Source organism: Pseudopodoces humilis, chromosome 3 (assembly GCF_049639895.1).
Source record: "Pseudopodoces humilis isolate 2021_Gansu_Grassland_sample_001 chromosome 3, ASM4963989v1, whole genome shotgun sequence".
Classification (NCBI taxonomy): domain Eukaryota; kingdom Metazoa; phylum Chordata; class Aves; order Passeriformes; family Paridae; genus Pseudopodoces; species Pseudopodoces humilis.
In genome coordinates, this window is record NC_142202.1 from 63607090 (window position 1) to 63679178 (window position 72089).

The following is a 72089-nucleotide window of genomic DNA, read 5'->3' on the forward strand; positions in this document are numbered from 1 at the left end:
GTAGAGTATTTTTCTGTTAACATCGTTGAGATAAAAAACACATCTTCTCATAGCCGGTTTCCATTTAACACCGCCCGGGTGAGGTTTCAATTCTTTAAGTTGCACTGCCCTCTAGGGGAAAGGATCTTCAGCTGTAGCTCTATGGCCACGCCGCGAGAACAAAAGCCGTCCTGGCAAAATATTCTCCTTCGGTTTTGAAGGCTGAACACTTTGCTTCCTCCAAATGTTACGCTGATACTTGGTATGAGTTCGGCGTGAGTAGCACAAAGACGAGCGAGGCCCCAGTACAGTCACGTTTTATCTGCATTTTTATTCCCTTACATGTTCTATTTATCTGTGTGATGCCTTGCCTAAAGCATAAGCCTGTTTAGTAGTGAATCTTGTCCTGTCTAGCTCACCCTTCCTCTCAGGATCGGGGGTCAGGGACTCAAGAGACAAAATGGTTACCTCAGCTTTTCTGCTGGAGGTTAAAGCTTGTGTGGCCAGTTTTGGGATCCTCCATAAGGCAGCTCTGGGCTCTCTGCAGATCAGCTGCTCACTGAAGGAGCTGATCACAGTTGCTTGTGCAGACCATGAAACTGACAGGTGGTCTCTAGTTTGGAAAAATTACCATTTTCCAATAAAGAGCTGACAAAAAGGCAGGTTTTAATAAGAAGCTCCCTAATACAAACAAGAAAAAAAAGAAAAAGTTATTTCTGTTATTTGACTCCTGTTATTTTCTAAAAAGAAATAATCAGAAAGCTAGTCAAATAATGGACAACTATAATTATCATATTCATACAATCTCAAAAGGGTCAGAGGGAAGCAAGATATCACACTGGAGAAGCCATCTGGGGTATATATCTGGGTATGATTAATTCCACCTCCCTTCAGATGAAGTAAAACTGGTAATTTACAATATAATTTAATGCTGTCAGGTAACTGTATGACTTGAAAACGGAATAAAATTCCAGAACAGAAATTCCTATAGCAGATCTTTTATCCTTTAGAATTTCTTAGAAAAGATGTGTAGCGGAGGAGGAGCAGGACTTGGTTCAGTGAAGTGTATGTAATGCTTCAGTATCTTTCCACAGTTGATGCTGCAAATAGGATAGCAGGAATCAGACTGAATCAGAGAACAATGATGGGATTTTTTATTTGGAAAAAAAAGAGATCAGGTTGGTATGGAGAGAAATAGGTGGCTATGGCTATCAGAAACTCTCGTAAGGAAAAATAGCCCACTGTGAAAATTGTGGGAATACTGAAGAGGAAGAAAATAGCTAATGCAAAGTCACCTTTGAAGAAGATTCAGGGTTTCACAAAGGAGAGGGAATGGAGATTATGCATTCATCTCAAGAAGCAAGCTGCAATGTTAGCTGTGAGCTGATGCTGCGCCTCCAGAAACTTCTGGCTACTGTGGTGGAGTTATGTGGAAGATGAACACAGCACACTTCACTGGCTCTAATTAGCACACAAACAAAAGTGAATATTAAGAATTACTGTTGTGGATCTACTGGCTAAACTAAAGGTACTCCAAAATTTTTCAATGTCCACTAATTCTGTTTACTTACCTTTCAAACAAATAGCTATAACCATTTTATTAATTATTCACATTTTTTTTATCACCAGACAATTGCAGCCTTAAACTTTCAGCCGGGAAAAAAAAACCTTCTTAGCCATTTCTTTTCATGTTTGATTTTGAAAATATGATTGCCTTTAAAATCAATTACAAAGGACAGATTTACCAACATCCACAGATAAATCCGAGCCCAGCGTGTAGTAGTGTAATGACTGCATGTTAGTAAGAACGGAAAATTGCAAGAGACAAAAATGTTCTTAACTTGTAAAATGATGTATACTGCTAAGTATTTTATTTAAAAATCCAATTTCTTTACATATCCTTCTTAAGTGTTTAGTTTTGTATCTTAAGACATTTTACAAATGAAGGGGTTGTATTTTTCAGCTGAGATGGTATCCTTGGTATTATAATACTATTAAATATTTTTAATAAATATATGTATAAATATGTATTCTAATGTCTGTATCATTAAATGTATTACCTAAATTTTCTGGTCCTTGATTGATTTTTTAAAAAGATTTTTAGGCGCTACTTTTTCTTTTCAGACTTTAGGATTTTGGGTTTGTGTGCCTTTTTCCTTTTTTGGGGCTTCGTTCATCTGCTCTGATTAGTTAGGAATTTCTATACAAACTACATAACCCCAGCTAACATCTATGCACGCAGAGGGGAAGGGTCTGCACCTGCCCAGGGGTCTTTGTGACCCGTGACTTTTAGTGCTATAATGGACCTAGTTCAGCTACAAGACACATGGACATCAAATATTTTGCCAAGTTAATAACGTATCCATTGACGTGCATCAACACCTTGATTTACTACACCCTTAAAGTTTGTTAGTTCCCAGATGTGCTTGACTATCTGTTTTACTGACATACGACATTTTGATTTACTACATGCACAGCTTACAAGGAGCAAGCTTTAAGCTTTAGCTGCCGGATGCGCTTGGCTGCGGCTGCTGCCCGTTCCCCTGCCCAGCTCTCCTTTGCTGTCCCTCAGGCTGGCAGGGCCCGGCCCGGCCCCGCACAGCCCCGCCACATTCCTTCCCGGCAGGAGGCCGGAAGTGACGTGCTCGTGCCGTCAGAGCGGCCGGAAGCGCCGCTGGGAGCAGTAAACAAGCGCGTCGGGAGTCGCGGTCGCCGCTTCCATCTTGGAGGAGCCCGCGCCCACCGGGGACCATGGGCAGCGTCCTGGGCCTCTGCTCCATGGCGAGCTGGGTAAGGTGGATGCTGGTGGCTCGGGGGTCCCTCGCTGCCCGTCGCAAGCTCGGAGCCGGCGGCCGGTGCTTCCCCTCCTTCCCTCCCCACCGGGGCCTCGCCCGTCGCCTCCCGGCGCCTGTGTCACCCACCCGGGTGGGGCGGCTGTGGCGCTGCCTTCGCTCCTCCGCCTGCGGCACGGGGAGGCTGCGGGCCCCTGCTCGGGCCTAGCCGGGCTCTGTCTGCCCCGAGCGGCCGCAGCTCCCGCTCCGCCGGGCAGGGCTCTCTCCGCGCCGCGCTGGAGGGGGCAGGCCCCGCCGTGGTCCCCCCTCTCTCGGGCTGCTCCCGGGATCCCCAGGGATCCGTCGGAGCCGTTTTGCCGGCGCTATGGGGAGCTTTGTCCTTAACCCAGACAGGCCGGCCTGTCGAGCTGCTGGGCGCAGCTTAATCCTCCTTCATGTGCGGGAGGTGTTACGGTGTGCGGTGAAATCACCTCTCCTCGAACGTGTAAAGGGTCTGATGAAATGATTTGAACTCCAGCGTTTCTTTCGGGAAAATCAAAAACTGGCAGGTTTCCCCGATCCTAATATTTGTATTTAGTTCCTCTTCCTTACAAGGAAGAGGCTCAAGGCTTTGTCTTGAGCTGCTCCACCCTTTGTAGCATCTTTGTCTCGCCGAGCCATCCTTTCCTCGCGGTACAGTAATCCGTGGTGTGTGTCACCACCCTGCTGAGGGAGCACCGTCAGGTGATTTTTGGTCATGGGAAACAGTAAATTGAGATGGCATTTAAACTGTAGGCATTATGCAGGAAAGAAATGAAGTTGGTAAAGAGTCTTCAACTGAGGCATGGCTTTTTTATTTGTAAATGATATTTCTTTGCAAGTCTAGTCCCTGTCTATATTGACACGATAAAGTGGTTTGTGAGTTTTTGGATGTTTTAGATGTTTAGAATGTCAGTCGGATTGTGAAAATCTGAATTTTTCATACCAAAAATATTGTCCAATACCTGAATTAAATTAAATTACTTATTGTTAAAGATACACACACTTCTGGTGATAGAGCAAAACCTCATGTTTATCTAAACTCCTGTTTTTTGTGATACCTGAATGTATGGGCTTTGGCTCCTCTAATACATAGTGATTTTTAATTAAGATAGATGATCCATAATCCCCTCATCTCATGTACAAATTATATTAAATTATCATAGAATTGGAAAATCTGCATAAATTAACTTCCAGGCTGATTTGCCTGTAAATAATCAACTAGAACGCTGATAATATTCTTGTAACTAATTACTGTCAGGGTTTATTTTGGTCTCATTAACACTTTAAATACTACTTAATGGTTTAGCCAGCTAGGCTTTAATTACTAACTGAATATAGTTAACATTATTATTTTTAATTATTGTCAAATACTTCATGACATTATGACTATATAATTCAAGTACGAGAGTTAATATATATTGCATTTTCCAGTTCATAAACAGCCTTTCTGACACCTGGTTGGTGTTTGTAGTGTATGAAGAACCCCTTGGTCTTAATTGTTTGTTTCTCTACAGAGAAAATCAACTAATGGTCTGTTAGATAAAATGATTTGCATGAGATTGTAATCTTAATTCAGTCAGATTTACTGTGAGTAGTTAACCCCTGTCCCTTCCTTTAAAGTGCCCAAACAAATCGGGGTGGGTAGTTTTTGTTGATATTATTTTTCTCTTTCCCCTGATGTCTTTAAAGCATTAATTTTCTTTCCATATTTAAAACCACTGCTGATCAGCACTTAGAACCTATACAGCAGTTCTGAGCAGGAGGAATCTGTCCACGCTGGTGTCTAAGGATACGTCAGTACCAAGTGTGTTTGTGGCTCTGAGAAGGAAGCACGCAGTGAGGGTGAGGGAGCAGCTGAAGCAGGTGCGGTGGGGTTGGTGTGGTGCGGGCTGCGCCACGGCCAGCAAAGCTCCCATACCTGTGAGGACGCTGCTGTCAGTGTAGCTCCTCCGCAGGGCCACGTGTTGTGCAGTGCAGTGCGGTGCCGCTCTGCTTGAGGCTCCCGCATCGGGCCTCATGTGTGCTCGAGTCTCCTGGGCTTTTGTGGTGCCTTACTGCTCTGCCCTCCTGTGTGCTGATCAGGCAGTGCTTCAGGTTAGCATTTTTAAGAGCAAGAGGAGTCTGTCAGAGATGAAGATGGAGGTGAGGCCAAGGCTGTAAGAGCAGAGCCGTCTCACCCAGTCTTCTTCTCCTGACAGCCTAGATTGATAAGGCAGCGCCGTTTTCCCTCTGCTGTGTCTTGCCTCTATTGTTCTCATCTCTGTAACAGCTGAGCTGCTGTTTTGCTCCTTTAATATTCTCTGTCAAGGCAAAGATACTGATTAACTCAGTATCTTTACTCTTAAGAGTAGGGATGAGATAGCTAAACCCTGACTAGGCCCATCAGGGGCTTTTGCAAATAAGTAATTCAATATATAATAATTTAGTCATTACTCCAGTAGGAAGATTATGTTTGATATTAGAAACTTAGTCTGTGTGGATCAGAGGCAGTAACATTTGCTCTTGCATGATTTTTTGGGGTTTTCTGTCTCCTTCTCCTTCAATATACATCTTGTTACGTGTTCCTCATGCAATTTACACTGCCCTGGGGAATGAAGTGACTAGTTTAGCAGGCATGAATGAACCTGTCCTACCCAGCTGGCTGCTCCCAGAATAGGTGTGTGGGTTGTCTTTTCTTATTTTGCCTTAGTAAACACCATTGAGCTTACTAAACAACATTGACTTACTTTTCTTCAAAAATGTAAAGGGATATGAATTGGTAGGTAAGTAAAAACATTTCTGGAAGGTAATCGATTTTATTCAGTTGTGTCTGAGTAACTCAACTTCCTTATGGAAGGAAGTGAAAAAGTAATTGTAGAGTAACTTTTTGTCTGCATCTGTGACTAAGCTGAGTCACACCTGGGGAGTTAAGCTTTGATCTTCATGGTAGTATCTTGGTGTTTGTACTACTGAAATTTTTGTGGGAGGCGTGCTTTAAATTTAGGAAGAAAGTAGCACAAACTCACCCTGTCTCCTCTGCTGATGAGCTGAATTCCATGCGCTGAATGTTCTTTGGATTCTGTTCTTTTTGAAGTCTGTAACAAGTAGTTTTGCCGATAGTGTAATACTATTTTGTTGGAATTGTATGTATTTTATTCATTTTTGCCAGAGAAAGAGAGAATTGGACTGTGACATGATTCCTTGTGTAAGTAGTCAGCTTGTATAAATAGTGTCATTTATCAGTAAGTGTCTTTTGTTCAAGGATGTATGTGAATGAGCTGTTTAGGGGCAAAACATTTTAAAAGCTGGTGTTGGAGCTCAGACATTCCAGTGAGGTGTATGGACTCTCTTGAAGGACATTGTTTCCTGGTGAGGTGGAGACAGTCATCTTCATTTCAGCTACTGCAAGTCTCTCCTGTCTGTAGAAGCATTCGTGTTTCTGCTTCCCCTGAGGCAAGGAGCAAGTTGTTTGAATTATTTAGGTTTTTAATAAACAGTGTAACACTGGGATGCCTTACAGTAGTGTTTTTGTGACAGGTGCTCCTGTCCCCACATTTTCTGCAGCAGATGAGCCTAGTCATATATTCTGTTCTGCCAAACTCAACCTTTTACTCAACAGTATGTGTAAAAATATTAATGCAGACAGAATTTGTTCAAGAAAGTAATTTTTTGAACAGAGAACAGAGATGTTTTTCACTGGAAAGGTTATTTGTGTGTAGGAAATAGTGCAAGACAGTAGTACTATAAAATTCTGATACATTCAGAGACAATATTTGCCATACATTTCTTGCTTACGAATCGTAGATGGCCCAGATGGCCCAGGTGTAGTTGCTTGCAGTCGTAGAGCAGCCTCAAAGGTCCACCTGCTCCATCTTTTATGAAAAAGAGGACCTGGGTGAGGTGATCTGGTGCCCTGTCCAGTTGCATCTTGGAAATGTCTGGTGATGGAGACTCTACCATATCCTCAGGGTGGTTGTTGCAGGGACCGGTTGCTCTCAGTCTAAATAATTTTTTTATTATATTGAGGTGAAACCTCCTATAATCAACACTTTTGTATTATTTGTGCTATAATAATACTGAGAGGAGGAGAAGGTAAAAAGAAGCAATATAGTAACTTTTGCATCCTGAAATACTTATAATGAGAAACTGCCTAGTTTCACTGGTTTTGCAAGACAAATGTAATGGTGGAGTTTGCTAATTTAAAGATAATTCTGTATCATAGTGGAGTGAAAATTCTTGGCTTCTTGGGAAGGAACACCCCTGCCAAAAAGAACACAGGGAAGTTATTTAAAAGACGAAGTTTGTGGGTCCAAGTTGAAACTGTAAGAATGATAATCAGCCTCTTCTCGAGGGCTTCTCAGGAGGCTGCCAGGAGCGTTGTGACAATGTCTGCTTTTCCCAGCAACCCCTGGGGCTTTTCCGGTAACAGTGGACTGCTGGCATTTTTTTTTTGTCATATGACTAAACTGCTGAGAACTCTTTCTGACACGTACCAGTCATAATGTGTGATTGGCATGTTCTGGCCATGTGGCCTTGTTACTACTGTCCTTACATGACTTAGTGCCTCTTACGTAGTGATGAACATCTGTGGCTTTTGTCCCATGTGGGAGCTGTCCCTGGATGTGTGCTGGGGGAGAAGCTGGGTTTTAACCCTGTTCTGTATCTTTCTGTGTCAGGGGTAGCATGATTTGTTGTAGCTTAGAGAAGGGCAGTGATCACACATTTCGATTGTACCTTTCCTCCTTTGGCTAATGTTTACTTGTGGGACCTTGCCTTTCTTTTGCTTCACAGCTTGTCACCCAGCAAGTGGCAGAGAATTGTTCCCTGCTTCCCAGCCCTTCCCTGGTGAAATAGCTCCCTTTTTCTCTTCCCACAATTTTCAGTGTGAGAATTAAATACAGGTAAATTTTGTCCTGGTTTTTTTTTTTTTCCCTTGTAGTACAGCATTCCCATCCACTTTTGCTGTTGATATTTGGTATCAGTAACACATGTGCTGCATATTTGCTCTGTTCTTACTGTTTGTAACTTTTACATTGCATAAGTTAATTTTGCAGACTAGCATAATTTTGTGATATGTGAGTAGCTACTAATATAAAATAGTTTGCAACCTAAGATGGAGGCTCTGTCACCTTTCTTTTGTGTTTTGGAAATATTTATGGCCCCCGTAAGGATTGTATCCCATCTGTGCCAGGTGCTGAGAGTGTACCTACATGATGGTTGTGCCCATATCTTTTTCCTGTGGTGTGTTTAATCTCTGCAGCTGTGAACGAGAGGATGTAATTGCTAAAAGAAGCAACCCTTGCATGTCATTTAGCTGAAATGAAATAAAATTAAAGAGAACAAATGAGCCTGAATCCAGTCTTTATTTCTTCTGAATAGCTAAGTGATTACTTCTGGCATAGCACTAATTTCACTGTGCAGCGGCACATCGGGAAGTGCTGTTGTTTGGTGACTCCAACGTATGTATTGCAGTGACTTACTCTGCACCGGTGGTGGGATGCACAGGATGAGTCATTTTCCATCATAATATCTGATGATCTGTACAGCTCGATTAAATATTGAAATCTAGTAATCCAAAGCTTTTTAAATAACTCATGTTCTGTCTTTCTGTCAGATACCATGCTTGTGTGGAAGTGCCCCGTGCCTGCTTTGTCGATGCTGCCCCAGTGGAAACAACTCCACCATAACTCGGCTGATTTACGCCTTCTTTTTACTTCTTGGCGTGAGCGTTGCCTGTGTGATGCTAATACCAGGCATGGAAGAGCAGCTGAAGAAGGTCAGGTTATTTATTGCTAACGTTTTGGGAAGACCAGATGTCACAGATAATAGTAATTGACATCTTGAAAAGCATGGATTTTATTTGGAGATATGTCATTTTGCTACTAGCTGTGCTTCACAGTCACCGTTAATTCATTTGTAAGTCAAATAAAGAAATTGTGGGAAGATCCCTGTATAGATGAAAAGCACTATTTTGAGGTAAAGCCTCTTTAAATGCTTGGAGCAGAAAAAATAAAATTATGCATCAAACAAAAAAAATTATGCATGTGTAGTTTCAAATTAAGTGTTATTGAGATGTTTGCATTTATGGCACTTAATTGATTTGTATTGTAGTTGTGATTAAAAAAAATAACCACACTCTAAGATGTCTTCTAGTTAAGTTGTGCTGTATTAGTTAAAATTCTATTTTAAAGTCTGCAGTGCACAACAAAAATATTTTTCATTAATGTAGCATGTTTTCCTCCCAGGGAGTTAGGAAGGGTTTGTAGGATCTTACAGCTTATTAGCTATATGAAGATGGGATATAAAATTGGAGAGTGGTAATGTGAGTTACAGTAGAGCTTACAGGTTCATCGAACTTGGGTTGCATGTATTTCCGTTCTGTTTTACAGTCTTCAGTTTTTTTTCAGTAGATAGTAGTTTTGGTTAGACATGATTTTCATGTTTTTTTCCCCCCAAATGATTCATCTGCAAATTTGTATTGTAGGTTAGTACAGTTACCCCATTAGAGCTTCAGTGAGAGCCATGTTAGTCACCTAGGAAAGAAAATTACAGCCTTCTGGAGTACGATTTGACTTCTAAAAGATGTGCCTCATGTCCTGGTGGTGACTGGATAGAATATTCTCAGCTGTTCCATATGGAAGTTACGGATGCACCTAATTGATGGTGATGGTACTTTTTTGGGAAAGGCTGTGTCTGTTTTAAAGCAGGCTGCCACCTCTAGCTGTATTGTAAGCCCAGTAGTAATTGACAAGCCAAATTTCCCAGCTCTCAGATCTTTGATTATCTCTTGATTCACATCAACAAGGCAAAGCTGCATTTCTTTGAGACGTTCTGAAATTGCTAATTACATAAAAAACCTGTTAATAAAATCCCTGTCCCGTTCCTGGAAACAGTCAAGGTCAGGTGGGGTGGGGCCTTGAGCAGCTTGATGTAGTTGAAGACGCCCTTGCCCATGGCAGGGGGCAAGTCTAGGTAAGCTTTAAAGGTCTCCTGCAACCAAAACTATTCTATGAAAATATTTATTTTATTTTGCCTATGCAGGGTTTTTTTTCCTTGCATGGGTTTGATATTCTAGTTGGACTGTAGCTAATGATGCAGTCCTTCAATATCATTCTAACACTGTGAATAGTTATATAATGTTACAATATTAATGAATTGAGTATTGGAAATTTATTAATATACATTTACTGACAGGAGGACTTTTAGAGATGTCTGACGTGTCCTGTATTTATCACAGATTCCTGGATTTTGTGATGGAGGGTTGGGAACAAGTATTCCTGGTGTGCAGGGCCATGTGAACTGTGATGTCCTGGTTGGCTACAAGGCCGTGTACCGTGTGTGCTTTGGCATGGCCATGTTCTTCCTTCTCTTCTCCTTGCTGATGATCAAAGTGAAGAGTAGCAACGATCCCAGAGCAGCGGTGCACAATGGGTAAGGTGCAGAAATGAGTGCTGAGATGAGTTAGTGATTCATTTTTGTCTCATTCCACAGAGATTTTTTCAAGAAATAAAAAGATTTAAGAGCCTCATCTGTTCTCTGAGAATTATATTCCTCTTAACTTCGAAGTTTTTAAGACCTTTTGTTCTCTTCTGAGCAGTTTCTTTTAAAGGTTATAGCAGTTACACATATATGTCTATGTAGATGGATAAAATATCTTTTCTCTTTCTGCTACCTTTCATTTGCCCCTCTGCAAAAAGAAATTAGTTATGTATCTAGTTTCTGAGCTCTCCAGTAGATTTTCTTTAGTATTTTATTTTAGTTGGGATTATCAGATGGAAGAATATAGTGGAATTATTGTGTGTTGACACAAGCAGTAGTTTTCATCCAGGCTCTGCCTATGTGTAATGTAGCTCCTTGAACCAAGGCGATGTAAATATCTGTAAGAGGGAATGATGCTAAAAAGCCTAAAACTATTTATGGTGCCTAATCTTGGTGGTCACAGTGATTGCTTAGACTACTGCTTTTTCAAGGTGACTATTTAATAGAAGCTATGGACAGCTAAGCTATAAAGTTTTATTTTATATTCAGTATAGTAGGATTAAACATGTCTATCATAAAATGAGAAAAAGCTTAAAATTCTTTCTATAGGGGAAAATAAAATAATTAAGACTGAGCAGAATATTGCTTTGTTTACTTTTGGGTTTTTTTGGTCTAAAGAAAAAGAGAGTACTGTACTAAGATCAGTTAGCAACAGTAACTCAGTTCAGCCTTTCCCTCCACCCTGCTTTGTTCAGGCGAGCATGCATATTGCAAGCAAGGAAAAAGTGGTTCAACCACATTCTGTATCAGAGCTCTTCGTTTTTTGGTTTTTTTCAGAAAAAGGCACATGGTGATTTTACATGATGTGTGATGTTTTTCACCTAAAATTGTTCTTCAGTGTTTGGGATCTTCTTGATAACCTTATTTGGAGTTGCGCTCTCCAATACAATTTGGTGTATAATACAAATTTAGGTACTGATTATGCAACCCAAAGCAGTTTGCTCTTCTTAGCCAATCTAACATCAGCACTAGGATAAAAGGAAAAAATTGCGTTATTTAACTGTTCCTGGTAAAATATTTAATAACATTACTTTCAATGCTTCTGTAATAACTCCTTCCTTTAATAATACACGTTACAGTGAGCTTTATGAAAGGCTTTATGGCTTTTTATTTTTGAAATTGTGTTCAGTAATACTTTGAGATAGTCTTTTTGTCAGTGATCTGAAATATTCAAAATACTAGGTTTTTGCATATATGTATACTAACTTTTTCATGCTTGTATGCAAGTTAAGCCCAGTAATATGATCTAGTGCCAATATCTACCTTCTCTGCTTTTTTAATGGCAGTCAGAAGGGTTTCTTGCTTTGGGTTTATGAAAACGATAGAAAAAAAAACCAGTAATATCTGTGAGATTGTTGCTGGCTTGTACAGAATGCACAGCAGCTTTAGGTGTTATTTCAGATGACTTGTTTTCAGTTGTCGTATGGGGTAGAGAGTTAAGATCCCTTAAAAAAGTCTAGAATTAGAGATTAACTATATACAAACTTGAACCTATTCTTATTTCTTTAATTGAGAATGACATTGATTAAAAAAAAAGTGGATTCTAAAACTAGTTTTAGTGAGGTTTGTATTGCACTGTAAATGTTACAATCAGACTATATTTAGTCACTTCTCTGTATCCCAGGGAATTAGTTCATTTTGTTCTGTATTCTACACTTGTCATCTCACATAGTTCATTTCCATGCAACTGGCACTTGTTCTGCTGGTCTCCATCACCTGATTGTAACAGCCAGCAGGAAAGATTGAATTTTCTTCAAAGTATGGGAAGAAATGGGAAGGGAGAGAAAACTTGAAAAATTGGCAAGTGTTTGACATTGTGGGCGTGTGGTACATATCTTTATGCTGTTACATTCAGTTTTGAAGTGCATGTAGATGGCATCATGCCTGTTTTTGGAGCTGCCTGTCACTGGGATCAGAAAAAATAGTCTTCACCTTCTTAAAGTTTTGTTGGCATAACAGTTTGAAGTTCCCTATGCAGGGTATATTTATACAGTTAATATTTGGGATGACTTTGGTGTATTTTTGGTCAAGGATGCTCTCTTGTGTGCTTTCTGGAAACATCTGACCTATTTTGAAGGTCTGTGAATGCATATCTTTTACTGGAAGAAAAATTCCAATGACACTGCACTGAAACAGGGACTTAGAACTTGATTGTGTCTTTTCTGTGCAGGATAAATAATTTGCTTTTTTTTTTTGGTGCTTGTCTCAGTTTGAAAGACAGGTGCCTGCTAGGGAATGCAGGAGCCTCCCTCTCTCCTGAGTTTGGCCACTCTTTTGTTTTTTCTTAAGTACCCAATAGTTAGTTTCCTAGCAACTTATGGGAAAAAATTCCGTAAGTACAAAAGAAAGAAACCCAACCCCCAACAGTGATAAAGCCTCATCAGCTGTAGGCCTAAAGAATCTGAAGCTGGGTGGGAAGAACCCAGACTTTTGTATATCGAACTCATGTAGGAAGTGAACCAAGACTGGTGTGGAGCTCCAGCATATTTTACTGTCATTGTAAGCACCAATCAGATCTTTGATATTAAAAGCAGGAAAGGATTTTTTAACCCATTTTTCTGATACGCAGACAATTCAGTAATCTCATTGCTCTGGTTTAAAACATTCTTAAGAAGAAAAAAAATAGCTCCCATTTGGCCTAATCTATAATTCATGAGTAAGATACCTCTGGGAAACGTGTCAAACTGTCAGTCTAGCACAGTTCAAGCATAATTTTGGAAAACAAAAATCTTGGGCAGATAAAACTTTTATCCTGCTTCAAATGAGGCAAATTAAGAATGAGCAAATAAATAAAAACAACTCTTAAAGATATGTATTTTATGTGTGAATTATACCAGACTTAGCAGTTGCCTTGTGTTTTTTTATTTCCTTTTAGATTCTGGTTCTTTAAATTTGCGACGGCACTTGCAATTAGTGTTGGGGCTTTCTTCATACCTGAGGGACCATTTACAACTGGTGAGGGAATATTGTCTTCCTCTGTATCATGGTGTAATCATACTTAGTTTTAAAAGAAGTAAGTGCATGCTGGTGTCATACAGTTTTAATTGTACCTGTGTAACTGTAGTGCTTCTCTGTGTTTAGGAACACAGAGTAAGATGGGGGTTAAATCACCTATGGTTCTTAACTGGTTTTGTATTACTTCTCTTCTAGTGTGGTTTTATGTAGGTATGGCTGGTGCATTCTGCTTCATTCTTATTCAGCTGGTCTTGCTTATTGACTTTGCCCATTCCTGGAATGAATCTTGGGTTGAAAAAATGGAGGAAGGAAACTCAAGATGCTGGTATGCAGGTAAGGAGGGACTGTACTACAGTCAAGTTTCAAATTTCATTTAATGACAATCAAGTTTCAAATTTCATTTAATGTGCATTGTGTTAAATAAGTTACTCACTGAATAGTTCATTTTACCAGTGCTGAAAGGGCTGCTTCATGCATAAGTATCATTTTCTCAGATGTGTAGTTCAGCTCCATTTATGTCCTTCTGTTGTCAAGTTAAGTAAGAGGAAGCAGGGAGAGATGCAGCAGCCTCTGAGTAACAAGATCTATTCCCTGGGAGCAGGGCATGAGTTTCACACAGTCACAGAATGGGTGAGGTTGGAAGGGACCACAGCAGCTTATCTGATCCAGCCTCTCAGCTCAAGCAGGGTCATCCCAGAGCATGTGGCACAGGATTGTGTCCAGATGGTTCTTGAGTATCTCCAGTGAGGGAGACTCTACAACCTCTCTGGGCAATCTATTCCAGGATGCAGTCATACACAAAGTAAAGCTCTTCCTCATGTTCAGGTGCAGCTTTCTGTGCATCATGTTATCAGAGAAGTGGCAACTGCAGCTTTTTTTTAGTGTGTGTTGGTTTGGTTTGTTTTTTTTGTTTGTTTTGATTTTTTTGCAGGCACAGGTTTTGTTATCCCTTTTGTGCTGATTAAAAACAAATTAATGTCTCAGTACTTCATGTTGAGTAGAATGATGTCAAACAATTGTTTTTCTGCTTGGCAGTCAGTCATTCTTCAAAGGTATATGCTGAGTGAAAGGCGAGAGTAGTGGAGGAGAGTACAAGTCATCTCACTGGAGAAACGATATTTTGATGAAGTGTTTCAGATGTGATAATTTAGGTGTTTCAAAAGACAGCATGGCCTGTCTTCATTCAATGGCCACTTCTTTATTTAGTGTTTTTACTAAGATGTAATTTGGAAATGAGATTTTGTTTTAGTCTCTGTTGGAGAAGTATTTCTTCAGTTTCTTTTTTAAGCTCTTAGCCAAAGTGTGTGCAGTACAAATGTGTTCGTTTTTCCTCCTTGCTCTCCTTGGTTGCTGTTAGAGCAGTGGAGAATCAAGCATGGTTTCAGGTTTCCCATGTTTCTTTGTAATACTTCACAGGCTATTTGAGAACTTCTTTTACGTTTTAGTGCCCAGAACTCTCATTGTATATTGTATACCACACTTGATAATTATGCAGTATTATTCCAGTCTTAATTGTCTCTTACTAATCAGTTTAACTATCATTTTGTTTCTTCACAGCTCTGCTCTCAGCTACAGCTGTCAACTATCTGCTGTCTCTAGTAGCTATTGTCTTGTTTTATGTTTATTACACTCATCCAGAAGGTTGTTCTGAAAACAAGACGTTCATCAGTGTTAATATGCTCCTGTGCATTGGTGCTTCTGTAATGTCAATTCTGCCAAGGATTCAGGTACCGTTTTAATTCTGTTGCCTCCTGTGTTACCACAATATAATTGTGCCTGCAACTTCTGATTGCCTAACTTCCCTGTTTTGTGACTCCTTTGTGTAGGAATCTCAGCCAAGATCTGGTTTGCTGCAGTCTTCGGTGATCACAATTTACACAATGTATTTGACTTGGTCTGCTATGACCAATGAGCCAGGTAAGTGTAGTAGCAATGCAGAGCTTTTTGGGTAACTGGTTCAGCAATAAATTGTACTTCTGCCTCTTTTTCAAGGCAGCACTAGAACTGGGAAATAGACTGTTACTTACATGTGTTAGGGCTCAGCTACCTGCCAGGAGCCCACTCTCCTAAGGGATAGGAAGGGATGGGCAGCAGTGAGAGAGGGCAGGGTCTGCGTGGCTGGTCCAGGCATACTCTCTTGAGGGGGAGAGGGAAGCAGAGTGGCACTTCTTCCAGGGTGTGCTCACCTTTTCTTCCCCCTCCCCCCAAGCCATGCTCCCAGCAATGATGTGGGAGGTATAAAATAGCAGCCTGGCCTTGCCCACACATCTCTGAGTTCCACCCCATCTGCAACCACAATACTAAGGTAATGTCTTTTCCCCCTGCTTATATGGCATGTAAGAATTTCTGCTCTTTACTGGCAGAACTGCAGTATTCCAAAACTTATATTTTGCAGATAACTGCAACTCCTCTGAGGGGTCTAGGAGTTTCATCTCTCTACCAGTTTTCATGTTTCTTGGGTGACCAAGATGCTACTGATTATATTTTTCCAAACTGAAGGTTTATAACAAGTATTATTAAATGTTGTCAGTTTATTGTGTTTGGAAACAGTTGAATATCTCTAAAAATAAGTGCAGAAATTCTGTGATTAAAATAAATCACTGGATGTTATTTTAGTGGTTTTAATTGAGTCTCTGATGCTTTTATCTTAGTTATGGACAATCTTCTGTGCTTCTGTGTCATGGAATACAAGAGTCATCTAATTCAAGCAGTGATTATGGGAAAATAAGATTGTCTACTATTTTCAGCTGTTTCATCAGTGTTACCTGTGGATGCTGTGGGTTGGGAACCACTCATAATAAAAAACTGAATTACTGGCATTGTTTTCCAATTCTGGGATGACTTGGGTACCCCATCTATAGAATGTTTGTCAAAGTTGTTTTCTAGCAGTAGAATTTCTGAAGTTTATTTTGCAGAAATTTTGTTTTGTTGCATCTAATTATATGAGATGGAATAGTAAAGCAGTTGATGCATCATCTTACAGAAGTTCAGAATCCTTTTATCTGCTTGAAGAGACAGATTTTTATGCCATATATACTGTCATTTCCCTGCTCTGGAGAGGTTCAGTAGGCTAAAATTAGATTCAGATTTTATTTCAAGACTACCACAGTCATGAAGATCCTTTCCATTTCTGTGCATTCAGCATGGAAATGTGCTATTAAATATTTGTCCTGTTCTTGTTTCATGTGAGTTCTAATGCAATTTCCCTCACAGACAGGCGCTGTAATCCCAGTCTGCTGAGCATCATTGGTTACAACAGCACCACCATTCCAACCCAAGGTCAGGTAGTTCAGTGGTGGGATGCACAAGGAATTGTAGGACTTGTTTTGTTCTTGCTGTGCGTTCTCTATTCAAGGTAAGATTCCTTTAAAAAAAAAAAAATGTATCACTTCTTATTGTTAGATATTACATTTATTTGGGTAACTGTACCATGTCCTTTCCTGTCAAATCCAGCATCCGGACATCCAACAACAGCCAAGTTAACAAGCTGATGCTGACCAGTGATGAATCAACACTGATAGAGGATGGAATGCCCAGGAGTGATGGCTCCCTTGATGATGGAGATGATGTTCACCGAGCTATAGATAATGAGAGGGATGGAGTTACTTACAGTTACTCTTTCTTCCACTTCATGCTTTTCCTGGCATCACTCTATATCATGATGACACTTACCAACTGGTACAGGTATTTACATTTGATTAGATGTTTTGCTGATAATGAGCATACAAGATGCCGTCTCTTGCTGTACAAGGAGGCACAAGTTGTGTGTTCTGGAATGTAGGTCTTGAGTGGGCCTTCTCAAGGGAAGTTACTGTTTGAGTTAACATTTAGGGAACTGTATTTGAAAACTGTAGCTAACCTTGTTCACAAGCGCCTATCATATTTTCTAGGATGATTTCTGTCGAGTCGTTCACTGAACTGCTGAAATACATCCTGCTGAAGTGAACAGGATAAAGTCTTAAATTATAAAACAATTAGAATTTAGTAAACACTATGCCCCATGTCTGGTATGGAGAGCTAGAAAAAGGACGTTATATCAATAGGTCACGGGGGAGGTGTTTCTTCCCATCTCATCAGCGCTAGTATTTCCTCCAGTTCTGGGGCTTCCCAGTATGAGAGAGACATGGATGTACTGGAGAGACTCCAGCAAAGGGCCACGAAGATGATGAAGGGCATGTGTGATATATGGGGAAGCTGAGAGAGCTGGGACTGTTCTTCTTGGAGAAGGCCTAAGAGGTATCTCACTGATGTATAGAAACACCTGAAGCAGATGTGCAAAGAGGATGGAGCCAGGACTTCTCAGTGGTGGCCAGTGACGTGCCCAGTGACATGGCCAGAGGCAAAGGGCACAAACTGAGACACAAGTGATTCCCTCAGAACATCAAGAAACACTTTAATTGCTAGGGTGACTGAGCACTGGCCCAGGTTGCCAGGGGAAGTTGTGGAGTTTCCATTCTTGGAGGTACTCCAGAGCCATCTTGGGGCAGCTGGATTTAGGTGTCCCCACTGGAACAGTGGAGCTGGACTAGAGAACCTTCAGTGGTCTCTTCCAACTATAGCCATTCTGAGACAGGGCTTGGTGGAAGGAAATTATCCTCACAAATAAAATAGTTCTGTGTGTGAACTGTTGCTAACAGCTTGATCAGATGTTCTTCAGAATTAAAAAATACTAATTAAGGTCTCTAGTTACTTGGCAGAGAACAGTTTGTATCAAGAAAGCAACACCAAAAGGTACTTCCTTCAGAAATAACTCTTAATAAATAGTCCTGCAGTGGATTTGATTTGTGGCCCTACTTGGGTCAGTATGACATCAATATGATCAGTTTGTCTAGATGGTGTCCTTTAGCAAAGCAAAATACATTCTTTGTATCTCTTAAGTGCTGTCTGTTTACTGCTTTTCTGCAGATTTGCTAGAAATTCCTTGTAATTATTTCTTCTTCTTGGCAGCTTCTCATATTGAGTATTTTTTGTGCTGCTGCTCTTTTTCCACCTTCTGTGACACCAACTTACAAGTGGTGTTTTTGTGCAGACTGGTGTGAACTGCCTGGAAGGAGGGTCCTTTGAGGTGTGAATTGAAAATGATCTCCTGTGAAAACAGTGGTGAAGGGTGGCTTAGAACACAAGTATGTTGTTGTATTGAAAAAAAATTGGAAATGATCCTTTTCCTTGGTTCACAGTCCGGATTCTTCTTACGAGACAATGACCAGCAAGTGGCCGTCCGTGTGGGTGAAGATCTCTTCCAGCTGGATTGGCATCGTGCTGTACGTGTGGACTCTGGTGGCTCCCCTGGTTCTTACCAACCGCGACTTTGACTGAGCTGTGCTGCTCTGGAGGGAGGTTGTGTTAGCACCACGTCCCTGAAACAAACAGTATTCTGGGTAATAGTGCGGGTGTAAATACGTGTGTGTGTGTGTGTGTGTGCGCGTGTGCTGTCCAGGTAGTATTCCCTGCTTTATCCTGCATGATTACCTTGAATCATGTCTTGTCATTTCATTAAATGACTTTTTCTAGCTGAGCTCAATGGTAATTGCGGTAACGATGGTTTTCATAGGATTACTCCTAGTTTAAGTGCTTTGGGAGCACGAGATGCAAGATCAAGAACTTTTGGAAGTATGGTTTTTCTCCTCAATTGTATTAAACGGTTGTAGGAAAAAAGTGCGAGTGTTAATTAGGGTAACCAAACAGTGCTAGGTCAGGCTTTGAAAGTAAAAGGGAGGGGCTGCCTTTGATGATCCCTGTTGCCTTGATTCCGAAGTAAGCCTTGAGTAAGTGCTGTAAGACTCAAAGTGGAGCACGTTGGGGTTCACTGGACATCTTGCATCACTTTTGCACTAAGAGCCAAAGTGATCTATGACCTTTCCCATGCTGAGGGCAGCAGTACCTTCAGCACAGATGTGAGAGGGGGAAACTTGCACCTGGAGCTGCAGAGGAGCCAGTCCAGTGTGTCCCACTGTACATAGGGGGACAGGCATCCTGGGGAGAAATATCCTGGTATCAGATGCTCAGAAGCATGTTTTTAAGGCACCTGTTTACAATGTGCATCTACATATTGTTATTGTTTTTTTAAGTAGTTTAAATGGCATAGCTGTGCTGTAATTTATTGCTGTTTTGTGTGCCACTTTCTTCTTGGCTAAGCTACAATCATGGAGTTTGCAAGGAGCCGAGTGGTGAAAGCTGTGTAAGCCCTTTGGAAGAATTGAGTATTGTGATTGAAAAAAAACAGTGGAGAGAAAGGAACACTGAAATTACAGTAACTGAAGGAGGGAGGTTTACATTTACTGAGGCTTCGACTGAAGCGTTTCTTAAAATATTTGGGGCTCTGAATCTTGAAATCTTTTACTGTATTAGGTATTTTGCTTGTTGTTCATTACCAGAGATGGAAGTTGAAATCTAGGCATAGTTCCTGTGCAGTTATGAAATCTTAAAATGCTTTTGTGCTTGCTGCTTTGTAACTGAAGTACATAAACTGCATAATTTCTGTTACTTGCTACAACTTGAGCCTAGAGCAGCCTGACTGGGAGTGACCCTGGAGCTTGCAGCAGATGTCATGCTCATCTCTTTCCATGGTGTTTGTAACTGTGACTTCCTGTTGCTATTCTCTAAGCTTTTATTTTAACTTCTGCACCTGAACACTGACATTTAAAGTCTGTCAAGTCCAACTTGAGACAGTAATAGAAAGATTAGTAAAGGCTTGTAATAATTTGGAATATGTTGTTACCTTATTAATAAATAAATTTGAATGAAGACGTCCCATGACTTTTGATGTCTCATGCTGCTGCCAGATCTGGCTATTGAAAGGGTTTGTGTAACCTTATCATCCCCTCTTCTGGGGATGCTTTGTAGCACGGTCAGGTTCTGAGAAAAGCTGACAGTGCTGCAGAGCACACCTGTGAGTCCCCAGCTCTTTCAGGTCACGGGTAGCCCCCCTGGCTGAAGTCCTCTGACAGTTCTGTCTTGTTGTGTCCCAGCAAACACAAACATGCCTTGCACCTGTAACTGCATTCCTGCTTCATCAACTGCTGCCACCTCATGGAATCGCACCTGTTTAAATTTGGGTAAAACACCTGAACACTTCTACTACAGCAATTCCTGAGTCCTGTAACAAAGAACAAGTTGCTGAATTCAGAAGATAAGCAGACTGCTCTGTCTATGGATTCAGCTCCTTGTACAAGTGGCCAGATTACTCTTTTGAGAAGAAATTTTGGATCTACTGCCCGAGTTGGGAATGTGGTTTTTGTGTTGCATGTATGAAGTTACAGAAACCCAGTTTCTGTCCTTGCTGAGCCTTTGTGCTAATTCTCAGCTGCAGTTTGGCTTACTGTTTATGTTGAAATCAGGAGCTCAGGGTGAGATGATTTGGTTTCATGCCCCCAGTGGGGCAGGAGCGGCTCTGGCTCTGTAGCACAAGTACACAAACTCACTGCAGCACCTGGGGCTTCCATGAGTGCAGCAGTGGACAAACACCTCAGGAGGAGGGGTAGGGCTCCTCCACTGGAAGGAAAGTGATGGGGCTCTGCCACAGCTCTCAGTAACAGCTCCAAGAGAGAACAACACCCTTTTGTGTGCTACTACTGGAAAACAGTTTGCTGCATTAGACACTTGTTTTGGAGGCTTATCAATAAACCCTTCAGGCTGGAGATAATGGAACTATTTTCCAGGTGCACAGCAGACCTTGCACAGCTACTATGATAGGAAAATGAGGCTATTAACTCCATATCCACCTGGCACACAGAATAAGAGAGAAACTCTTGACAGATACCACACTTAAGTAACATTTATTTTGTCAGCATAGATGGTCCAAGTTAAAAGTACTCATGCAGTCATGGGGCCTGGCAGCTGTCAAGAACTTTTCCCCAGTTTGTGCTATGTGTAAGCACTTCCACTGAAGTGAAAGTAAGGCAGAACCAAGATTCAGCAAGGTACAGGCACTTTGTTCCCAGTTGAAGCAGGGAAAAATAAGCCTACATTAGGTCCTGGTCCCCCCACCCCAAAAAAGCCTCATGTGTGTTAAAACAAAATGTAAAAAATAAAAACCCCAAAATACAGAAAGTCAGTGTTCCCTAACCATACACTACTAGTTTATGTCATCATAGGTAAGACAAGAAGTATAAGAAACCATAAACCAAAGCTCACTATTGACAAGTGTTGGTTACCTGCAGTACAAGCAATGTGTGCAACACCAAGTGTTCACAGCAGTGTAGCAGCAGCCTGGCTCAGCAGTGCCAGCTGTGCCTGGTGGTTTGTCTAACTCCATAGCTAAACAACTGCTTGTATAAGATAGGAAAGGTACTTCAGATTCCACATACCTGGTTACATAAAACAGTGATTTACAAAAAACTCTCAAACAATATTCTAAATAAATAGTTCATCTTCATGGCTATATACAGAGCCTCCCTCACATCAGTTATCCAAGAAAGACATGTCTGTGTCCATGGGTGCTGGGGCAAGTTCACACAGGTAGAACAGCGTGGCTTCGCTCGCCTCTGCCTCTGTCAGTGGCTCCAGACGCACCAGTTTGCTCTGGGTGGGCTGGGGATCCAGGCTGCTCTCCAGGAGCTCGTCCCCTTCAGCAGTGGAAGGAGTTTCAGCTGTGAAGCTCCCACTCTCAACAGCAGAGCCTGGGTTCCCATCGAGGAATGCAAGGAGTGGAAATGCAGTGTAGTGTATCAGCTGCTTATCTATGGAGGAAAAAATGCCCAGAATATCAATTCATGTACCTTTCCACATGCAGAAGGAAGAAACAAAATCCATCCTACAGTACTTATTTAAAGAGTAATTAATAAAAAAAGATAGGTGTTTGTGTTTTTAAAGAATTATGTTCATGTATAACATTATTTGTGCAGATTCACCTGCAAAATATCAGTTTCTCTGCCTCTATTGCAGAGACAAAAATCTAAAAAGCAAATATACTAAGTATTGTGTTTTGGTTATTTATCAGCATAACATAAAACCAGATAAAGAGCAAATAACTGAAATGGCTTTTAGAGTAATGTTCAACTGTTGAAGTGTTTCAAGTAGATCACTACAACTAAGCTGATCTGGGCTTAGTACCTTGCATTTCCTGGGAAGCTGCTGGACCGGCATTATTCTTGTTAGTTTCTTTTCCCTTTGTCTCCGTCTGGGAACAAAAGCAAACTCTTAAAATACATGTTTAAAGCCTGTTCCAATGCCACTGGAAAACAGCTGAACAACTACTATAAAAAGTATTTTTTTTTTTGTGATAAGATGCAGTGGAATAGTTAGTATTACCCACACTAACACACCTTGGCTAAGAAAACATGAAATGGAAACACAGGCTAGAAATAGAAAGCAAGAACCAAAACTAATGCTTTAAATGAACTGGACAAATTCGAAGTGCTACATCTTTGCTCCACTGCTTATTGCTGTATTTCTTTTCCCATCAGACAATACAGATGAAAGCATTCTGATAGAAGTGCATACAATGTTTGCTAGTAAAAAAATCAGGGGACACAAAAGTCAAGAGACTGGTATAATGTGGAGGTAATACAAGTTTTAAAGGACACTACTAATTAATTGGGGTACTTTTTCCTTTGCTCTTTAAAGCCCAAGAGGATGAACTCAGCTGCAGTATTCCTATTCCCATGCAAGTCTTAAAAGCCAGAGCATGAAGTGTCATGATTCCAGTAAAGAAAACAGCAAAAGATGAGTGAATTTTGCATCTCTCACTACTGCGTATATTGAGCAATGGATTTAAGACTTACTTTGGTATTAGTGATATGATCATGATCTGTGGGATTCATCTGCACAGAACTTGTAAAAAGCTGAGTAAGACAAAAGACATCAAGTTTTAGGTATCTCAGTGTTGCTATTAAGAGTACAAGACCATTGCTTCTGCATGTGTGAGAACAACCCCTGAACTTATTCTACCCTCTATGAGGACTGGAGTCTATTTACAGGTAATCACTGCTTTTACAAAGAAAATCTAGCTTTGGTTTTGAAAAAAAAACAATGGTTTTGAATTCCATGAACCCTGATCACAAAAGAACTGTATGACATCTAACACGGTTAGCTTCAGTCTTAAATTACCAATTGCTTCTGACACTGCTGCATGGATAATCCTGCCTACAAAATGGATGAACTTATGTTGCAAGTGACACCAAGCCGGAAGGAGTCATCAGTAAGTGGAGAGCAGAGCTGCTTTTAAGAAGGATTTCAGTGAAATGGAAGAGGGGACAACAGGCACTCCAGCAGGTTCAACATGTTACCAGGACCCAGTAACATGCACTGGTCCAGGTTAGGATTAAGGAACAAATGAACAGGGAGAAGCACCTCAGAGAGGTGATATGTGAGTCATGGCAGCCAACACCCTGCCACCAGCCAGCAACATGGCCTTGCTACATGGAGGTAGATTCTTTTTAACCCCAGTTCATTGAGAAGACCACAGATGATGTGCCATGTTATTTCAAAGCAAGAGTATTAATCGACATCTAAATTCACATCACAACAAATATAAGCATTATTTCATTAAGAAAGCCACTGTTCAAAAACAAACTTAAGCATTCACTTGAGCAGTGGTGTAGCATTAAGACTTCCACCAGTGCTCCAGAATCTCATAAATATTTGTACTTTGCTTTGTAAAGGGAAGGAAAAAAAGATCATTTGTGACTTAAATCAGTATTAAACAGCAACAACACACACAAATGTTTTCTATAGCCTATTATGAAAATACTTAAAATTAAATCAAAATTACATCAACCAGGAGATCTGGATCTATGCTGAACTGTCGTCCTGACAACATAGCCTGGAAGTCCTCTAAACTGCAGTCGATACTGTCCAGATAATCCAGAAGTTCAACTCTAGAAGGCAAACAGTATTTTATTGCCGTATCCCTTAATAAAGAGAAATCCTTAAGTAAACTTTACACAGATGTGCTACGTGCATCTAAAAATCTTCACCAGAACTAGAATCAACTAAGTCTTTCACAAGAAATGACCTCTGGAAAAAACTGAAGACCTTTTAGCCTCTTTAGAGGAGAGCCCAGGTCAGCAGACAGGTGCTCTAGAATAGGTATCACAGGAATCACATCAACATAACAGTATTACGTGACATTAGCAGAAATGCAGTTCTTGCATCCACATAGCCCTAACAGGTCTAAACCACCTGCAGGAGTGATAAAAATAAATCCTGACAGTTTACACCACCTCCACAACATTACACTGCCAAATTAAACACCTCAACTCACTCACCTAACAGTGAAAATCACAGGTTGCATCATACAATACTTAAAAGAGAAGGATCTTGAGAAACTGGCTGGAATAACAGTGGCCTGCAAGTTTAAAGTTCTAAGTAGAAACTGCTATTCAATTCTTTTTACTTCAATCAAATAATCAGTTCTAATACTTGAAAAAACAAAAGGCCAGACTACTCACTTTCCAAGAAGATTTATATTCTGTGAAATTACTCCATTTTCATTGAGTATGGAATCCATCACAGAGACTGGGTCTTCTGCAGTTAAAGTTGACTGGTTATTCAGCTGTACAGCACTTGACATGAGTGGGTTTGTGCTGTCACCGGCAGGGCTGACTGGATCATTACCTGGGACAGCAACTGATTCAGTGCTTTTATCCCCTTGAATTACAGGGGCATATTCATCTTCATTATCATCTTCCACAATTACAATATCGGGAGAGTGGTAGCTACAGCTACAGCTGTAATGTGAGATAAATAAATTACAACATTTCATACACATTTAAATTGGTATTCTTCCACAGGTTTAGTTATCTCTCACTTTAGTCAAGCTACTAGCAGGAATTAAACTTTTCTACTTTTTAATACTAAATACAGCACGATAATCAAAATACCTATTTTCCATTGATACAGTTCTGTAACGATCAATACAATTAATGCAGCTCAGTTAGCAGACGGTGTTGTGCCAGACCACAATAACCAACTACTAGTTAAAGAGCTATAGGAACACCATCACTTTTGTCATTAGAACAACTATAAGCTTGCATAGAAATGTGAAGTATGTACAAGGTCATCAAACCAGACGGACAGCATATATTTGGTGTATTTCCTGTTAAACAGTATCAATTCTGGAGCACCCATAATGAAGCATCCCAGTCTACAGGTTTGTATTTAACCTTATTATACATACCAGGAACAAAACCTGAAAACCAAGAGCAAGCCTCAACTGATTTGCTTTCATCTCTGTTGTGGTTCTTAACCCTTATGAAGCTGTTAGTTATCTTGTCTCTCTACCACAGCCTTTTTCTCATGAAGCTTTTCTATCAGAGACTGGCAAGCATCAGCTGAGTGCCAGTTAAATACAGTTAAATAATGGTGCCATTTAAAGTGCAAGCTACAAATACTAAGTTTTTTCCCTTGAGGCAGAGTACAGGCCCTATGAATCCAATGCAACTCAAGAGAGTTGCATCTAAATCCCTGGACCAAGTTTCAACTTGCTTGTAGCTGAAAGATGAACAACTTCTGTAGTACTGGAATACAGACAGAAAGGAAAATAATCACAAAAAGTAACTGGGACTGTAAAAAATCCAGAACCCTGAAATTAATTGGCTTAAAGCAAAGACCATACTAAAACCTGACAACCATTCTCCACAAAAACCTGCAAAAACAAGGGAAATAATTCCTGTCTGTACACATAACCAAAAGCCAGGAAGACTTCAGATCTCTTAAGATACCTGAATTACTGTATATTATACAACACTGAAAGCCATTTATTAATATACACTTCTTGAGACTTCTTACTTGGAAGAATCTGAAGTGGTATCTTCACTTGTTTCTGGTGTAACAGGAAGATTTTCTTCATCAGCCATGGGATGTTCTTCCTCACCCACATCCTCAGTGACATCATAAATAACAATGTCATCTGAAATCTGTTCCCTTTGTTTTAAGCCCTCATTTCTGTTGAGAGGTACCTGAGAATTATTTTTAAGAGTCAGGGCACAGAGGGATGATGAGCTTCAGCATTTTGACAGTTATCACTATCTTACAATGCTTCACATCTAATGAAGTCTAAGAGCTTTCCTATACCTTGGAGATTAGAAGCTGTTTGTACAGATCCATGTTTAATAGAAAAAGCCATACAAGTAAATAAACAACTGGAGAATAACAGCTATAGGAAAAGGAATTAGGTAAATACTACAAGCATAGAAATAAAATTATACTAGCAATGTCAGATAATAGAACTAAAAATATTAAAACAGTGACTGCTGTTTAAACAGTACTTTGTTATACAGCTACTAATTCTAGTGCCATACTACAGCACTTGTTTTAATGATTTCCTCACCAATCGTTATTTGGACAGCAGAAAACAACTTTCAGTGGAGTGACTCACTCAAATGTAACAGGAACATGACATGATTTTGCTGGGTTGGATGCTTCCTTGCAGAGCAACACACTGGACCCTTGTCTCTTTATGGGGTCAGGGATGCCACATTCCCAGAGATAACAATGCAACATTATTTGTGCTATTTCTAACTGCACCATTCTTAAAAGCAAAGTGCTTTCAGCAGGATCATGTCAAGCTGTATTTAATACACAGGTAACTGTTCTAGACATGCTTATGTTGGAAAGTGAATGGTGATTATCAACATATTTAGCTTCTGAAAGGAAACAACCACAGCCTATAACTTCTCAGTAACAGCTGTGTTATAGTCTCCATATGACAATGAATTAGATTCATCTGCCCACCTGCACAAAGAGTACTCACAATAGAAAACTTACATGGTGGCTACTGTCAGCTGGTTCTTTCACAATTTTCTGAAATACATTTGACTTTGTAGGTCCATTAGTATTCAGAAGTAGAGGCCTACATTAGAAAAAGTAAAGAAAGAAGACCATCTCAAACCCACCTCTTTGATAACTAGTCAACAAGGCCTGTCAGTTTATCAAGTGGACAGAAAGTTTTCAAGACCATATTTACCTCTTGCGTTTTAGGCTCACTAGTTGGTTATTCTGCACCAAGGTAACAATGAATTGTACAATCTGTAAGGGAGAGAACACTATTGTTAGTTGCTATACTTTGTAATTGTTTTTCAAGTACCAAAGCACCTGATAGCAAAAGACACCAAAAATAAAATCTATACATAAACAGCAAAACACTTCCTTTGTATAATAATTTTTATACACAGCTGTTCAGAAAATGTAAAAAAATCAAGGTAAAAATCAGTGCTGATAATAGCTAAATAGTTATTCAATTGTTAAAGAAAGACTTTTCACATAGCAGGTGATAAGAGCCGGCTTTTACATGACATCATACAATACACAGAAAGACATGCAGCAACTCAAACAAAGAGTGACTAAAGGCATACAGGGATGTGGACCCTATACATAACCTGTATCTGTAAATAGTGGTTCTGGTGAAAGGCATTTTTGACAAGATTCAGAAAAAGTTACATGTACAATTAACAGTATTCATCAGCTGTCTTTCCTTTTGAAATGTTAGCCTTCCTTATGTTCTAAATCTAAGACTTTAATGTATGTATCTGGCTTGAAGAAACTGGGAAAAAAAAATCAGTAAGTCTCTGCTACAAGGCTAATTGCAGTGATGCCCCTTCTCATATGTCAAAAAAACAGGTCTATAAACTCTATGCATTTATATGAGTTTTGGTAGATCATAAATCTAACTGTTAAATAATCTAAGTTAATTAACATATTATCAATAGGTTCCACTCAATTATGTATTCCTCTGGTAACGTTAGGAATATACAGTCAGTGGGTCCATTAAGGGGGGCAGCACTGAACTTCCAGTACAGAATCTTGTAATTCTTGCAGTGAGAAAGTTTCTCCTGAGATCGTTGACACAGAAAATTAGACATCTGATTCCCAGAGTAATAAAAAATGGATGGACCATATTAAGTGTAACTTAATGATTGATGTAGATGTTCTTGAGCCTTTTCCTTTGAAAATGTTTGTAAGACTTTAGCCTTGTTTTCTACTTATGCAATAAAATACCCTGAAGGTTTGTATCACTAGGGTTTGTTCATCCTATACCACCCTACACTTTTTTCTATTAAAGAGAGATTTGACATTATAAAAAGCTGAGTGAGGGCAAAGCAAGTAACATGGCAAAGCATTCCTACTTCACAAGCACTCAAGCAACACGACACTTGAATGAAGCCTTACCTTTCGAATAACTTGCTGCTGTTGCAAGTGTTTTGCTCTCAGTTCTGACACTTCCCTCCAAAGGGATTCATTCTCTCTGTTAAAAAATGATGATTTAAAAGTCACACTAAAACTAGTTATTAATTTTTGTTAAAGATCAGTTGGCTTCATTAAAACTCTGAAATTTGTCTCTAGATTGGGGTTGGTGTGGGAGTGTCACACAGGCATCAAGCAGCCTTGGAAAGTAACTATGAAACAGATACCAAAACACAACAAATAGCCTGCAGGGAATTTCCATCTGCTTTAAAGGAAGAAAAATAAAATTCTCAAATTTGGCACTAATCATTACTCATACATTCATCATTTAAAAATTAACTATCAGCATTGAACAGTTACCTCTATTAGCTCCAGTAAATGGGCATGTTAGGTGATAAAAAATAACAGGAGCAAGTCAGAGCTAGCAATTTTCATTAAATGCTGCCATTTTGGAAACCTTGGGTCTTCCAGTACTCACAGGACTCCAGCTACTCAGACAGTGTAAAACCTATCCTATTGAAACCACAGCCTTTTTTCCAACAGCGTATGCCGTATTAAGAGGCAGATTATGAGTACCAAAAGCTTCAACAAATACAGGCAGACAACATACCACCCTGCTCTCTTTCGTAGCTCAATTTTCAACACAAACAAGCAAACTCCACTGGTGTTTGGGTTTTTAGGAAATCTTAAAGTTTTCAGAAACAACAGCTCATATGCAATGTGATGCAGGATATTATTACTCGCTCCTCCAACTGCTCCTATGTTCAACATACAAATTAAGAGTATGGTTCCATCACAAAATTAACAGCAGAAGTCAGGGATACTGAACTTTCTCAACTTTTTCCCTAGCTTTATCAACATGTTTTGTAGGACCAGGTCTTCTGGTTTAGCTCCAGTTTCTACCTCAATCACTTTAAACTGATGGGATAACAATATGGATGTCAAAGACCAACCACTATGTTCTCATCTCTACAAACTGTCAGCTCATTAGCAACTGGCTGTCATTTCGGTCAAAGCCAGCCCTGCTCTGGGCAGCAGTTTGGACTTGATGGCCTTCAGAGATTCCTTTCAAACCAAATTCATCTAGGATTTCAAAAGGGCAAATATGATTTTTACTCTAGACTAGCCAGATTCTAACAAAGACTATGCCTAAGCAAAAGAAGTTTGCCTCTGAATATTCTACCACCTAAGTCACTACAACTGAAGTCTAGAAATGAGAGAATTTACTTATTAAAACCTGAACTAATCAGTGACCTCAGTACCACAGAGGTACACTGTCACGAGATGTTCTACTAAAAGAAACAGAAACTCTAATAGAGTTGAGGTGATGTGACTTACAGTGCATGACCTTATGCTTATATATCTTCTCTGTATCTACATATTCCAAAGGATTAAGTAATTTGTGACACACATCTCTCTCACTGTTGAGAATAAATCATAATTTCTAAGCAGGGAGTAATGAAATTCTAAAAAACTGTTTACATTTGTGTTTTCAATTGTTTCTCTGTCAATGAGGTAACTAATGAATTTCTAAATTAGATTTCTAAACACACTTTCAGAGCTATTAACTCTTTTACAAGTTTAAACAGTGGGGGAATGAGGACAAAAACAATAGGAAAATAGAAAACAATGAGCAAAGACATTAATTGTCCTACAAAAGTATTATATGCAAGCTACACAAACCAAATTCTGCCTCAAACCAAATACAGTAACTCTTTCAAACTTGATGGCAAAAACCAGTATAATTTATACTAAGAACTGATATTCAGACTCAGCATCTATATGGAACTATTATTAAAGGTGTTATTTATTTAACTGCCTACTACTAGACAGTTCTGCAAACACCAACATTGCCTATTACTTTTAATAATACCAGAAAACTCAATTTTAAAGCAACTTTTTAATAGAAATTTATGTTCCTAAAGCAATAATTGACATCAGGCAACCAGAAATCAAGAGACACCTAGAATTACGTCCTGGTCCAGTTTCGAGTACCACAATTACTCAGCATTAAGGATCAGATACTGATGAAGCAACTTACCTCTTCAAAAGAGTCAACTGAGATTCAATAGTTGTTTGTTTAATTTGCACCTTTTGAGCACTGCATATTATTTTAGAGAGATCTTCCTGACGTATCTTGTTTTCTTCAGGTCTCGAAGAAGAAACCTTTAAAAAATTAGAATCCAGAAAAAACACTTCCCTTAACTCATGCTTAACTATTACTCTCTTTTGGCGATCAAGTATATTTTCTTACTAATGTTGACAAAACATGCACTTAATTTAATAATAAACTAAGAATCCAAAAAACCCCAAAACCAAAAATACATATAGATGTATACCATCCAAAAAACCCCAAAACCAAAAATACAATAGATATCACCAGCACATTAGCTTTAGTTGTTACAAACATTTGTGTACACTCAGACTCTTCAGGCATTTTCCCCAAGTACTCTACTTCATCATAACTGCATCACAATAACCTGGTGATAACAAGTGTGTATCACTGTGCTGGTTTTGGCTGATGTGGGGCTATTTTCTTCATAGAAGCAAATACAGGGCTGTGTTTTGGACTTGTGCAGTTGTGCTGCAGTGCAGTGCTGGCAATTCAGAGATGTTTTTGTTACGGGTGAGCAGCACTTACACATGGAGTCAAGAGCTTTTCTGCTTCTCACCTCACTCCACCAGCCAGTTGTCTGGGGCTGCACAAAAAATTGAGAGGGCACACACACACAGCTGGGCCAGTTATCCCCACCTGACCAAAGGATCATTCCATACTATATGGTATCATGCTTAGCATATAAAACTGGGGGAAAAATAGGGAAGTGGGGGGGATGTTCAGAAAGATGGCATTTGCTTTCCCAAGTCACCATTACATGTGATGGGGCCCTATTTTCCTGGGGATGGCTGAACACCTGCCTGCCCATCGGGAGTGGTATTCCCGGTTTGGCTTGTGTGTGTAGCTTTTGCTTTACTTATTAAACTGCCTTCATGCCAACCCATGAGTCTTCTCAGTTTTACTCTCCCAGTTCGTTCCCACGTCCTGACATGGGAGGAGTGAGCGAGCAGCTGTTTGTGGGGCTGAGTTGCTGGCTGGGGTTAACCATGACATCCAGTTTAATCTGCCATACTTGTATTTGCCAACTATATCCACTTGACTCAATACCAGCAGAGCACACTTCAGAAACATAATGAATGTGTTTATAGGTTCGCCCCGTTCTCCTGGGTGTAAAGTCTAATGCTTACAGTAGCTTTGTTCTGAAACAACCTACATAAATGAGCAGTTTCTTATATTGCTGATGGTAAAGTCAAAACATGCTCCAGACTTCTAATACTCATTTGCAAATTGTCACATTATATAACTCATGCTTTTTTGCCACCTGTGAGATTTTACTATAATGACAGCAAAGTAGATAAAAAAGCCTTGTCAAATTCCCCAAAATATATTTAAACAAGCTCAAGATGTAAATGAAAGCAGGGCAGTTTGTTTCCATAAACTCTGAACTTATTTGCACTCACAATCCTGTGGAGTTAAACTTAACGTGAACTTAGCTATTCATCAATACTTAATAGTACAGGTTTTCCACATACTGAATTTTCACTAACCTTCCTTTTAATATGTTCCAGCAAGTCCTCTCGGCCCTGCCTAAAATACGCATGACGAAACTCTACAGGACCATCTCGCTCCAGTTTGACAATTCCAGAATCAACATGGACGACTTTACGGAAGCCATCTTTAAAAAAATAAAAGAAAAACCTCAAAACCCACACTAAGAAATTCAAAGTATGCTGTCCCAGCTATCCTGTTAGCAATTTTGAGGGTAAGACAGTATCCTAGTTGCAGAGAACACAAGGCCACTGCCCAAAGTTATAACTTAACTTTTATGTAAAGGATTTAGAATTGTGATAGAATGCAAAAATCCAGGAACTTACACATGTTTAACTGTCTGACAAAGCTTGCCATGTTGTTATGCTTGAAGTATTTGGGAAGAATCTCTTTTGCAAATCTCTGTTCATTCAACACCAAGAAACTCTTTCCATTCTAAAATGAGAGAGACACGTTAAGCTACTTAAAAACCATAGCAGAAAACACACTGGCCTTTTAGAATTAATCACCAGATTGGAATGTTTCCTTTGTGCATGCAGTACATTACTGATCTGCTTGCCTACAATTTTCCAAAACAAAAAGCGTACAACCCTTGCAGTTGCAAAGCAACTGAGTACTATCAATTTACATCATCACCTGTATCTGAAGGGGAACGTCTCTCTTGTTACACACTGCTTTATCAAGATATGAAACAATCATTACCAGCAATTATAACAGTTTCACTACAGAACAATACAGAACTATCAATTTTGAATGTAATTTTGAAGCCCTGGTAAAGAATCTTAATAAAGAACCTGAACAAGAAAAAAAATACCAACAACCAGCTGACAGTCCCATCTGCTTTTCACTGTAAAAGAATGATTGGGTTGATAAGACTTATAGAGCAGATGGAGCTGTCAAAGAGGTGAAGGTGTCCACTGGGTTTTGGAGTTACTGAAAAGGTAGTCACCTAAAGCAAGACTCCCCTTCTGGAATGCCAATTATGAGGAAGATTATCTTTTATTTAATCCACAGGCTTTAACTAAAATAGAAGGATCAGCTCTTTGTTCTTCAATGACTGCACTCCATTTAACTACAGGGCAAGTAATTGGCAGAATGCAAATTACCTACTTCATAATGGTTTAGGTTTTGTCTACACATCCACAATACTCTCACCCTGTAGTTAATAAGAAGTCTTATCTTCAACAAATGTCAACACTTTTCCTACATCTTCTTAAGAGGCCATTTTAATTTAATGAGTCACTTTTCTTATCCTCAAATGCCAGCAGTTCTATGAGCCCAAGAAGCTTGAAGAACCAACTGTAAGACCACATGAAGGCTCTTGTCCAAAGGCGGGTGTCCTTGTTTCAGCTAAGACAGAATTATTTTTTTTTCTTAGTAGCTGGCAGAGTGCTGAGTTTTGGATTCAGTGAGAGAATAATGTTGATGGTTAGTTGGTGTTTTAGTTGTTGCTGAGCAGTGCTTACTTTAAGTCAAGGTCTTTTCAACTTCTCAAGTGCTGCTAGCAAGCAGGTGCACAAGAAATTGGGAGGGTACATGGCCAGGACAGCTGACCCAAACTGGGCAAAGGGATATTCCACCCCAGAGAACATCATGGCCAGTATATAAACTGCAGGAGTTAACCAGCAGGAGGGCCAACTGCTGTTTCTGGATGGGCTGGGTACTGGCCTGCAGGTGGTAAGCAATTGTATTGGGCATCATTTGATTTTCTTGTGTTTTCTTTCTGTTTTATTACTGTTATCATATACTTTACTTCATTTCAATTTTAAATGGTTATCTCATCCCATGATTTTTACTTACTCTACCAGGGCATGGGGAAGTGAGCAAGTGGCTGAGTTGTACTTAATTGCCAGTGGGGGTTAAACCACACAGCTTGCTCCTGCAAATCAGCAGGGAGCATCAGAAACAGGATGTTACAAATGGCTCTCCACTGGATGACGTAGGGGCTCTTAAGACTGAGAGGAAGGTAGGGAGATGAAAACTTCCAGTAATGCCTACCTACCTCCTGCTGAGGATTAATCAATGGAAGAAAAAGGGGAAGCTAAAGAAGTGGCAAGAACAGACTATTTCAGCCAAGGCTGTGTGTAAAATTCACGAACTGAAGGTGCTGAACCAAGTGACACTACCGTGACCTGTGACACCAACAGACAACTTCCATATGGTATCTCACTTTATCATCATTTTGACATTGTCTAAACCTAACACACGAAAATCTGGGAAACGCATCCACGAGCTCTTGTCACCCTGAGAGTCATTTACAGCAAAGCTGTACAGACATTAAGGCCTGTAAGCTTCACTACACAGCTAAATACGATTGTCAACTCCTAGCACAAATGACTACAGCATACAGCAGCTTTCCAAGTGCCCCATTCGGTACTCATCCATATCACAACTAATCTCAATACTTCCCCCCAACAAGAACAGCCTTGCAGAATCTGAAACTATTATTCTTAATGTTAATTAAAAAAATATCACAAGGATACCTAACAGGTATTGGTGTATTTACTTGAGTTAACATAAGCAATAGATTTGGAAATTCTCCATTAAAAGTATAAGCAAATGCAGCATTTTTTAACGTAGACAACAGCAATCTTCATACAGTTTTTAGTATCTCTCTTCCAAAAATAAAAAGAACATGCCCCATAAACACTACAAAAACCCCCCACCCTAAAACAAAAACAAAAAAGGAAAAGAAAAGCTGCTGTAATCTACTGAGCCCTCCTGCTTCCCTCTTTGCGAAGTTTTGGCTGAAGGTACTGGTAAACCATTTTCAGTAAAGCATTTAAGACATTTCATTATTTCTGAAGCATTTAAAATAAGGAGCTCTCAATTGAGTTTAACTCAATACCACTTGTAGATATTGATACGATTTGAGAACGAGGTTTTATTTAAAATAGCATATACGAAAAAAATGAAGTAGCCATTATGTGCTTAGCTTTTAGCACAAATGTCAATGATGCTCACTGTAACAACTTGCCAGCCCTCCATTGCACTGTAAGAAGACTGGTGCCCAACTCGACTTCCCTCGTGGCCCACCCCCTTCCCGCCACCCCAGCAGGTGGACACCGAGCCCGGGAAGCCCCCGGCCATCCCCCACGTGGCCGCTCCCCACCGCCCCTGCGGGATCCGGCCCTGCGGACAGCACACAGGAAACAACAGCAGGCCTGAGCACGCCACTGTCCCCATCCTCCGGAGCTCTCCCGCGCTCCCCGGCTCACCGAGGGCGAGCCCCGTTCCTAGTGCACCCAGCGCCCCGCGGTGGGAAATCCCCCGCAGCTCCACGTTCCCCGCACGCCGGCTCCTTAAGAGCAAGGCAGAATCTCCCGTCTCCCGAGCCCCTTCCCACCCCCACGGACGCTCGAGACTGCTCAGTCAGAGCCAGCCAGACAAACCCTAAACGCGGGAGTGCCTGGGGACGCACCCCCAGGGCGGGCACAGGAGCTCCTACTCCACGGTTAAAACAAGGGAGAGGCGAGCCGGCCTCTCCCGAGCAGCTCAGCTCAGCTCAGCTCAGTCTGGCCCGAGCCCACCCAAGCCATGTGGCCGTGCCCTGATTTTCCGTCCTCCCCACGCCGAGGCCCGCGGGCCCCGGTGCCCGCCGGAGCGATGCGCAGGGTGATGGCGGGGGGTCCGCCACACGCGGGCGGGTAGGGGGTGGGGACGGTGGGGGGGGAGGGAAGGCGGCCGACCTGGCTCCAGGTGATGAGCTGATTGCTGGGGGTCTCGCCCAGCAAAGCCCACAGCTTGCTGAGGAAGGCCGGGACCCCCGGGCTGGCGAAGGGAGGCGACGGCTGCTGGGGAGGCTGCGGGGGTGGTGGTGGTGGTGGTGGTGGCGGCGGCGGCTGCTGCTGCTGCTGCTGCTCTTGCTTCATTGTCGCTCGGGAGCCTCCAGGGCCTCTGTCTGGGGGAGAGAGCACAACCAGACCGGCCTCGCCCCGCCCCTCGCCCCCACCCCGCATGCGCGGCGGCCCCACCGCACGCGCGCGTGCCGTCCCCGCCCCTTCCTCTGCGCCTTACATAACGTCCCCACGTGCGCCGCCCTCACGTGTCACAACAGCGCCGGCACGGGGGGGGGGACGGGGCCAATAGGGGCGCGCTTCGCGGCGGGGGGCGGGGCCGCGTCTCGCCGGGCGCACGTTCCCGGCGGGGCGGCGGCGCGTGGCGAGGGGCGGGGCCCGGCTGAGGGGGAGCGATCCGGCTCCCAGGGAAGGGCGGGTGAGTGTCCAGAGCGGGTCTTCTAAGCGTTCATCACAGCCTAGGGTTCCCAGACAGCCTGGGAGAAACGTGAAGAATAGCTAGTCAGCTCAAAAACATAAGTAAACAGGGCGTATGCACAACACGAACATCCAAGCCCACTCCCCACAAAAGCATCTCGGGAAGGCCCTAAGCAGACCCCTCTGCAAGGCATCTTGTGTTTAGACTTCGACCTATCAGCTACTGAAACTGCAAAAAGAAACTGAATATCTCAAGGGAAACAGCCTAATGAATGGTGAAATGCACTAAATTTTATTTTCTTTTGATACTCTACCACATATTTTGTAAAACTTAAATCACATATTAACTGCAAATAGTTTTTGAACTGTTGTTCTATGGAACTAAAATTAGTATTTTCCCAACAAACCTTCATCAACTGGTAGTGTTACTAATATCGCTGAAATTTCTGACAAAGTCTCAAATCTCAGTGAGTTTAGTCTGCTTCAGTTTGCAGTGAAAATGAAGCACAATGGCACAGGGAAGAGAACAGAACCTTTAGCAGGGTAGCTTGCAGGAAAATTAAGTTATTACAGTATTTCTGTTTCAAGCTGTATATGTGGCCCTTTCATCACATCATTAGCAGCCTACCACAGCCTATAACAAATGCTTTGATTTACAGTCCCTAAATCATTCCTGAGAGAAGTCACAATTGCTAAGTTTATGGCTCAGCTTTTCAGGGTTACTATTTGGAATGAGAAAACTTAAATAAATGCCTTTTGAATTTAAACACAAATTTACAGTAATTTTCCAAGTAATTTTTCGTCCTGACATGTACATGCAGCAAGCTCCCACCGGATTCTATTTATCTAGATACAAATGTTAGATAAGCAGAGAGAAGAATATGGTTGTGACTTAATCTGGATACAGTATTGCTCTGCATCTTATATTTCTTGTTTACGACTTACATTTGAAAATAGGAGTTGATTTGCAGAATTGTTGGACAGTATTTCAAAAGGTAAACCCCTATCTTTGGCTGAGACAGAAGTAAAAACGTGCACTTAATTTTTTTCATTTCTCTAGTAGACTGAACATCACCATGGTGAAATGATTGCAGTGTAACTTGATTTCCAATGTCTTACAGCTGAGGGAAGTCTTTTAACCTTTCTTTCTAAACCTCAGTTTAAGAAAAAAAATTCTTCTGGAGCCTTAAGGTTTAAGAACTGGAAGTTATTTATTTAATACTTAACATAAAGTGTTAGCAATGTACAACACAAATAAGGCTTCCATTAGGTTTCTATTTCATTGTCTTAGAAGGTCTGAGCACAAGGTAGCTGCTTGTCCCTGTTTATAAAGTTTTTGGTTACATTATTTTACAATCCAGCCATCGCAAAACTCACTGGTCTTTAGTCTGGGGCTATTTGACTCCCCAGTATCTTCATAAGCAGTGTTGTAATCTTTTTCCACACTGCAGTACTTAGCTTGCATAAATGTGGTAATTACCAGCTCTGAGACAGGTCAAGTTATTTAAATCTTCCCCAATGCAGTTCTCACCCTCCCCTCTCCAGAAAAACATAACACTTTAAAACTCTTCAGATATTGTGAAATATTGGGAATTCAGATCTCTTCCCATATCCCTGAAGTAACCCTTCAAGGACCCAGGAGATTCTGTTCCTCCACCCTTTGGCCCATAGTTCCCCCCCATGTCAGAGTTCCAACTGAGACCTAGTGCTTGGGGACTAAGGGAGTGCTGCCAACAGGAAACATCTGATTTCCAGCACTTTTATTCCACAGCTTTCATGGAGAGGCTACATAGTTAGCAGCACCTTAAATCTGGGCAGGAGGCCAAAGAATAAAGTTAGGTAGCTGTTCATATCACTATCTGTTTATTTTGACATCCCATATGCCTAAAAATCAAATCCATCACTGGTCTCTTCCTCTTGTGCTCGAGCAGCAGACAGCCCTACAGCACTCCCATACTCTATCACAGGAGCTTTGGCCACTGATAGTCCAGTTTTGATGTGCTTTAAGAGAAATAACTTGGGATGGGGACTCTCGTTCCACAGCACATTTACAAGTAGGGGTCGAAAAGAAGCCTTCACGTAACAGAACTTTTCTGATATGAACTTAACCTATCTTCTCTGACTTCCTATTTTCTTCCCCTACAATGGAATATGCAGCAGGGGTCAACAGTCCTGCTTGTGCTGTTGGTCTGGCTCTTATAAGTCTGAAGTGCAATCTCTGAACTCCAGTTAGAACAGACTCTGAGTAAAGCATGAGTCAGCTCCCCAAGGGATACCAGTCTGCAGATTTTCCTTAAGACAAACAGCATGATGCAAAACAAGAAACTGAAAATTACAGGAGACAAAGGTAGGGTGACAGATTTCAAGGCAATACCCTCCCCTCCTTTTTGCAATGACTATTTGTCCTGCTTGAAAGGCCAGCATTTGATTGATTCATCAGTATTGATCCATATGAGAGCGCAAGACAAATCAGACACTGAGCTTGCATAAATCTTACTTCTGGAACAAGCACAGACATCTAGCCAAAAGTAGACCATCCTGGATCACAGCAGAGCATCTCACATCCAAAACTGATGCAAGCATTCCACCTTAAAAAAATTATTAGACCAGTTAAATAACTGAAAGTGTTCCTGGAAGTACAAGCTCTGCACATACTAGGATCTCTTTGAATCAAAAGTGGTCCCTAAGAGGCCTAGCTTTAAATTAATGCTACTTGAAACAAGGATGGTCTCAGATGTCTGTATTTGTGATGAAACCAGACAGAGTAGGCAAGGTAGATGACATTTCAGAGAGCTTCTATAGAGATTAATCTTCCAAAGTAATATTCATTCAGTTATGCCATACTTGTGCATCTGATTCAAGTACCACTCTGTTTTGGATGGCTAAATGATTAATTTTCTTTTTTATGCCCTGCAGGAAGAACAGATGGCACAGTCAGCACACTGGATGTTTAATAGAGAGTGATAAAACAAAGGCTGGCATCAAGTTTCAAAATTAAGTTTTGATAACTGTTCCCCACAGTATATTTAAAATTAAGCTACGATAACTGAAACCAACTTCCATTCATGACAGTGTCTTTTCTTTCTTGAAAGGAAAATTTAGACCTACATTCATATTGACTATGAATCCCTCCAAGATAACTTGCTTTGCAAATAGCACAGAAATGGTATCCATTTCTTCTTTGCTTATATGTGAGGAATACTTGAAACACACTTTCCCAATTAGACAAGTTCTTCCATACACCTTAAAAATGCTTGGTATTTCTTAAAATACTTTTCTCCTAATATGAGGAAGAGTTACAAAATTGGAAAAGTTATATTTAAAACAGGCTATAGCATTGTTTAGTTGAGATATCATTCAGTTAAACTTAGTGTCTTAAAAAAATTACATATTTAAAATGTTGGTGCCATAAAAGACCTCCATCTTTAAAAAGGAAGCAAAAAAGTACCTGAGTTGAAACCCATTTCTTAACCTGCTAACAATGAGTTCAGGACAGATTACCTGATTTTCAGGGTTTTCTACAAAGTTAATCTTTATATTTAAACTTTTGAAAAAAGAGGGAAGAGGATTTCACGGGCAGTATACCTGGCACAAAACTTAACTGAAGTTTTAGAGCAGCTTGCTGCGACCATGTGTTGGTAATGATGGAAGTTCAATGGTAATAAAAAAAACCTCCAAAGTATTTGTGATCATTTGGTCATCCAAACTTAACACTGTTAAATGAAATGAACTCTAAAATGAAAAGTAGATACAAAAACCTGTTAGCATAATTTTCTTTGCTTCATAGAGGATTTTGTTCTGCAGAAGTTCTGAACATTGTGGCAATGAAGGGCTCATAAATCAGAGTAAAACATGAAAAGAATCTTTTATCTTGCCTGAAGCTAGTTTATAAACCACATACTACATCCATGATTTACTTATTCTAAGGCCTCCATTTCATGCAGTTTCACATTCCAAACATTAGGACCTCCATAAAACAACTGTTCTGTCATCTCAATTCCAGAGAACAGCAAAGCTTTCCTCAAACAAGAATGTCCCTTACATTGGTTTATTGTTATGAAAAGCACAGTAGAAATTCTTCACAAAGTACCAGTGAGCAGCCTTAAACATGTATTTGACACAGAAAAGCAACAATGTTCTTATTAAGTTTTAAAATTAACCTTATTTTCAAGAAAAAATTAGATTAGATTAGTCTGCTCTCAAGGCCATTCAGAGATATGATTTGAATGGATAAAAAACACCTGCTCTGTGGGTGTGGAGTCTGTCATATCATGTCTCCCCATGCTAATTACCATTTAAAAACTCTCTTCAGCCAGTTTAAAGCATAAAACACGAAGACTGAAAATAAAACAAACCAAACCGGCTAATCTCAATCTAATTTACCTGAATCCATATAGGTGGAACTGTAATTTTCTATGTCTGTGCCTAATCTACTGTTGTCATTGCTAGTCCAGGTTCCTGTAAGTTTTTATAAATGAAAAAAAAATTACTTGATTTCCAGAAACATGGCCCAAATTTCTAGTTTCCCTGTATTGTCAGAGATACTAGGAAAAAAACCCAGTGATTTACTGTAGTTTCCACAGGATTCTGCAATTTCTTTCCCAGTTTGGTTAAAACTGCTGCTGTACCAGCCACCCACCATGGCTGAGTGGACAGCTGGTGACTGAAATGTTATCTATGCTGCAACTGCAATTGCAGCTGTCATCACCTTTATTGAGTTGGTCAAATGTAATCAAGCCCTTACCAAATGTGCATTAATGTTGTCCTCCATGCTAGGCTACTTATTCTTCCCCACACAAACTGACCATTAATTTGAGAACCTCCTGCAACTGGTAGTTTTCTGTGTTATTCAGATGTAGGAACTCAACACAGATGAGCATCTTGACTTCACAGTTCTGGCAGATTCTTTCTGTGGTTTGCACATATTTGGTGCCTTATCCTGGAATTCTAATGTAGTCTCAACACTGTGTCACTTCCCTCCCCTCCCCTAGATAAGAGCTAGAGTCATTGCCCCACAACACATCTTTTAGGGACATAAATAAATTAATATTCATTTGACTTCACTCCTCTTCATTAAGGTCTGTCCTTCAGTGCTGGGGTACAAGTGTCAGGTGCTCTGTTAAAGCACCTGAAAATCATGGAATTATGATTGTAATCATATTTTGCTGTATGAGCAAAGCACCTGAAAATTAGAAAACCTTGGAATAATTTAGGGTTATTTTAGGGAAAAGACCTTTAAGACCTTTAAGATCATCAAGTCCTGCCATCAACCTAGCACTGCCAAGTGCAGCACTAAAACATGTCCCTAAGCATTGCATCCACATGTCTTTTAAACATCTCTGGGGATGGGGACTCCACCACTTCCCTGGGCAGCCTGTTCCAATGCTTGACCACCTTTTCAGTGAAGGAATTTTCTCTAACATCCAATCTATGATGCAACTTGAGGCCATTTTCTCTTGTCCTGTTGCTTATTACTTGGGAAAAGAAACTGATCTCCACTTGGCTACACCCTCCTTTCAGGCAGTTGTAGAGAATGATAAGGTCTCCCCTGAGTCTCCTTTTCTCCACGGTAAACAAACACCGCTGCTCTTCATAAAACTTGTTGTCCAGAGCATTCGCCAGCTCAATTGCCCCTTTCAGGACATGCTGCATCACCTCAATGTTTTCTTGTAGTAAGGGGCCCAAAATCCTGGACACAGGATTCAAGGTGTGTCCTTATCAGTCCTGAGTACAGAGGGGCAGTCACTGCCCTGGTCTTGCTGGTCACATTATTTCTGATACAAGTATGGAATTACTGGCAAGCCTTACGAACCAGAATCTGTTCTCTAAAATCTGTATTCTAAGTTCTTTTATTACCAAGCCAGTAACACACACAGAGTACCACTAGGACATTCCACTTGCACATTTAGTAGTTATATTACTAAACAAGTCCCATTAATATAATAATACTTTTTCTCCTAAATAAACAAAGGTTTTTCTTGATGTTATTTTTAAGAAACTGTTGTCCTTAACTTCAAATAAGTGCTATTCCTTCAGAGAGAACACTGTAAGAATCCTAAGGACATGAACATCTCTAGTTTGATAACATTTTCTCCCCCCTCTGCCTTCCCTTACAATGCAGTGTTATTCAGTGCTTTTCACTCTCTTACTGCTGTGCTACCTCCTGCACTAGGTTGCAATAACTATCAAGGCAAATTAGATTAAAAAAAAACCACACAAAAATATTTCTTTAGATACCTGGGGCAGAGTAACTTTTTTTAATGCTTTTACTTATATCAGTTCTATAATCAAGTAATTCAGATCCAAGAGCAAAAGCATGCATCCCAGTCAAAACAATATCCTAGCACTGGAAGTGAGGAGCTAAGAAGCTTGAGTTAGGGTGCACTATACCTTGGGATTCTCTCCTCCCAGCAAAGGATTTATGAAGAGAGGTGAAGCACAAAAAAAGCAAGACAATTCTATTTTCAAGTACTTAAAGTACTTGAAAACAGATCCTGACTAAAGCAGATCTCAGGCTTAGTAACTTTACTATACAGACTAGTTCCTTTTCAGATCTATTCAGCAGACTACTCAAAATCCTGCTAGCTAAAAAAAAAAAAATATTCAAAAGCAGTTGGAAATTTTATTATTACCACTGTAAAATCTAGATTTTAAAGATAACAATGAAAATGCTAGAACTAAATCTTGTTTCCTGTGTGCATTTCTTTTGAAGCCTGTAGAAGATACTGTGGAAGCAAAATTAAAGCATTGTTTATGTAATAGTTTTAGTACTACCCTGAAAGCAAAACCAAATCACAAATCTACTCAAACATGCAGCCATAGTAACCATCGGCAAAGTCTCGAAAGCATTCTTTCATCATGCCTACAGACCTGACATTTTAAATGAAATTTTAAAAGAAATACCAATAAAAAATTTGCTGTTAGATCTGTAGAGTTTCTTTGGAACAGCGGGAAAAAAATCTATGACCATAGCAGTCTAACTATGGCTAATTGAAAAGGGTAAAATCACTCTGTTGTATATGCAGTTGCCAGGTGGTCATGAAGTGCAGAGCTCCCCTTTGGAAAGCTTCAAGGCAGCAAAGGCCACAAACGCAACCACGGTTTGTACAGAATGACTTTCTATGAAGTATTTTCTTACTCTCACTGTGAGGAGGGGTATTTCTACTGGACACCCACAGGGCAGTGTTACCAAAACCACCCATGTGTATGAGACCAGTACCCCTGCTCCTGACCCTGTGTTATGTGGTTAGCATAACCAATGCCATTCCATAAGCCAAGCAGCCTCTCTCTTTAACCAAGTAGGTGATGTATTTGTTCACATCCCCTCATTATCAGGCCCCAAAGGTCCAGTGATCCAAGCAGAAAAACCAAAGAGATTTTTTCTTCCCCACCCACCTCAAGGCTGCTGGGCGCCAGGATAATTACTCCCATTCCTGCCAGCCCTGGAGGCCCCAGGCACTCGGCCAGCGAGGTGCTGTTGTTGATCCTGAGGGAAGCCTAACAGCACACGGAGCTGTAATTGTAAATTAGGTTGTATCATAAGCTTGAGTTAGGGCACTACTGTAATGGTAAGTTAAGTTGTATTTTAAATGCAATATTAGGCTACTTCTAAGTTGGATTACCTTGATTCTGCTTCTAGAAGTCCAGTGACATTATAGCAATAAATTATTTGATATATTGATTATAATAGGCTAAGAAAATAAAGCTTTGTTACTACAGATTATTATCATCATCATCATTCTGCCTAAGATCCCTAAAAGAACCTGCCTTTCCCCTTATCACCATTGGGTGACACAAGCATAGATATCTTAGGACCGAGTATATATATATACATATACATATATATATATATGTACACACACTGAATTCAGTGGGAATGCCCAGTTCTTAATGGAGTCTTCTCTGCCTCGACCAGACACCTTTCTTTAAGACTCAAGGGACCACAGACCAGTCGCATCCTATACCACACATGTTCTACAAGTTCAGCACCTTGCCCCAAATGCCAGTGTAGGAAGTGAACAAAGTGTTCCATACTGTCAGCCTCAGAAGTTACCAAGGACACAGTCTCTACTATAGCTCAGTCAGCTCAGCTCCCCTGGAAAATATTGTTTTCACTATCAGTGTAGAATAAGACAAAGGACGACAAGACTTTCCTCTCTTTGAAAGATGCAGGCTCACTCTGGAAAAGCTACTGTCACCTCAGTAATATACCAGTCCCCATCCTGTCCCAAGCTGCCAAATCAGTTATGGTAACAGCTGGGCTTTCCAGATTTAGGGTGTGTTCATTGTAGGACTGCAGCTTCTGACTCATCCTCACTGGCAGGACAGCTGGAGAGGTTAAAGACATCTGACACAAGCATTTTGAGTCACCCCACTATCTAAAGGGTAAAAATCAGCATGATTTGAATCAGGAGTCTAACCCTTTAAATACTCATTTGAGATAACTCATGTAAGCCATCATTGCTATAATTATTAACTAGCACAAGGGTTTGAAGAAAAGGCTGCATCATAGAAGAAATTGATATAAAAGCAGTGAGGTAGGTGGACATGCATTTTCAAAAAAGCTTGGTTAACCCATTGAGATTTGGATACTGACATGCCAGAAGTGATATATCATATATAGGTATTAAGCACTTATTTTCCTGAGCATTCTTACAGAGAAGATCCAAATGTGGATGCAATGCTCATTTGAGTGTTGAAGGGTCCTAACATGGTATCTGCTGTGGTGATCCAGATGAAGTAGCATCAGTTCTGCTTGTTCTTCCTTTCTTGATGTAATCTAGGTTTGTGCCAGTGACATGGTGCTCTGCTCATCCCTGAACAGCTGTTGATGAGAACAATACCAGTGCAAAGCTGTTTATACTGACTCAAACATGTACAAAATTCTCACTTCAAAACCTTTTCTACTATGAGGGAAAAGGAACTGTGTTAGAAGGCACTGATACTAAATACATAACTATTGCTACATACAGGACTGCGGACATTTGCAGCTCTATTTAGATCCAGGTCTGTATCTGGTAAAGAATACAGAGATATTGCATTGAATCAACTGCTTACTCAAGACTTTTTTTTTTTTTTTAAAGACAGGCATAGACATTGTCAGACAACACAGATTTAACTATGGTGTTACTGAATTACACATCTCATGTTTTGTTGCTGCATAAACAAGTAAAGGACCAACTCTTAATTTATGGATTAAAGATTTATGGCAACAGGCAGAGGCTGACAAGGACTATATATGCCTGGCCAGTTCTGTTTATTATTTTATCTGTTTTCTAAAGGGAAAGCTTCCTAGGGCAAGCTGTCAGAGCAATGGTAAAAATGGAAAGAGCCATTACATCTAGCCCTACCACCTGTTTTCCTTTTCCACTGTGGGATCACAAGATCTATGACTCTTGCTTAAAAGCAGTTTCAGTTCAAGGCTCCACCAGTAGAAGCATTACTCCTAAAGTATGCTCAAAAATCCTACAGAGCCTGCTGCAAAAAAACTGCAGTTTGTGAACTGCAGGCAGCTGTAAATTTGTTTTTAGATCAATAATTACTGAGGTAAAGGAAGAAGTAGCAACCTCTGCTGCTTTGTAAATATACAGTGCTTTATATCACAACACTGCAGAATAATAGTTTTGTTTTGGATGAAGATTATCAAGTGAAAATCGCCCACCTCTCAGAAAATATAACTTGCTAGCTGAACAGGAATGTATCCTCCTGTAGGCTCCTTCATTTCCTAATGTCTTGGAAAACTAATTCATATACTCCCCAAGTCTGAGACAACACATTTCACACTGCTTGCCCTAATCACAAATAAACTTTTGCTCTTTGCTTTCCACAAAACCCAAGTCATTTTACCACCAAAAAAAAAAAAAAAAAGCCCTCCAAAGACACACTCAACTATCATAAATGCTGATTTTAGATTAAAAGCTTCCAAAGAAGATTTTTATTAAAAATAGACGGTGCTCAATTTTGCAGTAGTAGTAGAATGTGTTTGGGCACAACAGACAACAAAATTTTTTGTTTGATTTTTATTGTTAATGACTTAACACAACATTATGTTAGCAGCATCAGTCTATGTACTCTAAAAACATTTATAGGCAGATGAACTGCAAGGAATGTGACCAAGGAAAGCCAGCTCATGCTGTAGGGTGGAACAGATAGTTCTAGCATACTAAAAATAAAAAGAAAGCATTAACACACCATGTGCTGTGCAACCCCAAATTATTTAGAAGTGTTCCAATAAAAAGTAACCATGACAAAAGTTCAGACCTACTGAAAAACCAACCAAATGAGATTGAAGCTAGACACATGCCTCATTGCAAAAAATAAGCAGAAGTTTTACTAACTTAGTTGATTTAGTTTCTGTGATTTTATGCAAACTTTAGGATAATATTCATCCAGTCATAGAGGTTTTCTTGCTGACATGATTAGTAGCCATGCCAGGCAGGAATTGAAATGCAAGTGATGAGGCAAATTTTGGGTTGTACACAGCCCACAGCTGTGTGACTTGTCTTGAACCTCAGTTGTAGTAACTTCTTATGGAGTAAGTTCCATTTTAAACCCCTATTTTCATGTTGCTGTGCTAATGCACATTCTCTCTCAAACTGGATGAGCAAAGGTGTAAAAAAGGAAAGAGTCAGTCACTAAAACAAAGGATCTTATTAGTAAATCAAGTTATTTGATATCACAGAATCATGTAATGTCAACTATATTTCAATTTTTCAGCATTTTTGGAAGCCACAAGCAACATGGATGTCTCTGTGTGCATACGCAGTAAATAGTCAAGAAATTATTTTTTTACATAACTTTTTACTGAAAATAGGAACCAGAACTGGATTATTTCTTAGAATGTTTCAGCTAATGATCTTGCAGTCAGGGAGAGGCCTAAGGAGACTTAGGAGAGGTAAATCTTTTAAACAACAGAAATGCTTCAAACCACAGTAGACAACAAACACAGTAGACAAATTCTACTGACTGTAGTATCAGGGAAGTGGATAATTTAATGACACCACAGCCTTGTGCAAATCTTGATCTGCTTTTCACTTTGTGTATAAAGTGGTGGCAGTTTCCTATACCCTGCAGCAGAGATGTGAAATCAGTTAGTCACACTGAGTTCCTCAGAACTGGCAGCAAGCTTCTCAATCTCAGCCTTCTTGAAGTGCTCCCTCATACTATTTGGGTAGCCAGCTCCAGGAGCATACACACTGCAGTCATTACATTTTCTTAAGCTTTTGTTCTGTTCTCTTGGAGTCAAAACATGGTGGTCTGCCTATCAACTAATTTGGTCTTTTGCTTTCTAGCAAAGAATTTAAAGCATGGTATCAAAACAGGACACATTTGCCCAACAGCTTTTCAACACCAGCCCACCAGAAAACATGGAGGAAAACACAATCCACTTAATCCATATTAAAAAGCTTCATTAAATTACCATCCTGCATAATCTGACACCAGCAAAAACATATCAAAGATTAAAACACGTAAGCATATTCTAGAAAGGCAGCTTTAAACCAAAAGATACCTAGCTCAAATTTATCATATTTTGCCTGACAGGCCTCAAGTATTACTGAGCTGTCTGAAAGAACAGCAGTTGATTCAAAACAGCAATAACTTCACATCTTTGTTTTATTCAAGAAGATGTATCTCATTAGCATATCAGATGGTAGTCCCAGAGTCCACAATGTATCTTCATTCTGGCATATCCATATGCTGAAAACTATTCAAATTCCCTTTTAAGAGCCTAACTAGAATAGCTGTTCTTAACAGAGAAGTTGCACTAACAACTGGCACTTGCACTCCTTGGGTAGAGCCTAACTAGAATAGCTGTTCTTAACAGAGAAGTTGCACTAACAACTGGCACTTGCACTCCTTGGGTAGGGAGCCAAAAGAACACCATTCCCACCTCAGACCAGCACTGAACCCAAGCTGCCATTCTGAGGCCTTTAGTTTTGTACATGGCAGAACTCCACACTCAACAGCAAGAGCAAAATACATCTGGCTCATGAGTCACTTGGAGCAGCTGTTTGACCACAACAACTTAGAGTGACTGAACACTTTGTCCTCACAACTGCCTGCTTCTGCCTTAACTGCACTTACAGCACAAACAGAAAACCCAAACAAACAAAAACCCCTGAAATTCACTTCTCAACTCATAACCTACCAAGTTAAAATAAATAATACCCTGAGAGCCAGCAGGTCTGTAAGGAAAGAGTCTCCACAAAGACAGAAAAACTTTCCTTCTCTCACTCTTGTTCTGTCACCAAAAGGGACTGTTGCCAGCCTCCTTGTACCTTAATAGAATTTTCAAAATCCCCACTTCTTGTTCTTAACTCACAAATAGAAAGGACAGGTAGGATTACAGAGCAGCACACCATTTTCAACATTCAGACATGTAGAATATCAACCAATCCTTCCCAACACACCCTCCTGCCCCATATAATACTCTTCCTTTCTCCTACTACTAATTTTCCCCTTTTTAGTTCAAAATCAGTTAACTCAAACCATCTGTGATCACAAGCTAGAAAATGCTGAACCAGCTGTTATGAATCAGGGCAACTTCAGCCACAGCTGAAGGCAAACAAGGTACAAGAAGGAAGGACATTAGTTCAACTTGGTTACAGAAAAGCTCTCTCCTCATTGTGACACAATGCTAAACTTCAAGACCAGTCTTCTTCCTTGCTTAGCTAGATCTAAAAATTCTGATACTGTTTTCTTCCTAAAATTAAATGCACTGCTCTTACTCTTCAGCTGTCCTTTTCTGTGTTTGAGATGTGTCTGCTCAACTCTTGGTATGATCAAGACCACCAACTCCAGCTTCAACTTTGTTTCTGTTTCCTGTCCCATCACATTAATTTTCCAGACTCCAAAAGGAAAAAAATAGGCATCTCAGTGGTTACTTTTTGGCAAAAAAAACCCCAACAAAACAGAAACAAACAAAAAAAATCCCAGCCCCAGACTTTTCTCTATACCAGGCTGCAGTTTAATTTGAAACAATTAAATCTTTATTCAGTGTAAAGCAAAATAAAAATAAAATTTATAACTCTATGGTCCTATTTAATTTCTGTTGCAAGGAATTATCTAAATTTAACTTAGATTATACAAGGAATGTGAGGAGGAGACTACTACAGTCACAAACAGGGAAATTGCAGTATTGAATAACCTCTAAAATGGCTTTGTTTCAGCACTGCTAAGGGACAACAGAGAGGGTAGACCTTTGTAGAATCACAGAATCAACTAGGCTGGAAAAGACTTCGGGCATCATCAAGTCCAGCCTATGACCTAATGCCACCATACCAATTAGACCATGGCACTGAGTGGTCCAGTGTTTTCTTAAACACCTTCAGGGATGGTGACTCTACCATCTCCCTGACAGCCCATTCCAGTAGTAGGTTTGCTCTTAAGTTTAGGTATTACACAGCATATGAGGGCTTTGAACTTCATTCATTGATAAGACAGATTTGTTGATCAGTATCAACAAGGATCAAGAATGGGCTTCCTAACACTGTGTTTCCAAATTCAGAAATTTGATTAATTGAGTTTACCAAAATTCCTTTTTCAGAGAAAAGTAAATTTTCTGACATTTTAATCATCATCACTACATTTAACACAATACTTTTTGCCCTCAGGGTTGTTTAGTGTTTTTTTTTTTTCCAGGAACTTTTGTAGGCAAAATATCAACCTCAATATCCAAACAGCTTGACCAGCAACAATTCAATATCTATCATGGAAAGGAACGTGGTCCTCTGATGACTGCGGCTCTGAGGCCACCAATTAATTTTTCTGCTCTTTCAGCAAGGCATACTTTTTTTATACAGTCCATCAAAAACCTTCTCCTCTCTGAAGACTCCAAACCCCATTTATATCAATATTTTAATTTTATCAGAAGTTTAAAATAAAGAAATCTTTTAAAATCAAGAAAATTGATCTTTCTAATCTCAAAAAAGGATCTGGAACTTTAAAATTCAGTAGGGAAATGAGTGCTCTCAGGTGACAATCCAAATAATATGAAAAAAAAGATGTATTCATTTAATTTAAAATTTTACCCATGCTTGCTGAATTACAGCCCCTTACAACTGGTATCCTTTCTCAATACTTGAGATATTAAGTAGCATAGCAAGACTTTATGTAGTATATCTTTCAGGAAGTGAATATTTTCCAAATGAGTCTAATAATAAAGCTAACTCCTCAATTTCCAAGTACTGAGATTACTGTGCTAACAGTATAGAGTGACAACTAAAACATTTTTTTAAACTTTGAGATTCTTTGTCTCAAGACTGAACAAATGCCATTTCAACACTGCATGATATTAACTTGGATGTTTAAAAATAAAAATATTTTCAAGAACAGCAAGTTAGAATGACCATCTGTTGGTAGTAAGAATTACTATCATATGTGGCATATTTTCACAATGCTGTGATGAATATGCTTTTTCAATCAGATGCTTGACCCTGAAAAATACACAGCAGAACACATGAGAACTGTTCCAGTTGAATATGTGATTTTTCCTTTTAATTTAAGCACTCCTACCCCTTAACACTGAGACTACCCAAAACTGCATTGGTACTATGCAGAATGGAGCGAGAGCACTCTTACTTCATTTTTTTCAGAATGTACACTCCTTGTTGTTTTCATACTGAGTTATTTAGATCCCACATCGACAATAAGCAAACACATTGCAAAAACTCCTTTAGCTGCATCAGTATTGTTTTAAGTGGTGATAATTATTACTAAGCTAAAAAACTAATGAAAGGTAGAGCCTAGGGTCAAATGAAAAACCTCAAAGAAGAAGTATTCCTTTCTCTACATCCTTAGGAAGGATCAAGTAGAACTGATTCTATATGAATTAACTACTATGTTAATTGTAACATCTATCCATAAGCTATGAATTCAAGTGCAGACTGAGTGAGCTCGAGCCGTGACAGAACAAATTTGTGTTGAACATCACCATTTGCTTTGGAGAAGAGCTGTAAGTTCTTAGAGTTTGTGGAGTTTGTGGAGTTACTGGCTAAGAATACAGGGAAAAAAACCAAACCAACATAAGAAATTTTATGGGAATAGAGACCAGTAGTTTTCAGCTTCTGTCTCAACTGTGCAGATCATGAATCAGTTTTAAGGGACCTGCAAAAGACATCTGGTGAAAACAAACTACTAATATTACAAGTGTATGTGTATGTTCTTACCTATCACTTTCATGAGCAGTGACAGGACTCGAGGAAATGACATGAAGCTGTATCAGGGGAGTTTTAGGCTGGATATCAGGGAAAGGTTCTTCACCCAGAGGGCGTCTGAGCGCTGGAACAGGCTTGTCAGGGAAGTGGTCGCAGCACCAAACCTGACAGAGTTCGAGTGTTTGAACAACACTCAGGTACATGGTGTGGCTCTTGGGGTTCCTGTGCAGGGCCAGGAGTCGGACTCAATCCTGATTGCATTTTCTGTGACTCTATGATTTCAAATTTTCCAGGAGTTCCATTCATAAGTAGGCTTGAAATAGATTTAGACATAGAATTCAAACACCACAAGGTGTTATGTTAAAAAAAAAGGTTCTGAAAAAAGTATCTCTTATTTACAAGCACTTGTGTAGAAGTATAAATTTTAAGTCACTCAAGTAGCTATGAAGCAAATTCATGATTTGTAACCAATGACATTTTCTGTATGTAATTGCTTGTCACCTTACATATTTTGCAAAAGGAGTAAAACCCCACTAGCCTCACGTTTAGATTACTTGAATATCAAGAGATGAAATTTCCTAAACTAGATCTGAAAAAAGAGACTGAAATTCTAAGAGAAAGACATAGGAGATACTATAGTAGAGACACAGATAATGCCTGGCTCAAATGTTTTCAGAAAGTAAAAGTTTCACTATTGTTTTCATTTAACTGGTTGTTTGTTTTTGGTTTTTTTTTTTGTGTGTGTGTGTGTCAGGCCAAGGGTTGGACTATAAGATTGTAATGTGATATTTTTTGTGGGGAGGGAGGGAATGTGAGTTGGAGAACAGATCACTTGCCACTCCAGTTAGTAAAAATAATTCTTCCTACATGTCAAACTCCAGATGTTCATTCATAATCAAGATAAACAACATGTCAGTTATTGTTTGCAATCGTAGGACAAAAACCTCAGAACTGTGAGGTGGCATTAACTATATTAAATTCCTCTGTCCTAACATTAAGGATTGTAACTTCCAAACCAACAAAAGACATATGAATCAGAAAAGTACTGATACCCAGGTAAGGATGGGTAAAGTAAGGATAACCTACTAGCAACTGACCAAAATTCATTTAATATATAATTTTCAAGAGCCATAATAAAAGCTGTAAGTGCTTGAAGAAGGCTACAGCTAGAGGTTTATAGATTATTTATGAGAGTAATGTAATTTCAATAACATTGAAAACACAGACATCTGACTTCTTTAGATAATCATTAGAAAACTTGAGGAGTGTTTGCACATTTTTATAGAATACTAAATGCACACAGTTTATGAAAATGTATATATTTGGGCACTACAGCTATATTTTCTGCTCTTACAAAAATAATGTTTCTCAATAACTAATTAAATCACAGTTAAAAACCAAACCTTACATACTTAACAGCCATTAGCCTTAAATTGCTTGCAAAATAAAAAATATTGCTAATGAATCAGAGGTACTACAGGGATTGTTGACAGTACGAAAATCACCAGAGCAAAGGTGTCTTGCTGGCTCCCTCCTCTTGATCATTTTAACTGCCTAGACAGATATGTCATATTGACACTTCTTATATACAAACACACATATTTATAAGATAAGGAAAGACATTAAATATTAAATAATATTTATAAGAACAATAATAATAAAATATTTATTATAATAATAAATAATTAAATAAACCTGAAATACCTCAGAATAATCAGATATAAGTAAAGAATTATGAAGGGAAGCAATATAAACCCCCATGATATTTTACCTGTTTAATCCAAAATTTTTCTTGGAAGTCCATACAGCTGGCAAACAGGTGGACACCAGTATGCTCTTCTCTGTCAGAAGTACTTAAGTAAGCTGAACATAATCACACCACTTTAAACCATAGCAAGTTTTATATTTTATCATCCTTCTGGAGCTATGGTTACTCACTGCCTCAACAGAGCTATGATAGCTATTGATGCCTCATTTGTTTCTGCATTAAGATCAATAACTTCCTTTCCAAGGGCTTACTTTCCCTTGAAAGTTCAAGGGAAATTTTTCAGTAGATCTTAAAAAAGCCCAGCATTTACAGAAAAAAAGGTGGAGGGAAATTGGAATTTTGTAAGCAGCACTAAACTCTTTAAAACAATCATCGAATGCTTCTGTAAAAACCTATTTACATGAAAACAGAGATCTGTGAAGATAAAACAGGGCAAATAACATTTCACTAGTTAAGCTGCTTTTGAGTGTAATAATTTTGTCAAACAGGAAATAATCTTGCATAAAGTAGATCTCATAAACAAGTTTCTAGTATGCCTCAGTAAGTGAAAGGCAACAATAAATGTTGTCCCATGAAGCATTGTACTGCTGATGCACACAAATTAGTTTTAAAACAAACATGACATGATGATAGATTGGACCTGTTTATACCTGAAATGCGGATGACCTTTAGATTCACAGAGTTATAAATCTGGGTCTCACTTATTAAAACCATGCTCTAAATTGAGGGTGAAACATGCCAGAGGCGCTGCAAAATTTTGCATTTCAATTTAGACACACTTTGTTTCCCAATTTACTTACGATTCACATTGATTAAAGGGGACTTTACATCTTGAATGTAAAACCCCCTAGACCTGAAAAGAAAGGTGCATATGGCAAACAAGAGAGGAGGGAACTGGTGTGATTACATAGAAAAACATGTTTGCTCAGTCTCAATAATGGTTGCCATGTTGCTGTACATTTAGACCATGAAGGCTGCAAGTCAGGCAGTGTTTCTATGGAGAGGTAATTCCTTTTAATAGATTAACTAATATAGCTGGAAGAAAGACTTGATGAGTGTCTGGGCACATAAGCCTTCTGAGGTCACCATGTGACCAAAAGCTTGTGTGGCACCCTATCCCATTATAAACCCGTGTAATAAAAGACAACAACCTCCCTCCACAAACCTCAACTGATATATATCATTTAACACACTTAGTCTCTGCAAAGAGATGATAGTGAAAAATCAGAATACTGGTTTAGCAAGATTCATGTACCTTCATAATGCAGAATCTCTACAGCACTTCATCAAAATGTCATGCACAGCAAAAAATCTAGGCCAAACAAAGCCTTGATATATCAGAAAGCATTACATTTTTGGAAACTCCCTGAACTGGGAAAGCAACACCCTTACATGCTTATCCTAATTTTATAATGCAATTCTGTGGAAAAAGGCAGCAGGAAGAAATTGAATTCCTGGGGACAGGGAAGAACTTCATTATCACACTGATATTTAATAAAAGAAATTCCTGTATTACAGGAACTGTTTCTTTTAGAAAACAGGAAGCAACGTGGGAGAAGAAGTTAGCCAACAGTCATCATAAACAGATGAAAAGGTATGGTATTTCACCTGAAGGAGCAGAAATTATGTACATCCAAGGTACTAACACTGACTGTCTCCTGAACTAGCTTTAAAAATCAACTCTTCAAGAAAGTGTTCAAAAACTGTGGAAAGGTCTCAGTCCTCAGCTGTCTCCTTGTCTCTCACCACTAAGGGTTCTCCAAGAAAAAAAGTTGTATAAGAACATGCTAGGCAATTTAGGTTCCCCAACTTTCTTTTGCAATACAAGATATAAAATTCTGCATGGATCAGTTGCACATCTATGAGGATGATGTAGCTCTGAGTAACTCTGCAATAGGCATAAGGCACTCCAGGCATGCTACATTTCAGCCACCTTCAGGCATCTAAAAAGATGACATCTAAGCTAATGAATCCAGATTCAGGAAGCTGTGAACATCTAAAAAGTAATTTATTGCATACTGGAAGAAGGTGACTTTAGAGATATAATTTTCAAGTTAGAGTTTCTCAGTTTAATAGTTAGATTATCTCTTATCTACCCTGCTGAAAGAAAATTATTACTAAGTTGGTTAGTATTGGGATCCTAAAGATGTTATTCAGGAATGTGGTTCAACATTGGTAAAAAAGGGCAGTGTTTTACATGTCAGATGCAGTGGCACAGCCTATGAAATGCGGTACACAGCAAGCTGTTAGCTACCCCATTTCATTAGCAGATCTGTCCAATCCCATTAAGCAGACCCCTGTGACAACCAACAGATGTGCAGTTTTATAATGAGATAGTTTTCCAGAGAAAAATTTGAATTACTGTCTCCCAGCAGTAACCAAACATACAAGGATTTTGACTGTTGAGGATGATGGTAGAGAAAACAAGTAACCTCCCACCGATAAACCAAGAAAGAACACACATGCTCAGCTTTGATAAATGACAGCTTTACAAAGATTTAACGTACTGTTTTAATGATCAAACTGTGGAATCCATCACATTGTGCTCTCCTTAAACCTGATGAACTAATGCCTTGTCAATCTCCTCTAGATCATGCTTACCAATTTCTATACGAGATAAAAGTCCCTAAAACAACCAAAATGGTTGTTCCCACTGAATAAAAGCAGTGGGAAAGAGACAAAACAAATGCTTAACAACTTATTTTCTTGAATCCCTCCATCACATTCTCAAAAGGTTCATGGAAAGGAAAGCACTTATCTGTGACCAATATCCCCCACTGTGGTTAGCCTAACATTTTGTAAGTCAAGCCACCACTCTCTGTGTCTGAGCAGAGAATTCATTCCCTTCCCCCCATTATCAGGTCCTGAAGGTCCGGTGAGCCAAGCAGACAAACCTAAGATATTTCTTTTTCCCCTCCCCACCCGCCTCAAGGTTGCTGGGCGCCAGGACAATTACTCCCTTCCCTGCCAGCCCTGGAGGCCCCAGGCACCCGGCTAGCGAGGTGCTGTTGTTGACTCTGAGGGAAGCCTAACAGCACACAGAGCTGTGAAAGTCTATACACAATAAAAAGATAAAAGTCTGCACACAGTCTCTAAAATCAGCAAGTCCTGAGTGGAGAACTTGGACCCACACTGCTGCTGAACTGCAAGATTCAACACCCCCCCATGACCAGGGATGCCTCCACTGTTGGAGATTTGAGGGAGTCACTTTTATTCTTGTATATGAATGTGAATCTAGATTATGATTATTATATTGATACCGAAAACCACATGGTAAGATCTGACTCAACTTGCAGAGGGTCCAGGTGATTAGAAATTGTAATATTAGTTGCATTGCAAATGCTGTATTAAGCAATTATAAATTGTACTACATTGATTCTGCTTCTAGAAATCCTGTGCCAAACTAATTGTAAATTTTGTTCTATACTAATCATAGTAGCCTGTGAAGAAAATAAAGTTTTAATTGTAACTACATGTTAGTGTCATCATTATTATGTGCAGGATCCTTAAAAGAACCTGTCTGTCCCCTTCATGTCATATGACAGAACAGAAGGAAAGTGAGCTTGAAGAACCAGAACAAACAAGCTTGTGCACTTCTAGCATTCACATTAACTGAAGTCTTTAAATTACAAAATAAGAACACTGTTTATACAGCTCTTTAGACACATCAGTTAGATTTGCATGAATTGTCATCCTTTTGGGATCAGACACAAATTGTGCCTTCTGAGACAGCAGTTTGTGCCTTTGAGTCTTTACATTTTTGAGTGAAGATAATGTGTTAGGTGGCTCACCATGAAAATTTTTCCTGTACCACAGAGCTAATAGAAGACTACAGAGGCTATAGCCACACTGTGTATAACCAGAAAAACTTCATAGTAGCAATACTGACACTCTGCAGAAACACCCATAAAGGCCTGTCATACCTTACAAGATAAATATGACTAACCAAGAGTCCAAGACTAGAAGATATTTGTATCTGATCTGTGAGATGCCCTAAGACCAAGCAGATGTGTAATATTTCAAACCAAGGAACAAACTCAAGCTACTATTACCTAGAAACTTAAATTGATGTTGCTTTTCTTTTTATCTTTCACAGCAAATTTTCTTGACCTTTATTGAAAAAGCTGCTTTTCCAGTTGCTGCTTTCCAGAGCCATAGCAAAGCCCCACTCACATTTTATAAATTGTTGAAAGTAATTTAAAAGTAATGAAAAACAGAGTTTTAGGTAAATGGCATGGCTTTATGTGCAAATAAAAAGGCAAAACAAAACAGTTAATACTTGCATTAGCAAGGAGAACAGTACATTCAGCTGCTGAAACTGGACATAGATGTGGCCAAAGTTTTGACCTTCTGTGAAAAAGAAAAAAAAACCTGACAAAACACTGAAGTTTTTCCCCAGAATGGGACTAGGAAGTGGGGAGAGAGGAGAGAAAGAAAACTCCCTTTGGAATTTTAAGATCCTTTTCAAATATTCTAAAGTCTAAATGACAATTGAGGTATACACATTTTGACAAAGACCCAGAGTGAAGAAACTCAAACACCTCTCACTCACCACAAAAACATGCCCCACTAAAATCTTTGGCCTCTGCTCTCAGCTTCTGTATGAAGACACTACCCAGATTCTCAGTTCACGGAAACTGCATTATGGATCCTGATACCCCTGAGGAACTACTCTAAACACAGTCTCTAATACATAAAAGTTCTTCAGCATTAGAAAAAATAACTCAGTGCTTAGAAAAGAATGACACACCTTTCCTCCAGCCAAGAACCCCAAACTGAACAACTGAGGAACTGAAAAGGACAGAGGTCACAGCAAAGAAAACGTGCAGAATATTATTTGGGGGCAGAAAACAATTACAGGAGAAAGCAAACAAAGGAACTGAAAGGTGAACGTATGACAATTGTACTCTGCCAAAATGAGAAGGGCTTCTATTACATAGTGTAAACATGCAAATGCATTCTTTTTCCTCTCCCCAAATCTTATTTTTTAGCACATAAAAAATTATTTTCAATTTATTTTAAACTTTTTGTATCTGTTTCTGAATTCTGCCACTGAATTACCAAACATAACATATAAAATATTTACCTGTTAAGCTAAGATGAATTAAAAAATTAAGGTCAGAAGTAGCCGGGTGACAAAAAAGCCAAGGAAAACCAGCAACAATGAAAAAAACCCCAACACCAAAACCCAAAGACAAAAACTTTTTTGCTGTCGTAGTGTAAATAAAAATATTTATGAAACTTGTCACAATATTTGGAACTGTTTTCTTGCTTTAGGATGTGACAGACTGATTACTCATACAATTTATGCAAAAAGAAAATAGAATCACAGCAGTTTTTTCAAATATATCTATAAAATATTAGTAAAACATTTCTGCTCTGTTGACTTGCAGCTTACATGTGTATGGCATGCTCCTAAATTTTACTGTAACCAACAAAGAGAAACTAGAAAAACTAAAATGAAAGAACAGTGTGAGAAGTTATGATAAAAAGATGATATTACAATCTTGTAAGAGGAGAACACCAAACTCGGAAGAGATTTGGCAGATCAATAAGATAGATCTCATAGAATACAAAGTAACCTACAATACATTAGTAAATTAGACAGTACATGGGATGTCCTGTAAGTGGAAACATTACAATTTTCTGCAAAAAAAATAAGAGCAACAGTCTTTTGACTGACAGGTTAACAACACAAGCCTTTAGACCAAAGCAAGTACTTTTTGTCACAGTGGTCTGTAAGGCTTTAAGGCAAGGCTTTAAGTACTGGGCTTTGAAGCTGTGAAGATTAATCCTGCCTATGCAATTAATAATTGTCTTCTGTGCCTGGGCTCTGACATACTACATTGGACAAGACAATCAAGCAGGTATAATATATCTACAGTAAATCTGATAGAAATGTGACTAAGAGAACCAATATATTTTTAGGTGTATGGTAACAGTCTTTTACAAACTCCAAAATGCCATTTTCAGCATGTAGGAGCTTAATCTTTGCACAGGAAAACAATCAACACCAACTCAGAGGAACAGAGATGCAGAGTAATTAGTTTGGTGAAGGCTAACCTGTATGGAAGATGGAACAAAAGACAGATTTTTTACTAACTCTTCATTACTAGCAATTATTTGAAATAACCAAAGTAATGTAACATTTTAATTAATACTAGTCAATTTTAAAAATTGAGCTAATTATGTACTTTCATTCTTGCTCTGCACTTGTCAGAAAGCTTAGCACAGCTTTCAAAACCTCATATTGCCTTTCCTGCCAGTAGATTTGCTGAGCTAGTAATACAAATGCCCAGAATTAACACATTGCTAATCTAACAACTTGGGCCTCATATTTGAGATCTGGTTTAATAAACATATTCTGTTTTCAGTCTTTTGAGTCAAAAGAACAGGTTTAGGTTTGTACAGTTTAGTTTCTTTAAAAAAACCCCAAAAAGCCCAAAAAACCAAACCCCAAACCAAAACAAAAAACACCATTCAATCCAGTTATCTGTCCATACAATTGCATTCAATTTTTCATTCCTATCTCTTGCCTTAGAAGACAAAAAGTAAACTAATTCTCACCTTTCCAATGTGGAGGTTAAATTACTAGCCTGTGCTTTCAGTCTTCCTGACATTATAACCCAATTCTAGATGATTACCTCCACTTTGATTTAGTGCTCTGATTGAGAATGATAGTGTCGAAGCACTGCGTGCTTTGGCTACTATCTTTTCACCTAAGAACACACAGAGTCCTTAGCTATTTTAGAAAAAATTATGTTGTTTAAAAGTATCATCAGTGTGACATCATTACTCAAACTGACCAAAAAGTCCCATATTAATTAATTAATTCAGTTCTGTTAATGCTATTTCAAGAGGAGAATGAAGTTGACAAGAAAAATTGGAATACATCTTTCCCAGGCTGTTTTTGTGAGCCTCAGTCAGAATCACAAAGTCTGTACCAGGGACACTCTGGTGTCCCTGAAGCCTTGAAGTCACTGACATGATATGGACCAAGAAGAAGATAGCAGGCAAAGTATATCTGAGCCTTAAGAAGATGCTGAAGGTGGCTATACATTTCAATAATCTCAGGGGGCTAAGCTGACTTGAAAAACAGATCTGATCAGCTATGTTCAAAAGGAGGTATACTAAAGCTGTAGTTTTAGTACAGTTTGTTAATTTAGCAATGGTCTAAAACAGAACCATTTGTGGGTTTTGGCTCTTTGGCTTTTTTGGGTTTTTTTGGGTTTTTTTCCTGTGGAGATTTTTTCCATTCAAATTATATTAAAATAAATCTGAATTAATTTTCCTTCTAGGTTTCTGTCTTTCAAGGCAGAAAATGAAAGCAAAACAAGCATTCCTCTTTTATTTTGTGATTTAAAGTATCATATTTGGTGAAGATGTTGGAGTACAATTTTATATATGAACTAGCCTTCATAACAACTGACCCAAGAGAGCCTCCTTAAACTAAAAAGATATGACATAAAGACAATTTCAAATTAAAGTCTTTCTGGGTAACAGAGACATTTTCAAATCAGTCTTTCTGGGTAAAACGTAAGCGTGGTTTTTACGTGTGCCTCTAGGTGGTGCTAACGCTATTCCTGTGGTTAAAATCACAGTTTTAAGAAACATTTCAAGCACCAGCGAAAAACTTCTGCCCACAGCTTTTGAGTAGAGGGAGGTGCATCTATGCAACCGACCACATATTGAGGATTTGCAATTAAGGAGAATTCACCAATTAATTTCTGATAATGACTCAAATAACATTTAAAATTCTTGTTCAAACCCACAGAAGCTTATTGTTTAAAAAATGGAGTTAAAAGCCCCTCTTTAAGCAAATGTCAAATCAAAGAGCTGCAGCATGCTGGAGATTAGTTTTCTTGCTATTTGGAGCACTGTCTTACACAAGCACTAATCTAATGACTGAGATCATGTTTATACTATACTGCAGCTTGCAGTTTTGATTTTGCCTGAAAGTAGCACAAGGTAGTTCTCATGTTGTAGGATCTGTGGCACTAGAGTCACAGCTCTGCCTACCAACATTTTTAAGGCCTTTAGGATAGCAAACCCTTGTAAGCCATTAAGTGTTTTGGTGAAAGAGCAAAGGAAAACTTTCTGCTGGAAGAGATTTGTGCACAGTATGCAAAAAATGGAAGGAGCCTTTTATGCCTACGGTAAAACAGACTCTGTTCTTTCATACTAAATAAGACATGATTATTCATTCAGACATGTTTCCTTTGGACTGTAGTGTAAAATTTCTGCATTGTTCAGGATACTTTTTCATCCTCCTGCCTCATTCACACATACTTCCCTTGGCAGCCTAGGATACTTGGCATTCTGATGCTTACTTAATGGCTTTTGGATACCAAAAAGTGGGAACTTGCTTCTGAGTCACTGTTGTTGATTGATAATTTTCTTTTTTAGCATTACAGTTTCCAGTTGAGGCAAAGTTCAGAGACAGGTTGTCCTGTAACTCACCTCAATGCTTTATGAAATTAAAAGGAAATCTGTTCAAAGCAGTGTCTCATTTGTGAGATGGTAGGTGGGCTGCACAGCCTGGTGAGAGAGGAGACAGCTGGGTGGTAGCGGTGTTACTTAAACTCCCTCCGATCCAGTGCCAGCCATGAAATGCTTTGTACTTGGTGCTGTGCCTGGTGGAGTGCAGCATGAACAGGCTGTGAACCCACTCCCTTCCTGGCAAACATCTGTTTCCAGTCAGGTCACAAAATGACCTTGTGGATTCACCAGGGAACTTGGCAGTGCAGTGTTGGCAGGGGAAGTTTTGGTTTCACTGTGGTCAATATCGTAAAATTGCACAATTTTCTCCAAATTTAATCAATAAGGTTTATTTAACCATGGGTAACCAACTCTGTTGACCTACAAATTGCATGTGTTAAATGTTTGTATGCCTAAAGACAACAGACATGAACTAAAGAAAGTTCAGAGAAACTCTGTGAATGTGTTTCTGGGCAAAATGAGAAATTTCTCATTTTCCTGAAGCCCCAGGATGGGGTGGGTGCAGGCGAGGGGTGTTGGCATGCACATGGGCAGCAGCTGAGGCCACTCCAGCAGTAATGTTTGTCTCATTTCCTACAGCAGATGATTCCTGTGATTTTGTGAATACTGATTAGACAATAAAGAAAAATTATTATAACCAGAAGAACAAGTATTTACTTTTGCTGTGGTAGGGCTCATTCACTTAAATTTGCCTCTTCCTTTGCTTTTCTTGACTGTTATTTTCAAAAGTACGTTGTCCTAGGGCATCCCACCCATTCCACCACCCATTTGTCATCCCTTAGGAATCTCTTTTGGATTAGGTGTTGCACACTGTTGGAACAATAGGACTCAAGGACAGACAGTGCCTTGCAGGGTTGATCCTTTAATTTGTAGTGCAACACAGACATGTGCAATCAGCATGGGTCTGAGTGTGGTGAGCTAACCACATAGGTAATACAAATTACTCACTGCTTATGGGTAATTAACCTGCTAATTATTCACAAAACATTTTGCTCTGTGGCAGTCTTGTAAGTTGACAGGAATCACCCAAGCTGAAAGAAACCTTTAAAAAATCTTTTTACCGTTGCCTCACTTCGTGTCAAATCACATCATCTCTCAGAAGAACGTTTTTGTATATACAATGAGGTAATAGTGAAAAAAGAAACTCCTTCCTTCCACATGACTGCCAGCTGTCATTTCAAGTAACCAGAGATACCCATCTATGTGAGGAATAAAGGGATACAAAGAATGTGCCTTTGAAGACTCTGTACCTGTTCCTATTTCAGATTTTAGTATTTGGAGAAATTTTAGATAATATCTCTTTTAGATAACACCCGAAACTTAAATTGTAATTCTAACCTTTTATTCCTCAACTTTTTTTTTTTTTAATTAAATGAGAGAATTTCTTAATGTTTTCATTTCCTCTAGACATTTTTTTGCTCATAATTTTCTACAAAGAGTAACCTCTATGCCTTCTATCAGTGCATTCTTAGTACAAAAATGATGGTGAGTACCTGAATCTTCTATAGTAACGAACAAGGTAAGTATAGAGCAGCACCAAATATTGTGAGCTACACCATGTTCCTGGGTTTGGGATCTTTGAGGCTGTTAGGGCAGTCAGGTCTTGTTTTCTTAGGACTTCAGGCTATGGTGGATACAGCTGCTTGCAGTGGTATTGAGCTTGCTGGGGCTTCATTTTTGTCCATGTCAAGAGGAGATAGGCTTCTGTCCATCATAACCTCCCTTGTCCTCTCTGCTGGGATACAAACACTTAAAACAAAGCTCCCTCGTAGCTTTTTTTAAAATTAAGGACACCCTAACCCTCCAAAACTTTTCTATTACTTTCCCAGAATTGCCATGATTTCTCCCTACATTGCTCCAATATGTAGTGCTTTCTCCAGTCCTGTTGCAGCATTTTAATAGAAAGAAGGAGCAGTGAAACTATGAGCTGTTTTGGAACCCCCACCTTTAGGTTTAAAAAGTAGATGGCATTTTTATCTCAAATATGACACTGTTTGAAAAATAGCTGTGCTCTGAAAAACTGCATTCTTTCCCTTAAATGACAGGATGTGAATATCTCTGAAGGTTTCTAGACACTGAAATGGTATATGCACTGTAACTAAGCTATAAGGATAACAAAAAAGCTCCTTTCCAAAAGGGCAAGTGGAGGACAGGGCAAAAGCCTTTTAAGATTTGTTAGTTCATACTAAACCACTTGCCCATCATTCTTTTGTTGCCTTTGAAAATGGCTATTGTTCTGATGTGCAGGGGTAGCGGCACTTGTGTCATAATGCCCTTGAGCAGTTGTGAGTTGCGGTGAATTGCCAGCCATGGGAGGAAGAAAACATCTTTCAAGACTCTGTGCTCATTATGTTTCTTGTGGCAGTGTAAAAGGTACTAAAATTAGACAAAGTAGCCTGAATTCATTGGTAGTACGTGCCTGCCTTATGGTGTTTTGGTATATCAAGCAAGATGGGAATCATTAAATATGGGTTTGTTAAAGTCATGCTGATTGAATAGCAATTGTCTTTTATGGAAACATATTTTTTAAAGTGCTTTCCTTTATACTAGATTTTTAATTGCTCTTCAATTAGTGATTGTCCTGAAAAATTCAGAATTACTACCTCTATGTTTTCTTCTTTCCAAAAGAATTTCCATATATGAAATGGAGACGAATTTTAGCTCTCATTTTGATCCTTTCATTCATGTCTTTTGTGAATTTGTTTTTAAGCTGTGCTTTGCTCTTTGTGTTATGCATTCAGGTAAGGAAAGGATTTTGGTCTATTGTTTTAATGAATAAACAGGGAAGAGGCTTATAAGATAACTGATGTTTACCATTCCCTACTGGGTTTCAGCATTAAGAATGTAGAGATTCACAACAGAAATGTTAAGAATGACATGAACGAGAGTGTCTATATATAAAAGTACCAGTAAAATTAATTAAAAAAACACAAAAACAAAACAAAAATCAAGAAGCAGGAATAAGAGAATGGCACATGTTGATGGCAGCCAGATTAGCAGCCGGTAAGTACATTTACTTCCATACTCTCAAGACATCACAAAAAGGAAATTGAAAGGCAGGCTAAGATAAAGGACAGGCTACATGGGGAAATGGAATCCAGCGAATAATGAGAAAATCATCAGTGTTACCTGATGACTTACAGGAGTGCTACTTGATGGAAAAGGCAAAATATCAGCATTCCAGTCAAGCCCTAGCAGGCACAAAAGGCAAATCAGGGAACCAGCACAGGCTTGTCTCTCTAAGACAGGTGACATCATGAATAGCCAGTGCCCCTTGTCTTGTCACTGAAGTGTTCTTACCCAGACTGTTTGAACATGAGAATGGGGGTGTGGGAGAATCCCTGTGAGTGAAATCACTTTTGTTTCAGTGACCATTGGTTATTATAAAGTTGCATGCTGAGCTTTGTGGAACGGGTATTGCAAAAAGCCTAACTGCTTTGTAGCTGTGCTCAGATCTGCAGATATCCAAGAGGTAAATGAAGAACAGAAAGTATTATGCAGTTAATTCTGCATTAATTTTCCCTACATACAACGTAAGCTTTGTAAACACTGGTGAAAAAAAAAATTCAGCTGCTTTCTGTGTTAGACACAAGTTATCCCACAATGTCACACTGCCTATAGGATGGTGCTGAAGCAAAATAAAGGCTGGGATCCAAAAGTCTAACAGATCTTTTTACTTCAAGCCTAATCCATCCAGTTTCACTTAATTTCTTTGATTGCATCCTTTGCTTGTATTCATGCCACAAAGATCATAAAAAATACTGTAAACTTCACCATTTAGCATGCAAGAAACTGAAGGTGAAGCTGAACAGCACTTTATAAGTGAGTCTGTCAAAGACTTCACAAGGAATCACACAAGTCAGCTGATAGCTTACACACATATATCCAGGAAAAGTCTGTCATGCATTTCATCCTAGACGTGCTTTTCACCATGCTACTAAAGGAGTGCAAAATTTTCTGGAAAATACGACCACATTCCTGGTAAGTAAATTGGAGTAATGGAAAATTTGTTTTTTATATAGACTACTTTGAGAACTTCTTTGAAGAAGTTATTGCCAGTAGCAGTTTGCAGTTGCCAGGTGTACTGGGTTCTGTTTTATTAAATTGCCAGATGATGAGAAAAAAGTCATCCCAATGGTCTCACCATTCTTTTGTTTATGCACTATTTGACACAGAGTAAATAGGCAGGATGGGAAAGCGGAAAATTAATTTCTGCAGAGAAGCAATCGTTTGTTTTCCTTTTGATATTTTCTTCCCTCCTTCAAAACACAGATGAAACTAAAAGATACCAATTTGGAATGTTTTGGGTTACATCTTGCTAGGTGGATGGCCAATTACCGTGAATGAGTTTGTCTGTTTTAAGAGATGGAAAACATTTTGTCTTTTACTGAGGCCAAAATATGGTCTTCATTTGATCTTCTTAATGGCATCTGACAATGAAGTTTAAAACACAATATAGAGATAAAATGCCAAGCACAACCATATTACCATGCACTTACTGACTTCTCTGTTGAATGCATAACAGCTAAAATTTCCTTTCCTTTTGTTTTGAGGAATGATATTACCTCCAGAGCAGTCATGCTGTTTTTATGATTTATGACTTCTGTTGTGTGTAATGGTGATTCTTACCGGAGTTCAGGAAGTTTAGTGGAACATTGTACAGAAGAGTAGAGGTTTCTCATACAGAATAGGTTAAAAGAATAATCAAAGGATTTACTATCTGACCTTTTTAGCATAGCTCATAATACTTCAGTCTGTATTTCTTGCATCAAAACCATTACTTGTGATGGAGTGAAAAGATTGGATGACCTAGGAGTTAATATTTTTACTATGGGGGAAATTAATTTCATATTACTGCTTTTTTTTTACAGTACCCATATCTGTACCTGCCTTAGTTGCTCACCCCTTGTTGAGAATGGAGCCAAGTAAATACTTAGAGTGCAAGTCATCTGATTTATTTCAGATGTAAGACTTTTGAAAGTAGTGGGATATAGGTAGAAGGCACACTGCTCAGTATTTACTTTGCCTTGAGGTCTATTTCCCACAGCATAATTTCTATGGCAGTCAACTTCTCTCAGAAGAGGAGATCGCTGTCAGAGGTCCCAATGACATTTCAAATGCCCTATGGCACTCTGAAGGCTTGGCCCATGTGGAACAAATCCTACAGGATACTGTCCTGGACAGACAACTGAGGCCAAGTGGGATACATTAGGACATCTAAACTGATATAAGAGAATAAACTAATCCTTTTCTGTTTATTTCAGTTTATTTTGCTTTTGAAAGATTTATTATGTCTTACCTTCTTTTCTAATTTTGTCTATCTTCCCTAACCAAGGGTGTTTTCTACTTCTCATTGTTCTTATTGCTCTGCTCTACGCTTGACTGGCTGTTCTAAATCTTCCTTGAATTTTGGTCAAGAGATACATTTTATAGCAAAGCTGTTGATGTTGCATGGAACAGAAGGATTCAAAGAACCCTTTGGAAGTCTTGCAATCTGTAATCCTAATTAGAAATAATAATGTGTTGTTTACCTTTTTTTTATTTATTTGTTATAGCAACAGCATGAAGTTATTATCTTTTTTAACTTTCCAATCAGTTTCAGCAGAACTGCAATATTTTCATCAGCTTATAATTCTGCTTCAAATAAATTATTTTTATATTTTTTTTCATACCTGAATAGCACTTTACTTTTCCTGAACAAAATCATTTTTTTGATCTAACATGATTTCAGTCCCTTCCAGTTTAATTGCCCATGTTTGTATTAAGTGTACACTGTATTGTATCCCTGAGGTGGCTAATATGAATACTGAACATATTGCATCCAGGGAAGACCTGTACAGAACTTTAGAATTTTTTTGGTAGGAACAAGTAGGAAATAGACTCTTTGCTAAAGTCAGTTATTACATTGCCCTAGAAGAGAGAGAGAATTATTTGAAACAATGCATTCTTGAAAAATTCCCAGTCTCCTCTTTTTCTTCTAGGTCATAATTATTTTTTTTTCGTATCTGAAACAGAACTGAAGTTCTGTCAACTCAAATCTTTATCTCCTTTTAAAGAGTGGCACTGTTTTTCATTTCTTAGGCTTCTGATGCCTCCCTTTTCCTCCAGGAGTTCTCAGGAATTACTGCTGGTATGCTGGCGTCTTAGAAGCAACTCTGTAAGTTCAAGCAGATTTGAAAACATCTAGCTTATGTGATCATAATTTCAAGGCTATTCTCCCCATCCCCTTTTCTTCCTCTTTCTTGCACTGAGATTTGCAGGCTTTGTCATTTCTCATCTTTTTTACCAGACCTGTTGATCTGTGGTGTCTTTGATCTGATGATGGGATTCATTGGGAGTCAGTCTGAAGTAGTATTACTAAACTTGATATTTTCTGCTTACAGTTGGAGTAAATAATATTACCTTTACATTCTTCTGTTTTCAGACTTTTCTTTCTGTTACCTGGATAAGGAGGCTCCCTTGTCAGTGGGGCAGTGTTCAGTGCCCAAAACAGAGAGCATTCAATAAAACCTGGTTCCTGGACATCCTCTCATTTTACTTCTGTAGAGGGCAAAAACTCTTTCCTTCAGGCTCCTTACAAGCAAACACAAATAAGCAGGTAAACCTGAAAAGTTTAAGTTTTCAACTGAAGTTCTTGAAAGACAACTGGAGAAATTTGTTTTACCTCAGAAGTGCACACTGTTCATATGTGTAGAGTTGGCTTCAGCACTGGGCCAAGGGCTTACAGAGCCATTTGCTGCTAGCAGCAGGACAGGGGGAGAACAAGAGTGAGAACACTGTTGGTCAAAATATAGGCAAGGAAATAATTTAAAAATTAATCTAAGTATTTGGATGGAGATTTCTGTATTGGAAAACACAGAGGAAAAAGATATTTAAAACACCCTTTTTCAACACCCAGGCTAACAGACCCCTGGAAGGTCACAGCATCCATTTCATGTCATCCTAGTTATTTGGGTTGTTCTGAAAAACTCTACACAGAGTTTTTGGAGACCCAATACTTATTTTCTTCTCAGTTCTTAAGTGTTGTGATTGTCATCTCTTCTGGGGTAACAGCTGTGTCTGCACTGGTCAAAATTGGGAGAAGAAGTAACTCAATATGCAAAAAGTGATGGTTGCTATATTCAGGGAGAAAAAGGGTGAGAGGGGAGCATTATGTTGCCTGCAAAGAGAACAGACTGTTAAATATTAAAAAGGGGAAAAACTGTGTAAGATGAGCACTAGATTCTGTGGAGAAGCACAGATAGACTCATCAAGGAATGGAGAATGTAGTCTCTGACCGTCAGAGTCTGGATGCTCTGGAATAACCTGCTAGGACAAGTAACACAGACCAAAACCAAACTGCTTCAGATCGAATTTCTGAAAAGAATGACATGGCATGGAGTGATAGCAGATGTTGGGTTCCCAGACTTCCTTTCCCAGCTTTGTCTTTTATTGGCTTGAAAAAATGAGGAGTTAAACGAGCATCGCATAGGTTCTTTTTTTTAGTTTTTTCCCTACAAAATGGGGTTTTCATATTCATTAAATATAAGTGACTGTCCAGATAACTCCTTTCCAATGCAAGTTTATTTTCTGGATTTTCAGTTCTGTCATCACGATCTTTCAGGTTTTCATAATGAGCAGCTGTGGCATTCTTGTCTAGAACTTGTTTTTGTGTAGAAAGTTTCTTCAACCTTAATGACTCTATGATGATTATGATCATGTAAACTGCTGTCCTCTGCTTGACATTGGCAGTGAATGCCTGAATGGCATTTCATGTAGGAAAGATTTATTAGAAAAAAACTTTAAGTTACTTGGAAAACTGGCCAACACACTTCAAAAGTGCTTGTTGTATCTACAGTCAATCCTTTAAAGCAGAGTGGACTAAACCTGGACACTGTAAATAACAGGGACTGCTTTTCTGATGATGTTAAGAGGACAATTTCCAGTGGAGATTAGAAGCAAGAAAAAAATGAATATAGAAGTCTTTGAATAGCTGTAGGTCATACATGAATAAATTGTATTTTGGCTGCTGTTGTCAGAGCTGAAAAAGGGGAAAAAAACTAAAGTTCCTGCAGATTCCACCATTAATTTCTCAGACCCGTGAAAGGTAAATTATACTATCAATTTACCAGACACTGAGTGTGGCTACACTGAGGAAATGGCTAGCATGCTGATAAATTAATTACATTAATTTCTTGCACTACAGGTAGCTCAAATTGGACAATTGCATTTGAATTTATCCCAAGTTCAACTTACATGTGGTTAGGGCAAGAGCAATGAGAACTTAAAGGCTGATAAATTAGGTTTCATATATCCCAGAGCCATATTGACCAACAGCATCTAGTTTCCTAAGTGAATTTCTATTATAAAGTTTAGTTTTGGTGTAAACCCTCAAAATAGAAATATTGTATGGATATTGAATTCATTCTGGTCACACTTTTATGGTGCATAGTTTTGCTTTAAAGCACTGGCGATAATTTAGTTCATTTTATAGGTATATGGCTTTTTGTTTAGTTGCCTGCCTTCTTCCAGGCCAAAGGGACTGCATTTCAGTGGTGATTTTTTTTTCTCATTTGAAAAAGCAAATAGACCAAAAGAAACCAAAAGAAACCAAACCCAAAACATTTTGGGATCATTCATGCTGAGAAACATTGTAAATATGAAAGCGCTTTCATGACAGCTAGTTGGCTTTGACAAGAAACTAAACAAAAACATTTGAATACAAAATATTCTCAGTGACATAATTTCCTCTCAGTATTTTTTGGAAAGATTTTATGAGGACAAAACTAATTTTTGCGGTCAGTTATATGATTTTATTTTAAGTCTAACTGGATACAGAATTATGCAACAGAAGTCCTTCTGTCTGATTCTTCCCAGACCTTGGCAGCAATAACCTTTCTGCTTACCAATTTTCAGTGGGACTAAAAAACCCAAGTGAATTGAAAACTAAATAATGCACCTATCTACTAAGTACAATGGATTATCAATAAATAAAATGAAGTAAAATTATTTCTTGGGAAAATGATGGAAAACATACTTTGAGCATGACTGACTTTTCTTTGCTCACTGATTTCAATGGAGATGAGTAGAGCAGAATGTGCAGTATCTTGACTTAAGATGTGTCACTCTTTCATCCATGAAAATGTAATATATGGACTTCCTCCAATGGTGCCTACTACTGCTCCTTGCTTCTTTTCCTGACTGCTCTAATTACCCAGTACCACTAATGATTTTCATCCTTCCCATGGTAGCAGTAGCCCATAATAAATAGCATCCTTTGGAGTAATGTTTTAATTTGGAGTAATGAATTCACAATGTTTTTTCAGTTGTCCTGGACCTTCCTCAGAGCTGTGTTGTAAACCTTTCTCCCAGATTAACCTCCAAACAGCATTCAATTTATAATCAAGAAAAACCAGGGCAGCTTCTTGCTCTGATCTTGATGTTTTGGTCTTTCCAGCATCCTCTTGTAGAATGTTCTCTCCTCTTTCCAAGGGCTTTCCAGCCATTTGGTTCTGGTCTCTGTATCCCTCCACATGACTATCACTCTTACCCTGGTTTATGGTTACTGCTGTAGACAAAGACAACCTCTGCCCCCTAAGTGTCACTACTCGGAGCACAGAGATTGCTCTCCATTTTATATTCCTTGGCTGTGGGCAGCTGGGCTCAATAGGGTGAACAGAGCCCTGGGGATATCACTTGTTCAGTATTGTCCTACCTCACACAGAGATAAAAGCTGAAGGGAAGAAGCAGAGTGGATGATCAACCTGCTCCTATCCTTCTCACACCATGATAAGACATATCTATCCCTTGGGTGATAGATGCAGCTTTGAATAAAGCACACCTTGACTTTGGATCTTTTCCTGAGTCCTCTTTAGATCATTGCCAATTTAAATGTTATATGAAACAAAAGTCATATTTGGGACCACAGTGTGAAGTCTTTTTTTCAAGTTGACTTATTTTAGGGAGAAAGGTGTTAAGGATAATGATGATATTGCTAATCTTTATGAATTAGTAGTTTCATTTTCAGAGAAACAAAACTAAGATCCCAGACTGGCCCAGCACATTGCTGGATCTTGATTGCCAAGCCCACAGCCCAGCTCAAACACCACACCCAGCAAATCTGGTCACTGGAGAGAAGAGTTTCACTGGGAGAGGGGCAGCATCTTCTTGCCTTTAGCTTCTTCCACTGAGCTTCTGTGATGGCTTTCACTGTTTTTGAAGGGCCAAGTTTAGGACACAGCCATAAATAGCTACAGAAAAAAAAATATTTATACTTGATCAATTTTTTTTTTTTTTTTTAACTTGTATTTTGGTTTTTCTAAAACTGAAAGTGACAACCTAGACTCTCAGGGCAGTGAGCTGGTATGCAGCAGCAGGAGCAGCCATATTTTAAAGAACAGTAGGGAAAAGCGTTAAGGCAGAGATTTCTTTCTACAGGCAGTCTTGTTCCCTGTCACCTTCTGTTTCTTCTTATGTAAGGAT

The 72089-nt window shown here is 39.2% G+C and overlaps 2 protein-coding genes across 4 annotated transcripts; one reads left to right on the forward strand and one right to left on the reverse strand.

Annotated features, from left to right (window-relative positions):
- The first annotated feature begins 2621 nt into the window (after positions 1-2621).
- On the forward strand, positions 2622-20009 carry SERINC1 (serine incorporator 1). The gene is made up of 10 exons (XM_005518323.2): positions 2622-2769; positions 8386-8547; positions 10009-10202; positions 13186-13265; positions 13461-13598; positions 14823-14992; positions 15092-15182; positions 16479-16620; positions 16719-16949; positions 18443-20009. Exons 1-10 carry the CDS (start codon positions 2731-2733, stop codon positions 18579-18581), a joined length of 1386 nt encoding a protein of 461 aa, XP_005518380.1. The 5' UTR covers positions 2622-2730; the 3' UTR covers positions 18582-20009.
- A 1004-nt stretch (positions 20010-21013) lies between these two features.
- Positions 21014-35934, reverse strand: HSF2 (heat shock transcription factor 2). 3 transcript variants are annotated; one of them, XM_014263719.2, is made up of 14 exons: positions 35682-35934; positions 32319-32427; positions 31992-32119; positions 30430-30554; positions 28374-28449; positions 27172-27233; positions 26973-27057; positions 25995-26164; positions 24822-24934; positions 24656-24731; positions 23977-24082; positions 22988-23047; positions 22317-22383; positions 21014-21943 (listed from the first exon to the last, which is right to left on the reverse strand). In XM_014263719.2, exons 1-14 carry the CDS (start codon positions 35862-35864, stop codon positions 21666-21668), a joined length of 1638 nt encoding a protein of 545 aa, XP_014119194.2. In that variant the 5' UTR covers positions 35865-35934; the 3' UTR covers positions 21014-21665. The 3 variants fall into 3 exon arrangements, with proteins under 3 accessions (XP_014119194.2, XP_014119192.2, XP_014119193.2); XM_014263717.2 differs by having other exon boundaries at positions 24656-24934; XM_014263718.2 differs by lacking the exon at positions 22988-23047 and having other exon boundaries at positions 24656-24934.
- Between the last annotated feature and the right edge of the window lie 36155 nt (positions 35935-72089).

Excerpts from the sequence above, each read along its gene's own strand:
- SERINC1 (XM_005518323.2), top strand. The coding sequence starts at position 2,731 with ATGGGCAGCGTCCTGGGCCTCTGCTCCATGGCGAGCTGG. Across the intron at positions 10,203-13,185 it reads AGAGCAGCGGTGCACAATGG|ATTCTGGTTCTTTAAATTTG; the intron begins GTAAGGTGCAGA and ends ATTTCCTTTTAG. Across the intron at positions 13,266-13,460 it reads TGAGGGACCATTTACAACTG|TGTGGTTTTATGTAGGTATG; the intron begins GTGAGGGAATAT and ends CTTCTCTTCTAG.
- HSF2 (XM_014263717.2), bottom strand. The coding sequence starts at position 35,864 with ATGAAGCAAGAGCAGCAGCAGCAGCAGCAGCCGCCGCCGCCACCACCA. Across the intron at positions 27,058-27,171 it reads GTGAGCCTAAAACGCAAGAG|GCCTCTACTTCTGAATACTA; the intron begins GTAAATATGGTC and ends TTTCTAATGTAG. Across the intron at positions 26,165-26,972 it reads CAGCTGACAGTAGCCACCAT|GTACCTCTCAACAGAAATGA; the intron begins GTAAGTTTTCTA and ends AATAATTCTCAG.